This window comes from Lucilia cuprina, chromosome 4, assembly GCF_022045245.1.
Source record: "Lucilia cuprina isolate Lc7/37 chromosome 4, ASM2204524v1, whole genome shotgun sequence".
Lineage (NCBI taxonomy): Eukaryota > Metazoa > Arthropoda > Insecta > Diptera > Calliphoridae > Lucilia > Lucilia cuprina.
The window spans coordinates 98,380,024-98,435,518 of NC_060952.1; the positions used below are offsets into that span (position 1 = coordinate 98,380,024).

The following is a 55,495-nucleotide window of genomic DNA, read 5'->3' on the forward strand; positions in this document are numbered from 1 at the left end:
TCAGTTCTAGTTCAGTTCTAGTTCAGTTCTAGTTCAGTTCTAGTTCAGTTCTAGTTCAGTTCTAGTTCAGTTCTAGTTCAGTTGTAGTTCAGTTCTAGTTTAGTTCTAATTCAGCTCTAGTTAAGTTTTATTTCAGTTTTAAAACTATTCTTCCAATTACACGACGAATTGAAGATCCTTTTCTCTATTTGTCAAGATGTAAGTAAATAGATTATGGGTCCATACAAGAAATTTAATTTTAAAATTTGAAAAAGAAGTCTAAATAGATACATAAACTTCAAATTAGACGCCAAAAACAATTTCAGAAAAGTGATTTCATCTTACACAAAATCACTGATATGTGTCAATAAAAGCACTTTAACAATGAATTGAAAAAATTATTTTGCGATTTTTAAGTTAGAAAACTTAAGGCTTTAAAACTGTTATCCAACCCATAAGACATAAAAAAATTTTATTAGCTGATCTTTGAAAATTTTGGTTTATTACAGGGCATTTTAAATCTCAAACTTAAACATATTAAAATTTCTTTTTACTATAGTTTCAGAATAGCTTTTTAATTTATTTATACTCGAAAATTCAAAAAAATATTTTTTGTTAAAATATTACTATCAAACTTTGCAAATATGTACTTTTTTAAAATTCACAATCAATGGCTCACATATTAAATCTTTTCCTATCTCTGAAAACTTGTCACTTAATAAATACTTACAAATTTGCATAAAATCTATAAAAAAGTAATCCTTAATATCCAATTACAGGGAAGTCTTTTTTAAATTTGCACTTAAAAATAATTGCAATTTTTTAAATAATATTTAATATTCTTTTTTTTAAAGTAAACTTTTTTCACTTATGTTTTATTAATTACTTTTTAATATTTTATTTCTTTTATTATTTTATTAAACAAAAATTTCAAATCTTTTCTTTTAATATAATTATTTAACTAAGTATTTCTTCAATTTATATTTCCAACACAATTTTTCACTTTATAATTTAATTAATTTTATAAAACTGCCGTTAGATTATTTTTCAAAAGTAACGATCTTTTTTAATCAATATTTTTAAACGCTTTAAAAAAATATCACTCACTCACGCATCTTGGTTTTTAATGTGTCTGATGGCGTCTTGAACAATACTAAAGAACACAAGAGCCCTTTGGGAGACTCTGAACCCTTTTTAACGTTTTGTTTTTACTTTACACAACTTTTTTTCGTTTTTCTTTTCTTTGCAACACAAAACGTTCTACGTTCTAGAGTTACAAAAACAATTTTCAAACAACAACTACGAAGATTCTACGAGTATTAACCGACGGCAACCGAATCATATAGAATGATTGTAAAAAAACCAAGATCAAGCACCGAAGTTCTGTGTATTAAGCGATCGTTAAGAATAAAGTATTGTCTAAGAGCGTTTCAAATAGAAACTAAATAATATTTTAGCCAAATACAACACATGACTTGACAAACAAACTCTTTTCTTTATGGTTGAGTACGTCTGTAAGAAATTGATTGGTATTGGTGTGGAGGAGGGGGATCTTGTTGATTTTGTGGCGGGTGTTAAGGAGAGGGAAAACTTGTTTTTTAGCCAACTTAATATAAAGACACAATGTGAGAATTGTAACGCCCATTTGTGGGGATCTAAGATAGAGAGAGAGTTTAATGAAATTGCTGCCAGATTAAAGGTATTTCTTAAAAGATTTGGGGAAATTGGGGAAACTTATTTAGATATTAAATTTCTTTATTTCGTACAATTATGCGTGTATCGGACAGGATTTTCATAATTTCACTTCCTTATTAGTTTTAGATCAGTTCTAATTATGTTCTAGTTCAGTTCTAGTTCAGTCCTAGTTCAGTTTTAGTTCAGTTCTAGTTCAGTTCTAGTTCAGTTCTAGTTCAGTTCTAGTTCAGTTCTAGTTCAGTTCTAGTTCAGTTCTAGTTCAGTTCTAGTTCAGTTCTAGTTCAGTTCTAGTTCAGTTCTAGTTCAGTTCTAGTTCAGTTCTAGTTCAGTTCTAGTTCAGTTCTAGTTCAGTTCTAGTTCAGTTCTAGTTCAGTTCTAGTTCAGTTCTAGTTCAGTTCTAGTTCAGTTCTAGTTCAGTTCTAGTTCAGTTCTAGTTCAGTTCTAGTTCAGTTATGATCCAATTTCTTTTCAATTTCCACCATTTTGCCTTTCCCAATCATCTGGTATCACCAATGATTCCCCATTCAACTAAGCCCCACACTAAACATAGCAATAAACAAACTCTTTTAACTCCAGCCGCCTGTCTGCTATTGTAGTTGTTGGAAATATCATAAGCTACAACTATGAATCAGACGGCCAACAAACCAAACAGTCCAAGCAGCCAATCATTGTTGGTTAAATCGAAAAATATAAATAGACAGACATTATAGAGTTTGTTTTTTTTAAGATTCCCAATAGTAACAACAACAAAACACGGCTATAAACCTCAAACACTCTTACACACTATTGGTTTCTTAGAGAAATGTTTTTTTTTATTTTAATATGTATTTTTTGCTGCTGTTGTAGTTTTTTTGTATAAATTTACAATTAATTACTTTTTGACTAATACGTTCATACCATAAATAAATAAATGATCGCTCTCGCTCTCTCTGTATTGTATATAGTTTGAATCTTGTTGTCGATAGTTGGGGAGTATGTTGTTTAGATGATTGTTTAAATGTTGTTGTTAAATTGTAGTTAATTTTAAACACCACCATCACCACTATCGCCAATAATATTATTTGTACATTATTTAGGTTTTTTTTCTTTTGGTTTTTGGAAAATTTAAATAATCATGGGGTCATATACTGCTAGTAAAATGTCTAATTAAAATGTTTAACATTCAATAGTCGTTTCACCACTACCAACCCCAAAATCAGTTTTTGTTGGATTTTAAATGACAATGTAATAAAATTAAGTATTTAAAATTATGTTGCCTCTTGTTTGGTTGTCAAATCAAAGAACACTAAAAGATTTGTATAATAAAACTATTGTGCTACTTTTTATATGATTTAATATTCATAGAGTAGTTTAATTCAAATTTTTTATTGACAGAATAGTATTTTGTTGAAAATTAAATTTATATCCTGTTAGCAATTACAAAGTTTAAGTAATGTTTGTAAAACGTCTCAAATCGATCCTGGCATTTTAAACTTCAGATCACGATATCACAAATCCCAGATATAATGGACAAAATCTATAACGTTGTCTCCAGGTTTCGACTTATTTTTCATATATGTCGGCCTGTGTAAATACTGCTAAAGACTAGTAAACATCTTTTTTTTATTAAACGGATGTAATCAATTTCTTGGTAATTTAGCAAATTGCTATTAATTAAACAATTTTTTTTTTGAAAATTTTATTTACATGCAAAACTCTTGATTGGTTTATAGGGAAAAAAATACAATTTATTAAAGGTTTTTATTTAAATTTATAGACATAACTGCTGACAAGTGTAACCACAAAAGATTTATAGCTAATTTTTCTTTCGATTTAAAACTTGATTTGTGATATGTAGTTAAGAGTTAGATAACAAATCAGGTAATGACTTTCAATTGTAATTACTTACCTAACAATATACTTTTCAATACCTACTACATATCGTCTGAATTACACAGAAGTAGTCTAATAAGGTCTTACTAATAATGTGTTATATAAATACTTTCTAATTCATTAGTCCTCTTGCCTAGCAAGCAAGCGTTTGTGGTAAGTTCTTGCTTACAATGACCAATGACATCACCGTGTTAAAATGCTATTATGTAAGTAAATTTTAGAGTTTTAAGCGCTTACATGGTAATGAACCAAATTTTTCCAAATTTTTTACTGTTGATCAGAAATATTTTCAAAATCAAGAAAAACGTAGGCTGGAAAGCTTAAACTTCAAGAGTTTTAAGAAATTTCTAAACCATTTGAAATATTTCTTACAAATTCCCAATACATCATGGGTTATAAATTATGAAATAAATTAACAATTCATATTATTTTAATTGCGTAAAATGGCTCTTGATTTTTTTGAACTCCATCTTATTACGGACTTTGCTTATAGCGAACAAATTTTACTGGTCTCGTGTACAGTATGACTCAGACTCTTAAATCGAAAGTTAAACTAATAAGCATTATCATTTCTTAAACAGTTATTAGCATAATAAAACATTTTAATATATATACTGCTAACAAAATAAAAGGTATTAAAATAAATATAGATTTATTAGTTATTTAGTAATTTCTAAATTTTCTAAGGGCCAATTTTTAGGTGAACGATTAGGCATTAAATTAAAAGTAATCCTCGAAATATGTTTTTGAGTACTCAGTTAGTTTTGATTGCTAGTTTATGTGACGATTGAAGGTGGTTTAAACTTGAGCAGGAAATGCTAAACAGCTGATGTAAGAAACACTGGTACAATTTTTATTAAATGAAACATTCATGTAGACTTTAAAATTATTTTTTTGTTTTAAATCTGAGTTTTCATTAATTTTCATATAATATTTACAATTATCTTCATCTTTTTTTATAAAACATACATTGTATGGAAACACTGCGAAGTTTAAACTTCCCAGCAGTTCGGTCGGACAGTTGTAAACTATGTATTTAACATTTCGGGTTAACCCTAGCCACCGATCGTCCAAGTGTCAAACTATTTTAAAATATTCCTGCCCTATGAAAAAGTCAATCGCCATTCTCTCGCTTACAAAGTGGAAACTAAAATTATGCTATGTATACACGTTTGTTGGATCTTACAACGTTGTCAGTAAAATGTGCATAAAATGTCTTATATCATTGTAAACTTAAAAATTTTGTCTTCCAATATTGTCAGTAAAGCTTTTTCTGACAACGTTGCAAAAGAAAAAATGTAAGATCAAACGATTGTCAGACATGTTCTTAACATTTTACTAACAACGTTGTAAGATCTGTCAACCGTGTGTCACAGCTTTTACGATTGTCTTCACTCTCATGTAGAAAACATCCATGATGAAAGACATAGAGCCAGGACGTAAATGGAAATCGCTGTCTTTTAGGATGCATTGTCTCTTTGTCGAACTACTGGTTTATACTCAAAAATATCATTTATTTGTGGATTAACTAATCTAATTATTAATCGGCATATGATTGCCAACTCAAAAACCCGCTATTAGAGGATTTTGGTCCGTTTGTATAACTTCTCAACAACGGAGAGAAATTTCCTCTCCTCAATCGGCCCCACATACAACAGAAAGAAAGTCAATTATCCTTTTATTGTTCATTCACGGATTTCCTTCAATTACGGAACCGATAAGTAGGAAAAACCCAATGTAAGAAATTTGTGGGTCAAAGTGATCTTGTAATACACTTTTTTTGAGAATTTTCGATTTGATTCATTTAAAAAGGTGAAATATGTTATAATTATCTTAAAAGGTAAATAATAGCGAATTCTGTAATCCAAAAGTAAATTGAAAAGTTTAAAGACAACAACTTCAAACTACAGGGATCTTTGAACTGAAAATGTATAAATAACACAACAGATTTGAAACAATATTGCATGAGACATACAAAACTTTACAACATATCAACTTAAAGGCGCTTACAAAGTTTTCAGCTAGATATTATGTTAAGAATTATTTATTATTTGTTATGGAGGCTCCTTTTGGATAAATAAAAGGAAGCAAAAAAAAGAAGAAAACCATAGCTGATGCTATTTTTAAACAGCTTGTTGCATTTGCAATTGTTAGGAAAAATTCAGTGATTTGGTTTTTAGCAGTTTTGATCCATGATGAAAACTAACAAAACAATATGGAAGCATGGATTCAGTTTGTTTCTTTTTTTTATTCCTTTTTCCTGTTGCTGCTGTTGTTGTAGTTGCAGCTAAAGAGACAACAAAAGAAATAAAAGGCGACGAGACGGCGTCAGTATTAAAACTGATTGTCTCGTTGAGCCAACAAAAAAAAAACACAAAAAAGCTTCCCAAATAACAAAAAAAGGATTCTTAGAATGTAACAACAGTAACACAAGAAGAACTTGTTCAACATTCAACTGCTGTTGCTTGTTGCAGTGTTTTTTTTGTTTGTTTTGCAAGCAGCAGTTGATGTTGCTGGAAACAAAATAAGTGTGCAATAATTTGTTATTTACAACAGCACATTAATTTCCTCTTTTTGCTTTCACAATTAGCACTGCAGCAACAAGCAGCAAACGAACAAACAAACAAACAGTCAACAACATTTGGGCATGCATATGTTGCTGCCACTGCTGTTTCTGTTGCTGCTTCTGCTGGTTACGGTGGTGCTGATGATGGTGGTAATATTGTTTCATGGTAATTGTGTTTTTTTTATTGTTGTTGTTGCTGCTGCTTGCTACTTTTGCTCATGTTGCTGTTATTGTTGCATATTCTTTTGCTGTGTTGCATTGTTAGGAATTTTCTTGTTGATATAATAAAAAGAAACACATTTTTTTGTTAATGTTTGTTGGTCTTTAGTTCTTAAATTTCTTTGTTTTGTACAATTGTTACTTGTTAGCAAAAGGGCGCTTAGGATGTTGCTGAGGGGTTGGAGGTGGTTAGGAAGAAACAAACTATACAATTTGGTATTTTATTGTATGTAAAGTTAAACTGTTAAGTTGCTACTGTTTATTAGCATGTACTACTTAGAATGTAGGTAAATGTGATGGTTTGGCGTTGGCAAATATTAAAAACAACAAAAGCAAAACTTTAAAAGTTTGCATTGAAAACGGTTTTTTTATTTCCAAAACACAACATACATAAATGGTTTAAAGAAACTATTTTAATGAAGAGAGCTTTTTTATCAAGACTTTTTAACTCTTATTTAAAAATAAATTTTTTCTCAAAAATTAAAAATTTTTGGTGAAAATTTTAATTTTTAGTAAAAAATTTAATTTTTAGTGAAAAAATTTATTTTTAGTGAAAAATTTTATTTTTAGTAAAAAAAAATTAATTTTTAGTGAAAAATTTAATTTTAAGTGAAAAATTCTATTTCTGTGGAAAATTTAATTTTTTTGGTAAAAAATTAAATTTTTTTAAAAAATATAATTTTTGGTAAAAAATTAAATTTTTTAAAAAAATATAATTTTTGATGAATAATAAAATTTTTGGTGAAATAGAAAAAATTGTTGGTGATAAATATGGAATTTTTAGTGAAATATCAATTTTTTATTAAAAAGTCGGGTTTTAGTAAAAATCGTAATATGTTAAAATGTTTCACCTTATTTTGAACCGATTCTTAAGAATCCCGAAGTGCTTTAAGTGAGCGTATGTCTTGTTGACCACACTCTTTTAATTTTGTTTTGGTACTTGAGATATTTGGTCTTAGAACTTTGAATCATTTTTTCGACAAACTGAACCACACTGCTGCGATGGTCTGTATTGTGGTTTCGGCAACAACATCTAAAAATGTTTTTGGTAAACCGAAGTACGATCTTCAGCAGTAACATGCAGGGGAAACACTGTGTGTGGTACTTTATCACCATTCAACTGATCCCTTTCATTCGACAAAATCATAGGAAAACTTATATAACACATTCAATATGAACATTTAATTCTACAGTCACTTCCCTGTGGAATCCTGATGTCTTTGGAATAACACCGAAGCTTATCCGGAAATATTTATTTCAATCAGAGAAGCACATACCAATTTCGAACTTTCCAATAATTGGTACAAAGTTGAAACAATACCACGCGATCTTCCGCTTGCCATAGAACTAAAATTTAGCCTCATAGTTACTCCTTTCTGGGATCTTGATATCTCTGGCACAATACCGAAGCTTCCCCAATTACTGGTACAAAAGCGATACAACGATTACAGATAGTTTCATTCCTCCAAACAATAGACTTAATCTGCATATAATACCGGCGGACTACGGACAAAATTTTGTTCGAAAATTTAAAGTTCGAAAGAATTGTAAAACTATTAAATTAATTTTTCGAAAACCACATTGATCTCGAAAATGTTCATCGAAAGGTTCTCGAAAAATGTTCGAAAATTCTACTTTATGTTCAAAATGTATTCAATTTAATTGATCAAATTAATTTTAAATTTCAACCCAGCAAAAACTCGGTAATGGCTTTCAATTGTAATTACTTACCTAACAACATGCCTTTCAATGGCTACTAGATATCGCCTGGATTACATAGAAGTAGTTTAATAAGTTCTGACAAATAATGTATTATATAAATACTTTCAAATTTATTAGTCATCTTGCTAATTACTTACTTGAAATCGTTTGTGGTAAGTACTTTCCTCCAATGACATCACCGTGTTAAAATAATGACTTAAAATGCTATTGTGTAAGTAAATTTTAGCATTTTAACCTCTTACATGGTAATGAAAGTTTTCACTGGGAAACTTGTACATTTTCAAAATAATTTCATTTTTTTAAATATATTTTCAATATAGTTTCACAAGACTAACCGTGTTGTAAGTAAAATACGACTTAAAATGATTTACATTTGTTTTTTGAATTTTTTTTTATATCTAAATAATATGTTTATGGATATCTTCTCCTGGCCAAGGAGATAAACAAATCAACTATTATGGATTTTGTCCAGAGACTTCCGTCATCCATGCTGGTATACAATCCTCTTGCGGTGTTCGAACTTTACAGGTTCTGTAAAATATAGAAAATTAATTTATCTAAATTTAAAAACTTTAAAAATTCTTTACAACTTTTGTTTAAAATAAACCCAAACTTTATTTCTCCATACGAATAATATGAAAATTAAAAATGCCTTGAATTCCATCGCCAAAATTTACCAGTAAAAAAACAACACTAAAATCATTACTAACCACAGTGTAATAAGACAGAATGTGAACAAACCAAGGAACGCCCAATACAAGAAATAAACGTGAAATGAAAATAGCGCTGTTAATTGTAAATAAAATATTTAGAAAATAGTTTTATATAATTAAATGCTCTTACATACTTTTGTTTAAATAAATGTCGTTTGTTTTTAAATGTTTCCTCATCGCCACGTATTTCGTAAATCAATAAAGCCGAGTGAGCAAATTTGAGGCAAGTTAAAATTAATATTAAAAGAGTTAAACCGTAAAAATATAATGCAGACCATTTATCAGCTGTAAGCAAAAAAAGTTCGCCGATTTAATAAGAAAAACATTTTTTCTTAAAAAAAACCTACCATTCCATAAACATATTTCATCAATAGTGTATTTATAGATATTGTCACGTACCCAGGGTAATTTAACAGTAATTAAAAAAACCGTTACTAAACAAGTACTGAAACCAACATATAAGGAATAGATAGTCAATTGATTAGGATTCTTTTTTTCCAGCCAAATATCATAACACAAAACACTTAACCACAGAAGGGACACTATATGGCAAGAATAACCCATGAAACCTTAAAAAAAGATCAGTTTAAAAAAGAAATATAGAAACAGTTTTATATATTCAAATTAAACTCACCCAATATAACAAACACTATAATATTTCCCTTCAAATTATATATAATATTAAGAATACTAAAAATTACATTGCCCAAAGTCATTGAAGTAATATAATAAAAACATAGTTTATCGGCCAGTTCAATACGCAATTGCTTAAAGAGATAATTCATCAATATCGTGGGTATTAAAAATAATAACGATATATTCAAATCTGAAATTAAAAATGTATTATTTGTGTTACCCCTCATGCGCAGTGATGTAATAATGTCAATGGGATAGTCAACAGACTGATAAAGATAATCTTCATTCTTTGGTTAAACCTGGTTTAATATATGTTTCGTGTTTTTCAGTTATCAGTTTTACTTATTATCTTAGTTTAACTGAGTGTAATTGGCCAATTAAACTCAAGTTATAAGTGAGAAAACACAATTAACAAAAACAATAAAACAATGATTTCGGAAGAACAAAAACATAATATTTTAAGTAAATTGCAATTTTCTGATTTGTTTTGTTGCATTAATTATTGTTTTAAATGTTTATTTATTTTAAAATTTTCCATTTTACAAAAGTATTGTTTGCAAAAAACAGCTGTTCATTGTTTATGTTTTTGAGTGAAAACTTGGCAATACTAACAAAGTTAACTGAGCTTAAATCATCGGTTAAAGTCCGCCTAAATTTGTTCCGAGTTTAATCTAACAGCAAGTTAAGCCTAGTTTAACTGATCAGTAAGAAACCCGCCCAGCATTCAATAATCTAGAGAACAGACTAATCAATAGGCCAATTGATAGACTAGACATTAGGTTAGCCAACAGAGTAGTCAATAATTAGACTAATCAATAGACAAGTAAGTAGATTATTAAATGGACAAGTCAATAAACCAATCAATAGACAAGTTAATAGAGTAGTCAATAGACTGGTAAAATGACCAATTAATAGACCAGTCAATAGACAAGTTAACAGACTAGCTACAGTCGACAAACTAGTCTATAAATAAACTAGTCAGTAGTTTAGTCAATTGGTCAGCAGTTTAAACTAATCAATAGATTATTAACCCGAATAGTCAGTAGTTCAATAATAGACTAGTCAGTAGACTAGTCAAGAGAATAGTCAAAAGACTAATCAACACAGTAGTCAATAGACCAATTAATACAGTGGTTTGTATATCAGTCAATAGTCTAGTCATTAGACCAATCAATACACTAGTCAAAGATTAGTCAATAGACTATTCAACAGACTATTTAACAGACTAGTCAATAGACAAGTCAACAGACTAGTCAACAGATTAGTCAAAAAACTATTCAACAGACTAGTCAACGGACTAGTCTACAGACTCGTCAGCGGACTAGTCAATAGACTATTCAGTAGACTCTTCTACAACCTAGTCAGTTGATTTGTCAAAGAACTAGTTGGTAGAATACTTAACAGAGCAGTCAATGAACTAGTCAGTAAGCTATTACTTAATTAATCAATCAATAAGCTAGGTAATAGACAAATCACTTTTGGTTCATAATTGAAAACCTTCTTAACTTACTATATTGATTAAAAAGTTTTTTGCTGAAACCATCATCCATGCGACAAGTGAAGGGATTTAATTTATAAGAATTATAGGACAACAATTGTGGTGAAAAACAAAATTCACCATAAAACATATATTTATTTTGTGTTATGATTCCTTGCTGGAAAAATAAAAAAAATAGTGTTATTAAAAAATTAGAAAAATTTCTATTACAAGCAAAAAAAATTATAACCGTAATAGTTAATTTATTTTAATAACATAACCAATTGAATCATGCAATTCATTTGCAACTATATTAACTCAATTGCACTACTCACCCCATAAAATGTCCAATTGTCGGAAATTTGTTGTAATACGTTTGGCTCCCAGCACTCATAGAATTCTTGAATTTTAAAATGTTGAAATTTACAAGTTATATTTATCTTAGATTTCAACCGTTCGCATTTTCTTCTTCCATCATTGTAGTACTCATCTAGTCCACAACATAAACTAATCCAAGCATCACTCTCACTAATACAACCTCTTAAATGCAGTGGCACCGATGTCTTGTTGCCCATAAAATAAACAGCATCGTAGAGAACTTGCTTTTCGGGCGGTATTATTATGCCTTGATATAAAACTGAACCATTTTCAAATTTATGTTGATTTGTTATATTGACGGTTTCCCTAAAAGGACATTGTTTTATTCTATCCTTTTCGGTAAATGCCAGGATTACGTTAAACATTTGCCACACAAAGAGTGTGTAAATTATTAAATAATTCATTTTAAATAAACATTTTATTAGAATATCTTCTTATTTATATAAGTGTTTGTTTTTGGTATCACAATGTTATAAACTTATGGAAGGATTGCTAAAGACTAATGATTAATAAATTTTAATTTAATAAAATAGATGTAAAAACCGAGAAAATGAGTTAGTGTTTTTCTATACCGTACACAATTATAGTGAGGACTTAATTTAATCACCTAGGCTATGAGTTAGTGTTACACTCTACACAACATTAGCTAATGTTTGTCATCCAAACATATTGGCCACATTAAAGTATACTATTAATCGGCTCAGAATCACTTCATTTCTCCGTTAAGCTATGTCTATATATCTATCTATCTATCTATCTATCTATCTATCTATCTATCTATCTATCTATCTATCTATCTATCTATCTATTTATCTATCTATCTTTCTATCTATCTATCTATCTATCTATCTATCTATCTATCTATCTATCTATCTATCTATCTATCTATCTATATATCTATCTATCTATCTATCTATCTATCTATCTATCTATCTATCTATCTATCTATCTATCTATCTATCTATCTATCTATCTATCTATCTATCTATCTATCTATCTATCTATCTATCTATCTATCTATCTATATATCTATCTATCTATCTATCTATCTATCTATCTATCTATCTATCTATCTATCTATCTATCTATCTATCTATCTATCTATCTATCTATCTATCTATCTATCTTTCTATCTATCTATCTATCTATCTATCTATCTATCTATCTATCTATCTATCTATCTATCTATCTATCTATTTATCTATCTATCTATCTATCTATCTATCTATCTATCTATCTATCTATCTATCTATCTATCTATCTATCTATCTATCTATCTATCTATCTATCTATCTATCTATCTATCTATCTATCTATCTATCTATCTATCTATCTATCTATCTATCTATCTATCTATCTATCTATCTATCTATCTATCTATCTATCTATCTATCTATCTATCTATCATCTATCTATCTATCTATCCCCCTATATATCTATCTATCTATCTATCTATCTATCTATCTATCTATCTATCTATCTATCTATCTATCTATCTATCTATCTATCTATCTATATATCTATCTATCTATCTATCTATCTATCTATCTATCTATCTATCTATCTATCTATCTATCTATCTATCTATCTATCTATCTATCTATCTATCTATCTATCTATCTATCTTTCTATCTATCTATCTATCTATCTATCTATCTATCTATCTATCTATCTATCTATCTATCTATCTACCTATCTATCTACCTATCTATCTACCTATCTATCTATCTATCTATCTATCTATCTATCTATCTATCTATCTATCTATCTATATATCTATCTATCGACCTATCTATCTATATATATGTATCTATCTGTAGTATTAATTAATGTCTAATACGTCCGTATATAATTTCTTATTTATTTTAAATTGTATTACAATGCAATTAATTAAAAAGCCACAACAACCACAGGCCTCAGTTACAACGAGTCCAGTTTTACTATTAATTTTCAGTGCATAACGCGTATTTAGTAAATTATTTTAAAAACAACTTTGTAAAATACAAATAAAATATATAATTACTGTAAAAAAGTTTAAAAAATATTAATTCTTGAATTTAAAATTAATAATAATCATTAAAATAAAACTAGAACCGATCTCCTTAATTGCTGCCGCCAGAAACTTTTTTGTAATAAAACTTTTAATATAAAAAACTAAAAACAAATTGAAAAGGTCAAAGTTGTAATAAAAAATCAAAATTTTAAATAATTTTACATTTAATGCTGCATACATAACATTTTCGTATCTTTTTCTAAACAATATTTGTAGGAGTTTAAAGTTTATAACAAAACATCAATAGTTTTATTTTATTTCTAACCTTTTAACTCTCATAGACACTCATAGCTTTTTTTCCTTTATAAAATATATAAAACATGAATGGAATACTTAATACAAAATGATGACTCATTCATTCAATTATACGGCCGTACTAGCGTCATCATAGTACTAATATGTTTTATCTAAAAACCATTATTAAAACTGACTATAAATATATATGTATGTAAGTAGTAGCATAGGAAATAGATTTTCAATACTTAAAGTTAAAAAAAAAAAAACTTTAAATATAACAATACAGATATTTATTATAAATAATGACTAATACTACCATTTGGTTGACATAGTATGAACTAAAAAACAAAACCTTTTTCTAGTCACTTCCACTTAGATGACAAATCATTAGCATTAATAGATCATTGATCATTAATTGAAACAATTGATTGAATTTTAAATAAAAATGTAATGAAAAAAAAAAAACAAAAATATATTATTTAATTGATTTAATTTTCTTTTTATTTTATTCAACTTTAAAACCACATGTGCTACAGTTAAGTTACATGTTGCAATGTTGTGTTGTACATGTTGTACTACAAGCAGTTTTATTGAGTACAGATGCTGCTACAACCTGTGGCAGTGTAAAGAATGAGAGAATAAGAAACCAACTTAAAGATGTGTCTTTTGCACTTCAACTAAACATTGTTTATCGATCTTTAAATAACAGCAGGGTGCCAATCGTCGTAGTATTAGTAGTAGTAGTATTCTTACAATATTTATTTATACTTGGTACTAAAGTACTAATTCCTTTCCTTTTTAATGTGTGTGTGTTTGTATGAACGAAGTTTTTTGTTCGATCAAGGGAATGTCCAGTTTGGGGCTAAATGTAATCGTAACATTATAATGATTAGTGCGTGTTAGATTTCACACAGATGCAACAACGAATAATAATAATAGAGTAGATGAATGCAATATGATCAAGACCATTCAAAAAGATCAGCAACAGTAGTTTAAAAGAGTGTTTTCTATTAAAGAATAATTTAAATAACTTGCTTTTAAAAGTGAATTTCAACATATTCCCTATTTAAAGTTAATTCTTGGTAAATTTTCTAGGGATTATGTATTAATATATGTAAATAAGTTTTACGTTTAAAGAAAATTTTCGATAAAATTGTCTATTTATGGAAAAATTTCAATTTCTGTTTAAAAAGAAAAAAACAAGTAAGAATCTTATATACCCTTCACCAATCAGTACCAAAAGGTCCTCTAAATGCTTAATTTTTTGATTCTAGATTCAATATTCGTCTAATCCGGGCTCTACATACTCAATTTCACATTTCTTGGTTCATTATTATAGTAAACTAAAAAAATACCTTTTGAAAAATGAAAAAGTACCAAAAAGTATCTTCCGGGTTTTTAACGTTTTTATACATGTGTAAGCATACATTCATCTAAAATTAAGAGTGCAAGAAAGCTGGGCTCTACATACTTAATATAATATTTCTAGTAGGGTTCTATAAATCGACTTTCGAATAATCGAACAATCGAGTTTTTGTCGAAACAAGTCGAAGTCGAATATTTTGTTCCAAAAAAAGTCGATTACTCGACTATGTCTGTGGAAAATTCGACTTTGGAAATAAAAATTTAAAAAAGTCAAAAAGCCGAAAAGTCGGAAAAGGTCGAAAAAAGTCAATAATAGTCGAAAAGTCGAAAATAGTCGAAAAAGTGGAAAAATCGAAAACTCGGCTATTTACAAAATACTAAAAGTCGAAAAGTCTAAAGTCGACTTTTAACTAAATGCAAAATGTCGACTTTTCGTTTCAACTTTTAAACCCTAATTTCTGGGTTCAATATTATAGAACATTCAAAAAGTACCTTTTGAAAAACTAAATAGTACCAATAAGTTCCTTTTTATGGCTTCTAACTTAAGTCAGGCTCCATATACTTAATATCATGTTTCTCTCTTCAACCTCTGTTTGAGAAATTTTCAGAGGTTGTCTCGGATTTTTGCTCATATATCCATTATTTATGGACAGATTTTGCTGATTTTAAATAGCAAAGATTAGGATCTCGCCGATTTCTGGGGTCCTCTAACAACTAATTTCAACAAACAGACAGACAGGGCTTAATCGACTCTACTATCTATAAGGATCCAGAATATATATACTTTATAGGGTCAAAAAATAAATTATAGAAATTACAAACAGAATGACAAACTTATATATACCCTTCTGACGAAGGTGAAGGATATACAAAATTGATAAATTTTCTATTAAAAAAAATTGTTAAACTCTTTATCAAAGATAATTTTTTAATAAATAGAATTTTCGATGAAATCCTTTTTTAAAGGTAATTATTCATAAATTCTTTCAATTTTAAAAAATTCTTTTTTTTTAGAGAGTTTTCAATATATTGTCTATTTAAAGAGAATTTTTGATAAATTTCCCTTTTTATAGAGAATTTTCGATAAATTTTCTATTTAAATAAAATTTTGAATTCCTATAAATTCTCTCTATAAAGAAATTTTCCAAAAAAAATCTTTACATAATTTGATAAATAGAAAACATACTTTTACATCATGATCTTGTAAGTATAAGTATAAGGACACCGACAACCATCATCGGCCAAACATTCGTTTGAAGTGTGACTCGATGCGCAATGGAAATTAATTGAAATTACAACAGTTTTAATGTTTATTAATCACGAATAAGAAGGTAAAAGATTTAAATGCCGGATTCCTGGTGTTTAAATGAAATTTAAGAAGTTACGAGCATTTAAGTTGTACAAATCCCTTCTTGTTCGCAGTCTTTTATAGCGTAAAAAATGAAAAATACAATGAAAAAGTGTTGAGACCATTATAAGAGACTTTACTAAATTTTGATATTTGTTTTAATTTGATATCTTGTCCGTTTATAAGATGTTTTATCTAAATATATATTTATGTGAAGTTATCGTAAAGAAATGCGTATGAGTGTTTTATTTTTGGAGACCCATAGATCATTGAAATATCAATTCAGTGTGTCTGTGACTCAGTTTGTATACGAGCAAATATGTATGTATGTATGTATGTATGTATGTATGTATGTATGTATGTATGTCACCTAAACCCGGTTCCCTCTGTATGATTTACAAAAAAAAAAATAAAATTGTCAGTACTACTTACTCATGTTACAGAGTTTGTATGTGAACCTACTAGTACATACTTTGTTGGTTTTAAATGTCTATCGATGACATCGACGTGGGCTTTTACTTGTAACTTGCCGGTGGCATAAATCAATCGGTCTCTTAAAACGTTTTATTTTTCAGTATTTTTGTCTTTTTTTGTCTTTTTTTGCAAATATTTGTGTGATAGTAGTGTCGTTTAATATGCAGACACTTTATGTGTATGACACCGTTAAATTATGTATTTTTTAAACGAATCAACAACTTATTCCCAAACATTCTATACAACAATTGTTTGTTTGTTTGTTTCTGTTTTCTGCATAAAGTTTGCAAAGAAAAGAAAAAATAACAAAGTGCATAAAAATCCGATTGAATTGAATTGTCAATGTCTTGCAGCTATATTTGGTTTTGTTTAGTTTAAGTTAATAAATTAATAAATGTGCACTCATAAAAATTTAATGGTTTATCGAACTCAGGATTTTTGAGTTTAGTTTAGTTAAACTTCGTATACATTTAGCAAAAGTCTGTTTGAGTCTGGTTTAGTTAAGTGAATTATATTACCGAAAATATTGCAAGATAAAATTTGTAAGTTGACAGTATTATTAGACATTTTCATTGTAAGATCTAACAACCGTGTATACATAGCATTACTTATTATCTTAGTATAACTTGGGGCGGGTTTCTTACTTATCAGTTAAACTAGGCTTAACTTGCTGTTAGATTAAACTCGGAACAAATTTAGGCGGACTTTAACCGACGATTGTGTTTTTCAATTTTAGATTTAAGCTCAGTTAACTTTGTTAGTATTGGCAAGTTTTCACTCAAAACGTAAACAATGAACAGTTGTTTTTTGCAAACAATACTTTTATAAAATGTAAAATTTTGGAAAAATGTTAAATAAACATTTAAATTAATGAAACATCAGAAAATTGCAATTTACTTAAAATATTATGTTTTTTTCTTCCGAAATCATTGTTTTATTGTTTTTGTTAATTGTGTTTTCTCACTTATAACTTGGAGTTTAATTGGCCAATTACACTCAGTTAAACTAAGATAATAAGTAACTTTACTGATAACTGAAAAACACGAAACATAAGAACCAAAGAATGAAGATTATCTTTATCAGAAAAACTCGCCCTTAGTGCTATTGGCCAATTAAACCTATATTATAAGTGAAAAAAACACAATCAACAAAAACAATAAATTAATAAATTTCCCAAGAAGAAAAACTTAATATTTTATGTAAATAGTAATTTTCTGATTTGTTTTATCAATATTATAATTTTAAACATTTATTTTATTTTCTTTTTCTAAAATTTTTCATTTCATAAAAGTAATATTTGAAACAAACAGATGTTCATTCTTTATGTTTTTGACTGAAAAGTTGGTCATACTGACGAACTTAACTGATCTTAAATCCAGACTGAAAAACACAATCATCGGTTAAAGTCCGCCTAAATTTGTTGCGAGTTTAATCTAACAGCAAGTTAAGCTACATTGTTTGTTAGATAGTTAGTGCCTCAGATGGGAATCGAACCTACGACCTACGCTTTTTACAATTTTACATGCAACTTTTTTCGGCAGATGCCTTTAACACGTTGCCCCATACAACGCTTTTAAACTAAATCTGCCCCTTTATAGAACATTTTACTTGAAATTGGCTTGATTCGATGGCCTCCTAAGGCGAAAAAAGTTTAATCTCAAAATATTTCAAAATAAAAGCCAAACATTTTTAATTTATTATTAATAAGCCTAAAAACCCCTTTGTAAACATTTAGCAAAAAAAAAAACTTTTTATAACTTCACTTTTTCTGTGAGTGTAAAAATAAATATTTAATATAATACATCACATTACATTTTTTTATGTGTAAAACTTGGATTACAATAAAAATGTACTTGAATACATAATAAAATATTCTAAGAGTTGTTTGTAGTAACCTTGGAATGGTTTGATACATAACCATAAGTTGCTAAAATAAAATTGAGTCCTAACGTGGAAAACCCCAAAAGATGAGTGTGGACACACAAGAATGTCTTAAAGTATTAAAATTCAAACAAACTAAGTAAAAACAACGCCAACATGTGCTTTCATGTAAACATATCAGTTTAACCCCTAAGGGTAAAGAATCATGCATATGATGCAAGAGAAAACAAATCCTCCTCACCATCCTACATTTAGAAAGAAGAAGAAAAAACAAAACAACAACAACAAATATTAATGCATACATGAGGTCAGTCAGCATGAATTAATTCATCTGAAAATGTGTTTGCTGCTGCAATAACTCTTTCACTCTTCTTTTTTGGGCCGTTAGCTCGGACCCCTAGTTTTTGTACTTTGAAATATTTATAAGATTTCACAACAACAGCAGAAAATTGAATTATCCCAATGGATGACACTAAGCGCGTGCTGTGAATTTTATGAGGATATTTTAATTATTCAAACGATTTAACATTAGTCCATTATTGTTCAGTCAATTTTCAATTCATTCAATCGTTATTGGTTTGACTTTTAAATTTCTATGTATTTTTATACATGTTATGTATTTATGTGTGTGTAAATGTGTTTTTTTATTTACTTTAAATTGGATTCCAATAGAGGAGTTAACCACATTTTCCATGGTGGTTTATGTATGCATAAAAAAACACTCTTTTTATAGGTGTGTTGTCTAGGAGTATAATTTCGTGGTCTTCATGTAACAATTTAAATCCAAAATAAATAAAATATAAAAATAAAAATCTTAACAAATTTGTTAGATGCATAGAAAATGACTCGTGCCCTTTTTTCGAATGCGTGTCTGTGACATTCTTGACAAAACATTTAATTTTTATACCCTTCACCTACGTGAAAAGGGTATATATAAGTTTGTCATTCCGTTTGTAATTTCTATAATATAATTTTCCGACCCTATAAAGTATATATATTCTGGATCCTTATAGATAGCGGAGTCGATTAAGCCATGTCCGTCTGTCTGTCTGTTGAAATCAGCTTTTAGAGTTCCCCAGATATCGGCGAGATCCGAATCTTCAATAATTCAGTTAAACATACTTTCGAGAAGATCGCTATTTAAAATCAGCAAAATCGGTCTATAAATAACGGAGATATGAGCAAAAATCCGAGACAACCTCTGAAAATTTCATCAAAAAAGCCACATTTTTTTCATGCTTTTTTAAAAAAGCAACAACAACACTGTGAATTGGATACAGATATACATGTGCGTGTGGAGATGTATTTGGTTTTATTCAGCTGTGTATTTTTGTTTGGATGCTGTTCTGTTCTCACGAAAGTAAGAAGGGTATAACAAGAACAAGGAGATAAAGCAGTAATATGTTGGTAATACAGCTCTGATATTTGTTTGAGGGTGGTAATACAGTTTGACGGTGGTATTACAGTACAACGGTTAATATTTCTTTCTGCTACAGTTTATATTTGTTTGTGTGTATGTTATGTGTGACATGTGTGCAGAGATACAAAATAAATAAAAACTGTTTTTTTAAAACATACTTGGTGAAGGGTATATATGATTCGGCACAGCCGAATATAGAAATATTACTTGTTATTAATTCTTATTGCATTCTATCGCCAGTAGTAGTTTGAAGTCCATGTTAACTATTACTTTTATTGTTTCTTCTCCTTACAAAACGGAAGTTGTTTGTATACGTGTGGACACAACATTAAATACCTTTGATGTCTGGGCGACTCAAACATATTTTTGTCTGCCACCGTTGAACGTGATCGTGTCATTTTTTTATTCAAGCATAAGTAATGCATTACCAATTAATTGGATCAGGTTAATGAACGCTAATAGCACCAATATACTTTTTCATCAGCAGTATAATAATAAATTCAGAGAAAAATTTTATTGATTGATATTGCAATAAATTTATTGGATTGATTAAAGTTGATTAGAATTGGATTGATTAAAGTTGATTAGAAAGTTTTTAATAATAATCCCAATCAATTAAACTATTGCATTATTATTAAAAAAAAACTTAAAAATTCTTTTTTCTGCTTTAAAGAGGACTCATTAATCTACATGATTTAATAAATTTTGCAAAGGCATAAGAATCATAAGAAACAAAAAAACTGATTATATCACTTTTACTCTTTTTTAATAGGTTTGCTAAATTATAGCAAAATAATCATTTAAATTTTGCGTCAATGTTTTACTTTAGTTTAAGCCGCACTTACAAAGACATTTAAACGCGCGGCTTACAAACAAAACTTCAAAGTGATGATGGTTCATTTTCCATCTAATTTCATTTGTTTTGTAATGCTACAAATTTGACTAGATTGTTTTTCACATGCACAGCTCGGTCACTGCTGCTTGAACATTCGATATTTTGGAGCAGACTTTAAGGAAATCAAAAAAAAATTAAAAAAAAACTAAACATCCTCCACTCACTTTCTCACTCAGTTCCAAAAAACAAAAATCAACATAAACAAAATTTTCAATATGCTGAACAAAAGAGGAGATGAAATGTTCATATTACAATATACATACATACACCCGCAAGGATTCAAATAGCCAACGATCCAGTCAGCTAGTCAGCCAGCCAGCTAAACAAGTAAACTACACTAATATGCACAGCCAGGGCAGAAGTTATGAAAAATTAATAATAATGTCGAATCGATTGATTTTGCCAAGCAGAATCAGCGGGTAAAGCTAATATGGATTCTTTTGCTATTTAACTTTATTTGCAGTTGTACAGCAGAACAGCTATCTTCGACTATAGTGATTCCAATAGAGTTTTCGTTGTGGTCAACCTAGATAAAACGCTTTAAGTGATTTTGTATTTGTATTTGTTTTTTTTTTTAATATTTCTTACTATAGCTCTTCGTCTGTGTTAGTTTCTGTCTACGAAATTTCGTAATTCAAATGTAACTTCAATCCATACTCCTCCAATAGATCCATACAGAATAAAAAAACAGACTGACAAAATTGGTCAGACGGTTGGAGGGTGAGTGCAAAAAAAGTGCATTATGTAGCGGCAAAACATTTATTGGCAAATGAAAAATAGCGCCAATTGCCCGCAAGGCGTTATATTATGTATTTTCCTATTTTGTAGTGGTTGTCATCATCGTTGTTGTATTTATTGCTCTTGTACAATTAATTCTTTACCTTTTAGTTTCATATACGAATAGTTTTTTAGTTTAAGTACTGTACACGTAGTTCTTACGTTCATTACGTTTATTAATATACTTGCAACAGTTTTCTTAGTTTTTTTTTAACTACCTCTGAGAATCTGTTTGTTAGAGTATAAATTTTCAAAAGTTTCATAAAAATCCCACTTTGTTTTACTTCTGCGCTTGTTTTATGACCGCATTCAGTAACAAGAAGCCAAATATTTTTTTAATTATTATACAAAAACCAATTAGTTCTTTGAGTAGTTTTTATAGTATTAAGTTATAATAATGGGCCTAAGTACTCCAAAAAAAATATTTAAAAATTTTCTAATTTTCATATAAAATTTTAAGTAGAAATTTGTCACAGATTACGGCCATTATAGGGTGTGAACATTTCGACTAATATTCAACATTTGCTATTATGTTTTTAATATTTATTTCCTTTTTAATGTTGAAACTTAACAATTCTCTAGTGTGTGCTGTTATTGCCTTCTACGGCTGGAAGTAAAAGATGAGACTCCCAACCGATACCACATAATTTCTATTGACGACATTACTTTTTTTCGCACAGAAATATTTTTTTTAATTTCTTACTAAATGTAAATGGAATAGTTTTATCTTAAAAATTTAAATTTTTTTAGTCATTGCCATTTCAAATAGTTTTCGTCTTTTATGTTTATCTATCTATCTATCTATCTATCTATCTATCTATCTATCTATCTATCTATCTATCTATCTATCTATCTATGTATCTATCTATCTATCTATCTATCTATTTATCTATCTATCTATCTATCTATCTATCTATCTATCTATCTATCTATCTATCTATCTATCTATCTATCTATTTATTTATCTTTCTATCTATCTACCTATCTATCTATCTATCTATCTATCTATCTATCTATCTATCTATCTATCTATCTATCTTTCTATCTATCTATCTATCTATCTATCTATCTATCTATCTATCTATCTATCTATCTATCTATCTATCTATCTATCTATCTATCTTTCTATCTGTTTATCTTTCTATCTATTTATCAATCTATCTAACTGTCTACATATCTGAATTAAAAACTAAATATATTTCAAGAAAAACATCAAACACTTCGAGTTTAAATTACTTTCACCAATTTATTTCTTTATAATTAAAATTACGATTGTCTGCGATCCTCATCGCCCCATAAATTTAAGGAATGTATACCATACAGTTCTTTGGTTAGAAAATATTCACGCCACCCAATTTTCATACAAAACCTAACCAAATGATCCACTTTTGCTTGACAAAAGTTTGAGTTATTTTTTATATCACAGTCATTTGCTTCCTTTGATGTCTCCTGCACTACATGCTGCTTACAATAGGCAAGTTCAGTTTTTAAAGCCTTTTCTAAGAGTCTCACTTCATCACTTTCTATTCTAGCTTTTACTGCTGCCTCTAATTCCACAAGGTGTTGATCATGAACTCCAGGAAATAGACTATTCATCGCTAAAGCCAAATTGAATAAATAATCACGATTTCTGCCACTTGGTCCGGCGGAAGTAAAAATTTGTTCCGCAATTTTGTCAATTTTACTATCATCATCACTGCCAGCCCAGGACTCATTTTCGGGTGTTGCTATATAAATAACAATGTCTATACAGCTTTTGTTGGGATCCTCAGGAAACACATGGAATGGTACCGTACAACGTTGGTAACCATTTTTCTCACGAAAATCCAAATGTTTTATAACAACATCCTTATCTTTGGCTGCCACACGATATGCCACACCATAAACACGATCTTCGGGTTTTGCTGGTATTAGGGTAACAACACGTCCAGGTTTTACTTTAACACCCCTGTGATCAATACTATGTTGGTAAAAGCGTCTTAAGTAGCCACAAATATAACCACGTTGCCAATCAATGCAAGGAAAATCAACTTTCCATATTAAAGATCCATAACCAAATATCCAAATGTCGTCTGGATTATTTGGGGGATGACTTAAAGCATCAATTTCTTTATGGTCCTTTGTTATGTCCACCTTTTGGGAGTCTGTTATTTCTACCAATTTTTTGAATTTTTCATTATAAATATCATTAATTTCTGATTCGTAAGACATTGTTTAATTAATTTTGTTTATTTTGCCAAAATAAAAGTTAAATGAGAATAAAAATGTTGTGAAACCACGTAAATATAAACAGCTGGGGAAAATACTTGGAGCAGCTGTTCAAAAAGTGCTGCCCATTAAAATTATATACAGTACTTTACTAGAGGTGATAGTTTTTCGATTACAGTTATTAAAAGTTCGTTTTTGATCGTCAAAATTTTCTTTCCAAAATAAAGACAAAATTAAGATAATTAAGAATTTGTTTCAACATATTTCTGTATACTTAGCCCATTACAGCATAATATTGTATATTAAGAATTTTATAACATATTTAGTTATAAAATTTATAAAAAACATATAAAATTAATTAATGCAAAAAGAAGTTATTTATTTATATTGAAATCTGTCCATAAATCCAAAATCACTTTATACCAAAAATCTTTAACGCACTTTGTTTTATATCATAAGCCCATAAGAATAATAATTGTTTTTAAATTTTTTTTTTGTAATAATACCTTTTGCATGTTTTGTTATACGATGTGTTGAGATTTAAATAAAAATAATTATTTTAACTACATTCGATGTAGTGGGTAAATATTTGCTTTAAAATCCCACTTTTTAATTTCTAAGATTCAATTTTTTTAATATCGTTAAAAAATTTTAAAACTAAGCCGTATACTTTGCCAGCTTACAGCCGTTTGCTAGGCGCCGCGATGTTTTTAGTGTCTGCCGCCGCAGCCTGTAATGTTTGTCGGCGCAGGGCTCTAATTGCTTGTCCCGTTTTAATTGTACTGATAAATATTTGTTAATAATTTCTAAATTTCCTAATAAAATTGCATTTAATATTGTGTAAATTAATAAAACCTAAATCAATTCCATAGTAAAATTATAAGAAAAGTTAAAAATTATAAAGTAAATACTGATTTTTTGACCTCAAGTGAAGGCGTAGACAAGAAAAAATTGTTGTATACTAGTGCTGCACCACCAACCACATCTATTTGTGTTTAATGCATGAAAGTGTTTTTTTTTTTTTATAAATAACAACAACGAAAAAATTGTAAACGAAAGCAAAACAAATAGTCACTATTTAAGTGAAATCAATTAATTGAAATATTTTGTGAAACATCTAATCCAATTGGTAAGTTGTTAGTCTAAATATTGTGCAATGTTTTATGCATTTCCATTCCTGGTGTGAGTCACATATCAATGATTTAAAAACATCTGACATATATTTGATCTCCAGACATCTAGAGTGACTGATATTAATTTATGACCTAAAGCGGATGCTTACAAGTGTTTAGCTGTTCGTTCTATTTATGTATAATTGTTTATAAAAAACAAAAAAACATTTACCATTTAATAGTAGTGTCATTTGGATTTTATTTATACACTTAGGAAGTATACGATTAAATGATATTATTTACATTTTTCGTTGCTTTAGTTTGTTTTTTTCTGTTTTGTTTTGATCTTGTTATAATTTCAATATTTTTTATACGTTCTTTTTGTTCTTTTTTACATAAACTCGGATCTTGAAATTGGCCTTTCTTTCTTAAAACAAACCTTTTAAATCAGGTTTACGAAAAAAAATATTCTTCGTTTATCTTTTATTCACTTTTTTATTTATTAATTCATTATTCAGAATACACTTAAATGGAAAAGTAATCGTATATATTTGTGGAGTTTTCAACATTCAATGTTGTTAGCACATAGTAACCAAACCCATAGGTGCATTAAAAATAGGTGTGAAGTATTTAATGCATATTATACCTATACATCATACGAAACTCTATTTATTAAATTAAAGAAGAAAGCTGTAATTACAGATTTTAAAAATATGAAAGAGAATAAAGTTATTACATTTTGTATTTTCTTCTTTAATTTTTTCTAAAAAGGACTGTTGTTGTTGTAACAGCTCGACTGTGGCCTATAGTTCTTTCCTGGGGAAACTTTCGTATGATACCGCTGTCACTGGGTTGGCAATCATTGGCCGAGTATGACTCGGGTCGTTCCTGAGCGAAGATCCAATTTCCTTTCTTGTTCAATTATATTTCATTTCTATTGTTATAATTTAGTTCTAGTTTAGTTTTACATCAATTCCAAATTCAGTTTTAGTAGAGGTGGAGTTTAATTCTAGTTGAATTCTAATTCAGTTATATCTCTTTTTAGAAGAAAAATAATGAGTTTTACCCTGTTTTCGTTTTTATGTAAAGTTATTTAAAATATCCATCCAACGTATAGTTGAAATATTGAAAAATAATTATTTATCAATCTAATAACTTAAAAAAAACTATGCGTACGAATACATTTTGTGATAAGTGTATTTTATAGTTAGTTGGTCAGTACGTACAGACAGTTCTTTTTTCATTTTTGGGTTTACGCTTATACACAAACGAAAATGTAAATAAAACAACTATAAAAGTGTATTCACCTTTCTTTCATCTTCCGGATGAGAAACATGACGACAATATTAAACGCTACTATTCTTGTTTTATTAAATGAAATGTGCTTAGTAGACGACGGTTTGTGGTAAGAGATTTTTTTTTATTATCAACTGTTACCTCAATTAAATCTAATAAAAAGCAAAAGTGCTTTAAGTATCTGCATGTGGCATTGGAGTAGATAGAAGTAATAAAGTAAAAAAACAAAATAATTACACACATCGAAGTTTTGTTGGTTGTTTATTTGGAGAAATGAAAAAATAACATTAGAATTAACTTTATAAAGTGCCACTTCATGTTAAAACTTAAAGCTAAACAAATTTTAATTAACTAGCTTTATTACCCACAGTAGCGTATTATGAGTCCCAAAACCCTTATGCAGTTTACGATTATAATCGCTTAATTTTCTTTTCTTTTTTTCGTTTTTGATTTATTTATTGAAACATAATTTAAAAGTTTAAACACAAACCAAACTAAAACAAGTCTGTTCTTTTCTTCATTCTTTTTGGAGATGAGTCTTGACCAAGCTAAAACAAAATGCTCGTTTTCAGTTTTAGTTTGGTTCTGAAGAGAATAAGTGTTTTAAAGACAAACGAACGGTTTAAACGTTTTTTTCTTTATCGGTTTAGTATGATATTATCATACGTATACTATTATTGAATTTAATGCGTAACTAATTGAATTGTTGAAAAAAAGTAAAAAAAAAAACAAAACAGAAAACGAAAATTAAAATGAATTTTCTGGCAAAGATTTTTGGGACTTTTTGTATAACTATTATATTTGTGCTTAGCCGGCAACAGGTGTCTGGAGCCAATTTACTTAATAGTTATTTGCCGGCCTCAATGCAAGCTTTAGCCTACTATATCGATCATCTGCAATATGAGCCTTTGTCATCAACAACTGTAGAGCCACCCTTTAGTGATAATACCGAGGAAACTACTAGTAAATATGGCAGCAGTAGTACTACCTCAACGACAACTCGCCGTCCTATTACATCTACAACATCTAGTTGGTGGCATCCACCTGCTTGGTGGGGTCAACCTACAACTACAACAGAGAAACCTGACCAGAAACCAACACCACCTCATAAGCCGGCTTTATATGCACCCGATTTAAGCAATCTATTGAAAGGACCAGCAGAAGGTTATGATATATTTTACGAATTGGGTAGTACACCCGAAGGATTTAATAATTTGCCATTATCATTGATACGAGACATAATAACTGAAATAAATCATGATGATTTTAACAACGACGTTGAATCTTTGGATAATTTCTTGCGTTTATATGATGACAACTATGGACGTGCCACTTTAGATGCCGATTCTGCTGTGGATCGTTGGTCTACTACCTCAACTGCAGGCAAAAAACGTGTTCCTCCTACCAAACCTTATGTAGAATTTTTATTGGTCTATGATCTTTTAAAACGTGATGCTAAATCTTCTAATCTAAGTAAATATGAGGGATATTCAAATGAACTCTTAAAGGATCTCAATGAATTGTCACATATGTCTTCGCAACGTCAACTCTATACACTCTTTAAACGTATGCTGGAACGTGGTGACATTCAACGTAGTGATGTTGTATCACGTATTCAGGGCATTGTTAAAGATTTGGGAAATCCCAATAGTGCTACTGTACAAGCATTGCGTTATATTCCTGCTATGCCCTTTTTACCCTGAAAAATGATGTATAATTTGTTGTGAATGAAAATTATGTTGTAATGAAATTTGATTTATCTTGTAATAATGGTATTTTGAAAGCAAATGAAATAAATAATTTTTCTAAATTAAATGTCTTTATTCTAATATAACTGACTGTTAATTCCTCATAATAGATCTTTTGGTTGTTTAATAGTTTCAAAATCAACAAAATTATTTATAACATTAAAGCCTTTATATACATGTCTACTTTTAGTCTGTAGGAGAATTTTTAACTCAATTTGTTTCCCAACATTTGATTGAACTAGAAAAGAAACTGATTTATGAATTTATGACCCAAAAACATATTCATTAGTTTTATGCATAAATATAATAAACATTAAAATTGAGTAATCTTTAAAAACAAAAACATTCGTTTTTTTCAAACCCAATGGAAATTTTTTATAAAAATTTATTAATATGATAAACTCTTACAAATCCTTTAATTTCTTCACACAATGATTGCTTTAACACAACATAAAACAAACATATCTTTGTTCTTGAAATCATATTATAACAATTTACTAATAATTAATAAATATGAACTGAGAGAGGGGTTTCTTAACAAAAAATATATTTGTACTTGTATGTTTGTTTGTTCGTTCGACTATTTCTCTTTTATTTTAAGTTCTATTTTCTTTTTTAACAAATATTCTCTTAGTTCTATGTTGCGAAAATACAAAAAGAGAAATGCCTTGCGTCTTTGCTGTAAATATACATATATTCTTAAGTTGTCGGTTTTTCTTCTGCTTTCTACTATTAGTAGTGCAAAATATTCATTCTTTAGTTTGAAAGTGTCGGTGCGCGAGTAAATACCGCATCTAATATTTGAATAAATTCTTAAAAATATGAAAGATATTTACCAGTGTAGTATATATAATGTGTAGTATAGTGTATATATGTATAAAATTAACGCATTTTTAATGATTTATTTCAAATATAAAATCATTTATGTTTGTTTATACACACAACAACACATTCCGCTTTAATTAAAATGAATAATTCCATTGAATGAAAAGATTTTTTTTAATTTTACAATATAAATTATTGATTTATTCTTTATTGTTTCTTAAAAAAGAAATATATATAACGTACGTAAGAATAAAAAAAATAAAAAATAATATATCTACTTGCAACCTTGAACTATTGCAATATACACATCACACACTACAAGTACAGCGATAATGGAAAATTTGGAAACATACATTTTAACCACTACCCCACACTTTTTGCGTAAAGCAATTGGTGAAGCCAGGAGGTGAATATAATAATGATGATTATGATAATGATAGCATGTTAATTATCCTAACGGCATTCACATCGTTAATATTTGCAAATGGAAACTCATTAAAAAAAAGCCTTATGTTTTGTTTATTTCTTTTGTATCTTTAAAACTGCATATGCCACCAATCTGTTCTTAATGCTTAAATCTCACTTCTTTGTGTTTATTTGCTTTATGCGTATGTTTTTTTATTATTATTTTGGAATTTTTGTTTTTTGTTATTCCTGCGAACTTGGTACTCAAATAAAAAGAATGTTGTTGCACTTTCTTTATTTCATACAGAATTAAGCTGCTTTCACTAAACCAGTACAGTTGGTAGGTGTTCTGGTTGAATCACAAGAAAATAATAATAAAAAAAGAACACATCTACAACAATTATTGGATTTTCAGATTTTTTTCATTATATAAACATGAAAAGGGTGTCAATGGCGCTGTTTGTATGCCCTGCACATACATTTAAGATTAATTTAAGTGCTTTTTATTATTAAGATGAGTTCTTTAGAATTTTTGCAAAATAACACAATTAACTTGCTGTTATTGTGTTTTCAAAATGTTGTCATTCATCGAGAAAAAACGATACTTAAGTTATTCTTAATTAAAAGAATACATTATTATATTTTTCTATAAAAAATTAACGGTGTTATATAAGTAACTTAATAAAATTGTTTAAAATGATATAAATTTAATTTTTAAAAGATTTTCTTTTTGTAATAAAGTTGTTAAACTTTACTTCTTTATTCATAACAATTTATTGAAGATTTTTGATAAATTGTTATGTATTAATTTATAATTTTTTAAAATATTCTTAAAACATTTTAAAAATTTCACAATTATGCTTGAAAATATAAAAAGTAAAAAATTTTCAAATATAAATTAAATAATATTTGTTTTTGCAATCTTAATGATTTAGAGATTATTTTAAGAACTTTAAAATTTTTCAGATCATAACTGAAAAAGCTTATATGATTATTTAAATATTCAACCTCAATTTTATTTTCCCTTTTAATTTTTATTATTTTATTTATTTATTTTATTTTATTCATTTATTTTGTAATATTAAGCCTTAAATTTAAACTAAATCAACATAATTTACAAAAATTTTCTGCATCATTTTTATTCGAACACACTAAAGCTGAGTCCATTCTGTTTAATTTCAATAACATTATTTTATAATTTTCGTCATATTTTTCGCATCACGTCATTTACTCTTTTGCCATACTACACTTCTTTGTTTATAAAGAATAATTAAAATATATAACAAAAAACGAACGAAAAAAAATCATTTTTTTTTTAGATCATTTATACGCTCAGACTCAGATCAAAAAAACAACAGTGCCGCCGCTGAAATAACACATTTCGATGATAGTATGGAGCTGGCACATAGTTTAACTTTAAATGAAGATGCCCTTAAGCAGTTACCCGAGCCAAAACGTTCTGTATTCATATTCGAATGGTTGGGTTATTTGGAGAAGACTCTACTTGTTATCGATCGCAATGAGATAAAGAATCATCAAAAGAAACTAGTGCAGCAGTTGACAGCACAAATAAATGGCTCTCCTGGACCGCCAACACGAAAATTATTGGCCAGTTGTTTGGCCACATTGTTTTCGGTGGGCGATACATTCATGTTATTTGACACGGCCAATGTGTGTAATGATATTTTGAAAAATAAAGATGATTCACCCAGTTATTTGCCGACCAAGTTGTAAGTGTCTCTTGTAAGATGAAAATTAGACCTTCTCTCTCATGGTTTATTATTGTTTTAGGGCTGCTATTTGCGTTCTGGGTTCTATGTATGAAAAACTGGGACGTATGATGGGACGTTCTTATGAGGAGACTGTGAATTTGCTTCTAAGAACTTTGCGTAATGCTGAATCCCAAGCTCGCATTGAAATTATGATTACTTTGGAAAAGGTGTGTGCTGGTATGGGTACAGCTATAGCTAATGTCCACAAAGATATTTATAAGGCCACTAAACATGGCTTAACTGATCGTGTTATGGCCGTAAGAGTAGCAGCTGCTAAATGTATTCTAGAAATGATACAACATGCTCCATTTCTTTATCAAACTGAATTGGAGAGTTTGCCGGCTTTGTGTTTTCGTGCTTTTGATGGCAGTAGCTATGAAGTGCGTTGTTCTGTGGCAAAACTACTAGGCACTTTATTGGCATTTACCCAACAACAACAGAATGAGGCAAACAATAAGAAGTTGTCGGTGCAGCCTACACAATCCAAATCTACCGCCAGACAGGTTTCTTTAGACGAAACCTTGAGCATACTTATGTCAGGTTTTCTACGAGGTGGCGGTTCATTTCTTAAAGGTACTGGAGAAATCATCAAAGGCAGTTCGAGTGTAAATCGCGAGATTCGTGTAGGTGTAACACATGCTTATGTGGTGTTTGTAGATTACATGGGCAGTGTATGGTTGGAGCGTAACCTGTCTACCTTCCTTTCTCATGTATTGGATCTAGTGGCCAATCCCAAAGCGGCCTCTTCACATGTTGATGCCGTCTATTCTCGCAAGTGTATTAATTTTATACTTAGATCCGTGCTGGGTAAAATGCTGGGAGAAAAGGCCCAAACCTCAGCCTGCAAGGAATTGGTCTATATGATTGCCAAACAAATGAATTCAATAGACTTTAATCCAGAAAATGCCAAGGACTCGAATCAAGAAACTCTTTTCAGTCAACACTTTTTAGTATGTGCACTGCAGGAATTGGGCTCTTTAGTATTGGGTTTAGGTACAACAGCTCAAAATCTTTTGGCTGACCAAACACTTAATGCTATAGATACCACTTGCGCTGTATTGGTGCATCCAAGCGCAGCAGCAAGATTGGCCGCTGCTTGGTGTTTACGATGCTTTTGTGTGGCTGTGCCAAGTCTAATAACACCTCTAATCGATCGTTTTGTTGAGGCTCTAGAGCAAATGCGCTCATCTCCTGAAGCCGTATCGGGTTACAGTTGCGCTTTAGCGGCTATTTTGGGAAGTGTACGTTATTCTCCTTTAGGTATACCACATACCAAAGGTAAAGTTGTATTCAATGCAGCAGAAGAATTACTACGTTCAGCTTCTCAAAACAGTCGCATGTCGTTAAATCGTACCCAAGCCGGTTGGCTGCTGATTGGATCGATAATGACTCTGGGTTCACCGGTAGTAAAGGGTTTGTTACCAAGATTACTGCTATTATGGCGCCATTCCTTCCCACGTTCTAACAAAGAATTGGAATCAGAAAAAGCTCGTGGAGATTCATTTACCTGGCAGGTTACGCTCGAGGGACGTGCTGGGGCTTTATCGGTAATGCAAAGTTTTTTGGTAAACTGTCCCGAACTCGTAACGGAAGATATTACAAAACGTCTTTTAACGCCTATTGAAAGTGCTTTGGCTATGTTGGTAAAGTAAGTTGACAAAATGAATAGATCAATTTTGTATATGTTTTTAATATTTTAAAAATTTTCTTAGCTTATCTTCTGTTTTGAAAAGCTATGGCACACAATTAAAAGCACCCGCCGCCATGGTACGCCTACGTCTTTATGAAACTCTTTCTCAACTACCATCTAATGCTTTAGAAGCTTCTTACACTCATCTCTTGCGTATGCTTATATCAGAATTTACTTTGGCTGAAAATCCAGCAAACACCACAAACTCTTTGCTTCGTAGTCTTTGTCATGCTGATGACTCTGTTATATTGGGAACTTGGTTGCAAGAAACCGATCATCGCATTATAGAAGATCAGGTAAATATGAAAACCATAAAAAAATATTTAATTATATAAATAATATGTCTAAGTTTAAACTGCAGGATAAATATGTTTAATAGTGTTATAGGCAAAGGAAATTAATATAATTTTATAAAAAATCTAAATATTTTATAATTATGTTATTAATATCCTAATTTATATAAATTTTATCCTTTATTTGTTCAAACAATTGTTTAAAATTATGTATAATAAGATGGAACCAAATCGTAGATGGGATGGTGATCATGTAAGTGTTATAATAATTTAATGAAAAGTTGTTCAATATTGTTTTTGCTTTTTGCCATTAATTTTTGTTATTTTTATATAGTGATCGTTTTGTATATTGATTTTTTGTTATTTTCGTTTAATATCGTTATATTTTTTGTTAATAAGGTATTTAAGAAAGGCTCAAGAAAACTTTATTATTTAAACCGATAAATATCATTTTTGTTTTAAATATTATTTTTAAATTTAACATATCGGTTCTTTCATTAAGAGCGACACATAAGAAGAGCTCAAGGGCTACATAAAACGCAATTTCGTAGCGGACCATAAAAACTAATGCTTTGCTCTTAATGAAATACCTTTTAAAAAGTAATTATTCACATCAGATTGTTTAAATTATGACGTGAATATTTGTATTAATTTTAATTTTTAATAAAAAAAATATTTTAAACAATCTTTAAAACAGCTTCAACCCAATAGCGCCGCCGGCTCAGGTGCTTTAGAACATGATCCCTGTTGTTTATACAGAATTTCGGGCAATTCATCGAATGCCACAGTTAATGGAGCCTACGGCTATAAAGCCGATCAGTGTCCTGGTCCTTTACCACTTGGTGTGGCCATCATAGATATGTCAATAACATTGTTTGGTGTTATATTTCCCAAAGTGGCCAATAAACATCGTTTACAAATGTTGGATCATTTTGGTGAATGCATAAGACAGGCCAAGAGCAGTCGCCAGGAAGCAGTGCAAATGAATGTGTATACAGCTCTGCTTTGTGGCCTTAAGGTGCTAACGGACAATAAGGCTAGTATTGGCCAAGAAGATGTACGCAAAAGTTTTACCAATCTAGTTACTACTGGTCTAACTAGCTCAAATTCTATGCTCAGATGTGCTTCGGCTGAAGCTTTGGGTCGTTTAGCTCAAGTGGTGGGTGAATCGAGGTTTACTGCTGAATTGGCTCAAAATTCGTTTGATAAATTAAAATCTGCTCGTGATGTAGTAACACGTACTGGACACTCTTTATCATTGGGCTGTTTACATCGCTACGTTGGTGGCATGGGCTCGTCTCAACATTTGAATACCAGTGTTTCCATATTATTAGCTTTGGCACAAGACATTTCTTCGCCTGTTGTACAGCTGTGGGCACTACATGCTTTGGCTTTAATTGCTGATTCCGGAGGACCTATGTTCCGCAGTTATGTCGAGGCTACTTTGACATTGTGTTTAAAACTTTTATTAAATGTTCCACAATCATATGTGGACGTACATCAGTGCATTGGACGAGTTTTGAATGCTTTAATTACAACAATGGGTCCTGAGCTTCAAGTATGTCACAACACTTCTTCAAATTCTCATTTTCAATTTTAAATCTTATGTTCTTTATAAATTAGGGAAATGCTGGTGGCGTTACTAAAATGCGCAGATCGTTTATTTGTGCAGCTTACATTATGCAGGGACATTCAGATCCCTTGGTGCAAGCTGAAGCTACTGGTTGTCTACAGCAAGTACATCTATTTGCTCCAGGTAGCATTAGTCTACCCACATTAGTACCCACACTCGTTAAGAATTTATCTAGCAATTATTTGACGCAACGAAAAGCTGCTGTTTCATGTCTTCGTCAACTAGCTCACCGTGAAGCAAAAGAAGTGTGCGATCTAGCATTATCGATTAAGCCCGATGAATGTCCCAAACTAGTTGTTACCGAATTTGGTCTTCCTGGCATTCTGTTTGCCATGTTGGATTCTGAAACAGACATAGAAATGCTTAAAAACATACATGACACTTTAATGTCCATGCTTCAGTTGATGGCTGCAGAAAGCTTAAGCACCTGGTTGAGTCTGTGCAAAAACGTGTTAACGGTTGCCGTAGAAAATTCTCCTCTACCAGATGATGTGGCTTTAACCTCTAAGGGAGATGCAAAGGCAGGCGCGTCATCAAGCGCAACAGCATCACATAATTTGGCCAATAATGATGAGGATGATGATGATGAAGAAGATGATGCTGATGATGTTACCGAATATCATGCCACAGAGAACTCTTCCACCCATCCAGCCATTCAACCACGCTGGACAACTCGCGTATTTGCAGCTCAATCTGTAAGAAAAATTATGTCGGCTTGTGAAAGCGACACTCCAATACATTTCGACTTGCTGCAGGCCAAAGAAATGCAAATGACTAAGTCTAGTGGTGACTATCTCATACTCCATCTCTCAGAGCTTATACGTATGTCTTTTATTGCTGCTACTTCCGACTCTGATCAGCTACGTTTAGAAGGCTTAAGAACTTTACAGGAAATAATCGATCGCTTTGCAAATGTGCCAGAACCCGAATTTCCAGGACATCTGTTATTGGAACAATTTCAGGCTCAGGTAGGCCATAAACAATTAATAATTTTTCTAAACAAGCTAATTTAATAATATATTCAAATAAAGGTGGGAGCTGCTTTAAGGCCTGCTTTTGCTCCAGATACTCCTTCACATGTTACGGCTGCTGCCTGTGAAGTTTGTTCAGCTTGGATTGGATCCGGTGTGGCTCGTGATCTAAATGATTTACGTCGTGTGCATCAGTTATTAGTATCATCTTTGAACAAACTACATACAAAAACAAACAGCACTCAATTGTTCAACGAATCTATGACCACTCTAGAGAAGCTGAGTATATTAAAGGCTTGGGCTGAAGTTTACATTGTTGCCATGATAACTAACAATACTGCACCGGCTTCATTGTTAAGAAAACAATTATCCGCCTCTAATTTGATACCATCACTTACTGCGGCAATGGAAATGGATGATGACGAAACAGCTGGAGCTGACTATGGCAATGATAGAAGTTGCGAAAGTCTTTTATCGTTGGTTAAACCGGAATTAGATAATCTCTCTACTCACTGGTTAGCAGCTATGAAGGATCATGCTTTACTGTTATTGCCAGCCGAATTCCAAAGTCAATTACCACACGATGGGGGTGCTTTTTATACCCCCGACACTATTAACTCTTCAAAACCACATTATTTGGCTTCATGGCCTCCCATTTTATATGCTGCTTCTTTGTGGCTCAAAGATGAGGGCTTCCAATTACATCTAGAGTCTTCAAGTCAAACAGATGCTGAAGCAAACAATTTGGATAATACCTCTTTGGAAGCTAATAATAATATTTCACATGGCTCCCTATCGGCTGATCGTTTCCATATGATTTTCGGCCTGTGTATGGAAGCCTTATGTAGCGCCAGAACATCAGAAAAACCCAAAAATGTGATAAGTTGTTTACAGTCTATGTACACGATATTCGACTCAAAGTGGGCACGTCAACAGTTGGTTAAAGATAAGGTCTTAACTATTGAATTGTGCAATGTTTTGCACCGGCAAATATTGACCAGTGATGACTTGTTTGTTCAGCTGCTGTGTATAGAAATACTTAAACAATCGGTTCAAGCTTCGAAAGAACAACTTACAGAATTACGTGATGAATATTTGGAGAAAAATAAAAATATAGAAAATGCTGATAACATTTCATTGCAAGAGCAAATCGATCAAATGGGTGAGGGAGGTGATTCAGGAGAAATAACTCCAGGCTCATCGCATATTTACGCCATCTTGGAGGTGTGTTTGTGTTTATTTGTACGTCAAATTCCCACCATGAATCCCGGAGCTGCTAATACCGTACAATTCCGTCAAGATTTGATTGCCAAAACGGCTTTGTCATCGCAATCATTCTTTAATAAACTAGCAGAGGATAATGGCAGATTAGTTGCCAGCGCTTTGGAATGTGTGGAGGAATTGACTACGCTCTGTTCCCCTAAAGGCGCTTTGGCTATTTTACCCACCATTCTATATATGACAACTTCCATTATAAAGGAAATTGCTAATAAATCCTGCATTGACTCGACTATTTTAGCCAATACCGTGGCCATACAAGCAGCTTTACATGCTCTGGAATCTATTTGTAAAGATAAATGGTCTAAACATCCCTCAGTAGCTAGCGAATGGCAAGAGCTGTTACAAAGTTCTTTGGCCACCATAGTGGATCTTACGAAAACGGCAGGCAACAATGAGGATAGGAAGATGGATGAAGTGACTATGTTGAGAGCTATAGCTGTCTTTATATTACACACTCCTCCAACAGTAGTGTCAACACCTTCCTTACAATATCCCTGTATAAATCACTTCCGTCAATATTTGCAATCCGACAATATGTCCGTTAAACTCAAGTGTATACAAACAGCACGTTTAATATTTTCGCAATCGGAATTAAAGGTATCCACACCTTATATACATGCATTGGCTCCACGCATTATAGAGGGTCTCTATATGGAAAGCGCTAAACAACCGCGCACCGATTTAGAATTGCAAATTGTTTTGGAAAGCATTGTGACTGTTGAAGCTCTAATTGAATTAGCTGAACCACAAAATCGTAAGTTAAAGAAAAAAATTAGAATTTTATTTAATAAAGTTTTATTTGACTTGTCCTTATATACAAACAGAAAGAAATGCACCAATCCCCCTTTTAAAGTTTTTTCCGATAATTATATATTTTTGAAAATAGTAAAATGAAATGTTTTAGAATTTATCATAATTAATTGGAAATTTGTTTAATTGTGGGTGCGTTCAAGGTGTGGTTTAACAATGGAAAATTCAAATAATTTGACCGATAAATTCTTAAACATTTCTTTTTTTTATAATTTAGTTTTATACTACAATGAAATTAATATGTATATCAATTCATTTGTAACGTTTATCTTATTTATTTATCTATCTTTATTTTTATCTTCTAATGCATTACAACAATATAATCACGAAAACTAACTATCCCTCTAAAAATCATCAATTATATATGTCCGTCCAAAACATAATATGTAATTAAACATATAATAACATAATATAAAAATATATAGGAAATCTTATGCAAGGTAATTTAAATTTAAAAGATAGAAAGTATTTACTTATCTACAGCATCATCATTCCATTCAATCAAACTATCATTCATACTCTCTTATACATGTGCTTAAAATCATCTTTGTTATTTAGTTTTTATTGTAGTTATATATATTTTAGTATTAAAAAAGTAATGTAATTTCTACTAGATTTAACCCTTAATTGTTTTAGCAATCGATTAAACTAATTAATGTCGTTAATACTTTATAATTATTAATTTGTTTCATAATTTCTCCTTGCCTTGCTTAATCTTATATAGGCATACAAATGTTAACTCTACTGGTGCCAGTGCTAATAAACTATTTAGCTGAACCTTCAAAATTGCGTAATTTACCCAAATATCAACGTCAATTACATGAGCAGGCATTACAATGGCTTATGAAAATCGGTCCTAAATATCCGCAGGAATTCAAATCCTTAATGAGTCAATCACCAGAGTTACGTCAAAAATTGGAAGCAGCAGTACGTTGTCAGCAACAATCGGCCGCCATAGCTAATCGTGTACAAACGGCCCAATCCCGCAGTGGTCTCGATAAACAACAGAAACCCACTATAAAACTGAAAACTGATTTTAGTAACTTTCAATAAATTTTCAAAAAAAAAAAATACAAATTCAAACTTTGCATGGCGAGGTTTTGATAAATATTTTAATTAGCATTGTTTAAAAACATACATAATTTACTAAAACTAACAATAAGTATAGAATAATATAAATTATTACATAAATACACATCTCTATCTCTATATACATGAAATATAAATAAATACTATATAGTGTATTTAAACATACATATAATCAATCGTCTTGTTGTTGTTGCTTACAATAAGAACAATGTAAAACGGCTATTTATTATATATTTTTTATTTGTTTTAATTTGCAACTAAATACTGAAGTTATATTATTGCATTCAGTTTTTAGTGAAATTGAAAAAAAATGAAATTATGTATGAAGTGTATTCGCGTATCTATTATAACAACTGTTACATGTTAAATAATCTACTTATAAAAAATATAAAATGATTTTGTCATTAACCAACTTGAAAGACTTTTTATTTTTTTGAAAAATAATAATTAATTAATCTTTTTTGATTAAAGATCAAATAGATTTACAAAATCTTAATATAGTTTAAACTAGTTTTAAAATAACTTCAATTTATGTTTCTAATTCGGTTTTTATATTTTCAATAGTTTCAATACATTTAATTTTTTTATTTGTAATTTTTTCACTATCCTTTTTTGCATAAGAACGTTTGCGTTTAACTGCTTTCGTTTGAGTTTCAGCTGTGTTTATACCCACCATGCCAGGGTTTAAACGGCTTAGCAGAGCTGTTGAATAGAAAACAGTACGTAAACGTGCGCGAAATTTCGTAATGAAATTATTTGTTTCATCTACAAAATGCTCAGCTGGTAAATTAGTCGAAATGCCAGCTGTGTGTATGCATAAGGCACGAAAACCCATTGTTGTAGACCAGCTAGGAGGCAAACGTTCAGGGGTTTCATGAAACGACGGTTGTGGTGTTAGATTTGCAATATTTAGTTTAACATGATCCGGTATATTTGAATCAAAGCTAGATTTTTCTATTGGCAGGGGGATTTGGGGATCTAGAGCAGACATTGTTATGGCCATATCCTGGTTATTTAATTGTACATTATCGCAGGGATGTTTGTTCATTTTAAAATTATAAGCATATTTAAAGAAATTATAATTTTCTAGGCTATTCGTTTTTAAAGTGAGTAATGGTTTATTTTTTTCAGTTTCGGACTTTCTAGTTTTTAATTTCAACGTATGTGTATTATCTGTCTTTGTTTCCAAGCCTTCAGTAATTGGTTGTATCATTACTACTTCATCTGGTTGTGGTGTTATATGTTCATTCGTTAGAATTTCCTCATTGGTTGGGTTTGTTTCTTGTTTGGGTTTTTCTTTTTTAGTTCTTTTATTTTTTTCCGCTTTCAGTTTTTTGGTTCTTTCACTTTTTGTAGTTTTCTGTTTTTCATTGTTTAATTTTAATCCTTCTGGCGCAGCCAACTCCTCAACTTTTTCTTTCCAATTTTCAATATTTATTGCGTGTTTTGATGACACCTTTTTTCGGGGAATATCTTCAATGCTAGCATCTGGATTCTTCTCCAAATACCTTCTTATAGTTAAAAAACGTGTACGACAACTTATGCGTGAATGTTTTCCATCTAAAGATTTTTCACATTCCATCCAAGATTTAGTACCATTTGCAGTCACAAACTCCATCAACTTGATATCATCCTCTAAAGACCATGGGTGATGGTTATGACGTTTACACAGAACATTATTGTAATGTGTACGTAATTGTATCAACGATCGATTTGGAAATAGAGTACGAGGTATACAGTTAAATTTTTTTCCATATTCTTTAACAGCTGCAATTAGGAGGAGGTCTTCCTCTGGTGTAAATGGCACTGTAAATAATAAAAGAAAAATGGTCTAAAATGATAATTTGTTATGTATATACAAATCTATACATACCACCGACACGTATTTCGGGATTAAGTGTGTGGTTATAACGAGAATGTAATGTGTTTTTGGCTTTATGTGGAAAATATGCATTTACAATGCTCCAATTGATAATACCATTTACATTATTTTTAGCTATAACCTCAAGCAAAAGTTTATCATCTTCCTTAGACCATTTTGTGGAAAAATCAGGCGACATTTGCCAGACGTAGTTTTTGTATTGAACAAAACACTAAAAAAAAATACACTTATGTACGTAGGTTTACAGGAGTAAATGTATAAACATACCTGAAAATCTGATCTATGGCCCACTTCATTTGCTATAGCTTGCCAATTTTGAAAATTATATTTCTTGGCCGCTTCCAAAAGTTTTTGATTTTCTTTTTCCGTCCACGCAGTGCGCTTTAATGTTGGATGTAAAAATAGATTCCAAATTGCCTCACATGTTTTGGCCGAATGGCGATGTTGCAGGGTATGACTAGATAAATGATCCCAATCAATGCAGAAATCCTTTGGAACCATATTCAGAAGTTTTGCCAACTTTTCACTATCTAGTTCTTTATTTTCCTCTCCACGCCTTTTCGGATACTTTGTCAAATAATCGATTATCTAAAAATATTTTCAAGAAACGTTTGTATAGTTTAAACCATTATATTATGGAAATAAATCAAGATCTTATTTATGTTAGGACGTTAATACGAAACGTTAATATAAAATTCTATTGTTGAACTTATAATATTGCTGTAAAATTTTTGAACTATTTCCAAAATACACCTTGGAAAGCTAGATACAAATAACAATTGCACTTTTGTCTTACTTGTTCTTTAATGCCAAGAATAACTCCTTGTTTATCTGTAGTAGACCAAACATGTCTCGACTTAAGGTTTAGGTCCATTGGAAACATTTCATTCTCCAATTTTCTTTTCTCATAATCTGGATTATTTGGACAATTGCGACAATTTATATCTTTGAAAAACATATTGCCTTTCAAGTAGAATGTTCCTCCCTTCAAATAGGCACCTTTTATACCAATTCCTTTTTGTCGTCTCCGCACAATACCCTCTTTCAGTATAAGATCATTAATCTTATAATGGTCTTTAACATTTGACAAAAGCTTCTCCAGCTTTTCTCGCATGTTCAGCAGCTGTGTTTGCATTTTACGATTTAGGAATAAGGCTTCTTCCAATTTATTGTTCATATCACTGGAATTTGCCATTATTTTTTGCTATTTAATTGCTCCTTTTTTAATTTATATCCATCAATGAAGAAATGAAGAACACAAAAAAATAAAACAATAAAAGTATCAAACAAAACAAAAAACTGTCAAATATATGAGTTTACCAATGATACCAGACTTTTTTTACTTAGAAATTATATACGCTGGCAAACGTATTTATTCTTATTTGACACAATCATTAAGTGAACTTCAAAAATAATAAATACATTTTTGTTAATAAATTTATTACACAATTTTCAACTTTTGAAAATAGTTGCATTTGATATTTTAATCTTCAAACTGTATATTATTAAAATATATGGATTTTTTCTGAATCTATAACTTTTGTGTCCTACTCAATTAAAAAAATTCTGACGCGACTTTGTTAAAATTTATTTTTTTTATAAAAATCAAATTTTAAAAACAAAATGAAATTTTCACTAAAAGTTATAATTTAAAAACTTTCTAATACCAATTAATTGCTTGATTTGCCATTTTTATAAAAGAACAAAATTTATTCATGAGTTAGTTATTCAATGTATGCATTCTTTTACATTTTAAGTTTAAAAAAAGTATGGCAACACTTGTTTATTTATCTGAATAACTTTTTTTCTGTTTTTTTCCACAAAAAATTATATTAGAAAAACAAAAAAAGTCATACTCATAGTTTTATAAATTTTTAATTTAATTGTTGCAAACAAAATAGAAAAGTGAAAAAAGTAAAAGTTGTTTGTATGTGAGAATATACTATCACTGTTCCGGAACAGTATGTACAATGCCAATTACATGGATGGCGTACCAGTTAAGATAGCCGAAAAGTATAAACCTCCTCCCGCTATCTATAAACTGCCACAATCGTTGGCCAACAAATTAAATTTAGACGAAAATTATTATCGGAATTGTCCAGCATTTTCCTACGATCTACAACTAGAAAAGAAGGCCTTGTCAAAGATTGAACAATGGAAACATATACGTCAGCGTAATAAAGAACTGAGAAAAGAGCGAATCTCGAGAAGGGAAGAACAACGTAAACGAGAGATCGAAGATAGACAAAAGAATCTTCTCTATAGCGTATCATATCCTAGTACAGATGATCTCTCGTCGGGTGATGAGGAGGAAAAAATCGAAGAAAATGGTAAAGAGAGTCTAGAGTCCAAAGAAATGGCACCGAAGATTTGTGTAACGGAAACGGTAAATAGCTTCCATAATATATTGCAACCTACAGTATTGTCCTATAATAGCAGCTCTGGTAATTCTAATAGTACTCTAACTCCTTTAATTAAGTCCACATTTGAGAGTAATAAACTATCGAATTCATTCAATTACAAAGATTTTGAGGATGACACTTCCTCGCCCTTCGATAATATCGAATTGAAAACTATTAATGACTTGGATGTGTTAGCACAAGTTCTACACAATACCCAAATAAAATCTCCAGCTCCAGTTGATATAGTTAGTGATAATACGACACTAACAATGAGTGATACAAATACAAATGAAACTTCTAATACCAACTGTTACCCTGAGCAACAACAGAGAACGCAATTTTCGCATAATGATTCACAAATAACAGTAGAAAACATTCCAAAACGTAATAATAATTTACCCAGATTTAACTATGATCTTAACTCCACTCAGGGGGCGTTAACTGAGCTCAGGGACCATCACACAATATCTTTCTCTACAATACAATATAATGCCAACTTGCCTCCGCCTCCTAACACAGCATCGCCTCAACACCAGCATAATGGACAAGCTACTGCAACAAATGATTATTACAATTATCAAGCCAATAATCATTGTAACCAAAACTCAAATAATCCTCAGCAGCATAACAGAATACAGGCGTTAACCGATGAGCAAGTAAGCAAATCGAGAAGTGTGCCAGATATTTTAAAAGAGCTGCGTGATGAAGTGCGAAACTCGGAAATTCGAAGATATAGAAATTTTAATATGGAATCATCTACTCAAAACAATGGTATGTATACATCAAAATACTTTAATAGTCAGTATTAATACCGCGATATGTTTTTCTTAAGCAATAGAAGAAACATCAAGCAAAAAAATGATTCATGATAAAGATACTGAAACGGAAGAGATATTAAGCCAACTGGATAGCAACGCTAGGCAACTAGTAGAGCAAATAAGTGCAATGGGATTTCCTTTAAAACGCGTGGCGAGAATTGTTCAATTAGTAGGAGTTGATGATAAAAAGGTAAACTTTATTTATATAAATCTATTTTGTTAAATTAATTATGGATTCTTTGCAGGTTATTGAACATTTAATACCCCTGAGTGAACTTGTGGACTTGGGATTCGAAGAAGGCAAAATATCTGATGCGTTAATTCGCAACGAAAATAATAAAAATAAAGCTTTGGACGATTTAATTTCATAGTTATATACATTATATGCGATAACGATAATATTGATCAATCATACGTATTAAGAAGAGAATGCGTTTTCGAAACTTTGAAACTTGTTATAACTCACTATTTACATACAATATTATTTTTTAAAGCTTTTTTAAATCATGAGAAATACTTTTGTTTATTTTCAATAATTTGCAGTCCACTCAAATATATCAATTCAATGTATAACAAGAAAATATAATACACAATAAATATTGAAAAAAAACTCGAATTTTCCTCACTATTATTAATTTTTATTGTTGGGTTTTGATTAGAAAAATCGTTTTCTATTGATTTTCCGTTAAAATGTGTGTTGGGTTATTATGACGTCGACCATAAACAATGCCCAAATCATACAACGCTGCTGTAAAAAGAAAGTACTGAATTTAATATTTTGTGTTGCTAACTTTCATAAATAAACCCCCGCTAAATAGGTTTTAAAATCAATTATTTTTTAACTAATATTTTACTTAAACGATCAAGTAAAGTTGTTTTACATTTTTGAAATTTGTATTAAAATTGTTCTTTTTATCTGGATGGATTTTTTTTACCTTGACAACTTGTTTACCTTTAAAATTGATTTTAAAATAAATTCTGTTGGTGGAGAAATCGCTAAGTTATCATCATTGCAGTAGACAGTAGACAAATTTTGCATGCAAATAAGAAAAAGAAAATAAAAACTGTGAAAATTGTTGCAAATAGCAAGAAAATACATTTGATTTTCATTCGATTTTTTCTTTCTTCTTCAAAATTATTTACTCAATTGTGTGTTATCGGGTGTAAAAGAAACGTTAAAATAGATCAACGTAAAAACAAAGAAACAAGAAAGTAGTGGGTCTGCAATATGAAAGCTGGAAATCAAAGAAGGAATCTCACCAGGAAGAAGTATTATTAGACAGTAGAAGAGAAGTAGAAAATCTGCTAGGACACCCCTGTGCAGTATCACCCTCATCATCGTACAATAATTGGCATTTTTGTGGGTGTAAAAAAAACTAATTAAAATAAAAAAGAACTACAAATTTTTGTTGGAGAACAGCAAGTGAAAAATCTTTTGGTGGGGTGTGTTTTGTAACACTGGTATTTTTCATGATCCTGTTAAAAGGAAAAACATTTGAACTCAAAGAAAAACTCGTATTTTTTAAATAATGGACACTACCATGACGCAGCAACGAAACCGTTTACAGTCGGGTGCCACAACGACAACTAGTAGTTCAACGCCTGCCATGAATGTTGGACAAAATGTTAATGTAAACACTAGCAGTGCGGTTGGTGGTAATATTGGTCAAGGTCCTGCTACACTTTCAATGAATGCTGAACCTACGCCACCAATAGAAGTACGCAGTACCTCTTCTTTTGCCAACCTATTGGATGGATTCACTTCTCGTGTCTCAGGAGATCGTAGTCAAAGCGCTGCCAGCACTCCTAGTTCGAGCAATTCCAGCTTGGGTGCAATAGGTGTTGCGGGATCAGCGCCTGGAATTGTACCGGGTGGAGTGGCCAGTGTTGGCTCAATTTCAAGTTTGACCAGCATAGGTAATACAGCTAATGCCTTCTACTCTTCCATTGGTTTGGCATTCAACTCGTTGACATCACCAATTACTGCGGCGGCAGCTGCAGCATCTGCTACAACTGCGGAGGCAGCTGCGGTTGTTGTGGCAGCCGCTTCTGCCATTTCCAACCATTTGAGTTCACCAACGAGTACAACTCCACCACGAGAACTAGACGACGAAGACGAGGACTGTGAGGAGGATGATGACGAAGATGATGGGGATGATCGCAAAGAGGTGTCGCCAACAAACAAGAAATCATGGACTGAAATAAAGGCTACTGTAAATGAAATACGAAAGCAATTGTCTAATTTATCTAGTATGGTACCAACAAATATACAATTTCGTACACTGTCCGATGGACGAGTTCGCTGTTATTTTCTTAGTACCCCACCCAATGCCTGGGAAACAACTCTACTCTATACCGATATAAATCTTTCCATGGCATCCCCTACCGTTGATGAACTAGCATCGCCTGATAGTCCCAACGATAGCGGTAGCATACGAATGGGTTCTCCTCCCTCATCGAAAGCCTCTTCGCCTACTATGACGTCCGGTAGCTTTATGGGCAGTAGTGGAGGATTTATGGGTAATTTTAATAACAGTGGCATTAAAAGGTTGGTTCCATCAGCACCGTTATTGCATAATGCTTAATTATTAATATGCTTATTTTACTCAATCACGCAGACTTCAATGGAACATAGTATTGCAGCAACCAATGTCAAGTGTAGCAGCATCGATGGGTGGTGGCAATGTTAGTGTTTGGTCGAGAGAATTTCAATTACTGCAAGAACGAAAACGTCTCTCGACTTGGGGAATCACTTCCTATGAATTGCACAAACCAAGTGGCAAAATTGTGTTTCCATGTTTTAATGATTTGTATCAGTGTTTTGATACTGGTTATAATGTAAGTTTACCTTTAAAATGTATATTACTAATAGTTTTAAAATTATTCAACTCTATACCACCTGCCACCTGAAATTTATCCTTTTGCGATAGAAGTTTATGTTTCACTTTTCATAAAATAACGAAATAGGTATTAAGATTATATTTTTTGTTTTTAAATTCTATACAACCTGCCACCTGTATATATCCTTTTCATTGGAAGTTTATTTTCACTATCAAGATTAACTTATAATTTCTAATCAGCCCTACTTATGTTTTGTTGTTGCTCTAACTTCTATGCTTTTAAAACATACAGAAGAAGTGAAAGTTGCTTCAAGAGCATATACTTTATTTATTATTCTTTCACGCATATTTTTTGTAAATACATAAAACCGGTTTTATTTATAACTTTTTGTTTTATCTTAATAGTTGTTCTGTTTCTGAAATTGGTGATTATTTGACAAAAGGTGTTTTAAAAAATTTTATAAAAAAATTTTGTTTTTGTAAGGTTTTTTTTTAATTTTTTTACAAAATAAATTTTTAAATTTAAATCCCTATTTTCTGAACTTAAAAATTGTAGCTTTAACGTTATAAAAGTATGATATATGGCGCTTAAATACGACATCAAATAGCCGCCGATATTAAACCAATTGTGACTTGTAATATATAAATACATATTTTGTATCATTCTTCTAAAATTATCTTTTGAGATCCAATAAAATTCTTAGCGCCCTCTTTAAAAGTCTCAAAATCATAGCAATAGTATTTGGAATAATATTTAGTTTAATTTTCCACAGACTAGTCCACTCTTCCCTATACAATTGCGCACATGTCCCCAATGGGCGGCATTGGATCCTCAAATATGTCCACAAAATTCCGATTTAATTGCCTACATAAGTGGATGCGACATTTGGGTTACCCATACACTCAGTGGTCATGAGGAACGTCTAACATTTGCCCATGATGGTCGACGTTCTTTTGCCGATGATCCTCTGAGTGCCGGTCTACCATCGTACGTAATGCAGGAAGAGTTTAGCCGATATCAGGGATATTGGTGGCAACCTCATTCGGACGGTAAAAACCTCATACTAGATGCCTATAAATAACTCAAACATTTCTATGTACTCTCTCTATATATCTGAACATATTTACAGATGGCATATATCGTATTGTTTATGAAGAAGTGGATGAATCTGATGTATGCTTATATACCTTTCCCTCTGCTCATTCTATGCCGGGAGAAATGGAAGAATATAGATTTCCACGCACTGGCACAGCAAATGCCAAATCCAAATTGAAAATGGTGCAGTTTGTTTTGAATGAATCGTTGCAAATTAGCGATGTATGTATTAAAGATTTGTCCTATTCGTTATCGGTAGTATTGCCCTGGCTGGAGTATATTGTACGTGTTGGATGGACACCGGATTCTAAATAGTAAGTCATAAGGAACAGGAAACTTCAATTAGAATTATTGTGTGTACACAGGATTAATTTTTCAGTGTATGGATGGAAGGTATGGATCGTAAACAGCAACGTTTGGACTTATTACTTATACCTCTAGATAACTTCTGTGAAACCTACAGTAGTTCAACATCATCTCCCTCAGGTTCTACGGATCACAGTTGGAAAAGTCCTTACTGTCGAACTGTATCGCCATTACAGGTATGTTGTCTCTAAACTTGTAAAATATAAACGTACTTATTGGATGGTGTTTTTATGCAAAAGGTTTTAAATACTCAAGTTTCCGATACTTGGATAAATGTTCACGACTTATTGCACTTTTTGGAGATAACCGATACGACAGTAACTTTCCTCTGGGCATCAGAAGAGACTGGCTTTAGACACATCTATTTAATAACATCCAGTCTTTCGGCAAAAACAATGAATGGTTGCAATGAAGCTTCTACAGTGCCACCCAACACCAATGCTTTCGATAGTAGTCAACGTTTAAAGTTTCATGGTACAACTAATATGGCCGATAACCATGGCGATATTATAGATGCAGCAACTTTACATCCAAGAATTATAAATAAGGTAAGAATGTTATGCTATTGGAAAAAATAATTATGAATATGAATTTATAATTCTAATAGGTGGCTCTTACATCTGGCGAATGGGAGGTACTCGGCCGTAACTTATGGGTAGACAAGGAAAATCAACTTGTTTACTTTTTAGGACTTAGAGAAACGCCACTTGAAAAACACTTGTATGTTGTTAGTTTGCAAAGGCCAGAACACATCAGACAATTAACCGAGCCAGGATACTCATATCTAGTAGAATTTGATGAGGTAAGAAAGCATGGAGAATGAAACAAAAATTGTTTCTCTAATATGTAATTCAGATTCTTCATTAAAATTGTTTTCATTAAAAGCTAATTTATTGATTTAATTATAACTTTCACTGTTTTATTGTTGTTTTCATGTAGTCTTGTCAATTAATGCTGCAAGTTTATTGCAATATTCAACGGCTGCCATCTTGCAAAGTGATGCGAGTGGCACAAACTTGTCAAAATGGTGGCGTAAATGGCATTCAATTGTCTCTAATGGGTTACTTACACGAAGGTGGCAAACCTGAGCCACACTATTGTCCACAAATATATTCACCTCAACTGCCTTCGGGTGAGATTGTATATGCAATGGTTTTTAAACCGCATAACTTTCAACTGGGTGTTAAATATCCTACAGTTTTGAATGTTTACGGTGGACCGGAAGTGCAAACAGTCAATAACACATTTAAGGTTTGTATTGATAAATTAAAATAGATAAAAATCTATATTACTGATATCTGATTTGAACAGGGTAAACATCAGCTACGCATGCATATGTTGGCAGCTCAAGGATACTGTGTCGTATGTATAGATTCGAGAGGTTCAAGGCATCGTGGTATAAAATTCGAGGGTCACATAAGATGTCGCATGGGCCAAGTGGAGTTAAATGATCAAGTTGACGCTTTAAGAATTTTAGCGGATCAATTGGGTTACATAGATATGAATCGTGTTGGCATACACGGTTGGTCTTATGGTAAATACCACAATTGTTAAAATTTTAAGACAGTTTTATAAAAATCTATTTGTTTTTCTTTGTAGGAGGATATTTAAGTCTTATGGGTTTGGTGCATTATCCCAACATATTTAAGGTGGCCATAGCTGGTGCGCCAGTCACAAATTGGGAATATTATGATACGGGCTACACGGAACGTTATATGGACTTGCCACAAAACAATAAACATGGTTACACTGCTGGTTCGGTACTCAATTACATACATGCATTTCCCGACGAGTAAGTAGTCTATTTATCTAATACACTATTAATTTGAAATTGTATATAATAAGAGTTTTTTTTTTTGCATTTTACAGGGATAATCGTTTATTGCTCATTCATGGTCTCATTGATGAAAACGTACATTTCTTTCATACATCCCAATTGATAAATGCCTTGAATAAAGCAAATAAGCCCTATACTCTACACATATTTCCCGACGAACGGCACTCGTTGAGAAATCTCGAATCTAATAAAAACTACGAGACAAAGTTATTATCGTTTTTGCAAAACTTGTAAATTTATACTCTCTCTCCTCTAGTCTCGTTAAACGTTTGTGCAGAAATGAAGGAGAATGCAGAAATCAAATCTCCTTGTTGAAACACAGAATTATACATATATTATGTTTTGAGACTTTGACTTCGTTAATTGTACAATCGGATACATTTGTTGTGTTTGTTTTTAATTGCTGCCCCTCTGCTCCTTTATTTTCCCCTAGTACTACTGCAACAGCAACAACAACTATTATCTATCTTTCTTACTACTCACACTGTTTAATTTTAAATAAGAAATTCTCAAAAATGCTTCTACTAGTTCAGTGGCTGTCATCATCTTAAACGTCTGTTTATGCAAATAACAAAGACATGTGATGGTCAAACAGCAAATGGCAGAATTATCGATTGATCGATTAGTTTTCCATTACCAAAAAAATGAATCGTTTCATAATTGGATAATTAATTGATGTGTTTGCTTTTTAACAAATCCTGCCTGCGTAATAATGTTAAAGCGTTTAAGAAATACTAATATATCTCTGATGAAAAAGACGACAACCTGTTATTTTATTGTGTGCTCGTTCAAAATTTAATTTCAATATATTTTTGTAATTTAAATAAACATAAATTATCAATGTTTTTATATAAATGAAATTTAAAAAAAATTCCTTGTTTGTAAAATTTATTTCTTAGGATGTCGATATTTAACAAATTAAAAGCGTATTTTATAAAAAGAAACAACAGTTTTGTTTGTATTGAATTGTTAAAACGCTTTTTATAAACTCACTTACAAAACAGTTTCATTGTAATAGGATCTATATTAATGGGAATAACAACTTTAAATCAAATCTTGATGATAGAAAAATTAGATTGAAAAAAAAGTGATTAGCTCTTGTATAATAAACTATAAGCAATGGAAAGTTTCTGTTTCAAGCTTTTCAATGAATATCTCAGCAAATTTCAAAGATTATAAGAAAAATAGTAAAATACGTATTGAACGTTTTACTTTCCAGTTGATTCTTTGTTCGTTTTACATCGTGAACAATTTTACTTTAATTATTTTGCCAATTCAACGTTTTTATCTTATAAATTTTAAATGTTTAAGTTAAATGGTTTTACATTATGTGAGGGTCTGGAGTAGGAATTTAACTTTGTTATACCACTTTACTGGGGAGGGTATATTGGGTTTGTGCTGATGTTTGTAACGCACAATAATATTAGTCTGAAAAAAAACTGAAATGTAAGAAAAAGTGTGTATTCTGCATTTCGATCGTAATTACGTTTATGTAAGTTGTCGTTTATGTAGCGAAGAGGTCGAATCGAAATGAAGAATACCAAAGTTGTCAAACGGAGAAAATTTCGATTCAAATTGAAATGCAGAATAGACCTGGTCCACACTAGGAAACTTTCGTTGAAAAACTTTGTCTTAATTTTCTTCTGAAGTTTCCTTAATGAACTTTTGTTTCAAAAACATTGATTTGTTGTTGTACGAATGAGAAGAATAACAAAACAAGTTTCCGAGAACGGGAACTCCGTACCGCGAGAGAGATGAATGATATTCTTTCTCTCTCATGCAAAATCAAAAGTTTCCCAAAAAAAAGTTTCCTAGTGTGTACCGGCAGATAGGGGCCTATATTTACTATACTCGTATAGCGACAAAAAGCTGTAAAACCAAGTTCTATACTAGCCTTGATGACCCTCATGGATTTTTTAATTATAGGGCCACATATGACCCTAGCCCTTGCAAAAAGCCTGCTTCAAAATTTGATTTAAATGCTTACAATTTTATTCAACAATAAATGGGTTAAGTATACCTGAGGTAAGGAACAATTCAACTTAAATGCTTTACCATGAAAACTAAATCACAATTTATTTTTGAATAGGTGTAGGGTATTATTTGGTCAACCTCGCACGAATATAATTTCTATATAATATATAATAATATTAACGGCTTTCAACTTTGCATACTTGCCTCACCCATTTTTTAATATTAACATAAACTTATACACGATATTGTTTTATTAAAAAACTGTATATTTTATATTTTTTATGTATTTTTTATTTTTCTTTAGCATTTATGCATTTTTAAAACGGACAAAAAAAATATATATAAATACAAATTACAACTATACATACGTTTAGATTTGTTTTGGATGCATGAATTTTATTCATTTATTTTTTTATTTAATTTAATTTAAATTAGTTAATAATTATTTAATATTTTCCTTTTATAATTTAATTAGTTTATGTTGAAGTTATTGTTATTATTATTATTATTATTATAAATTTATTAAATATGTATGTATAAACTACATACAAATATATATATTTGTATAAACCTTCTTGTTCAATATACATATATATTTTATAGGTATATAAATATTTTTGTAAAATAATCATTGTATATAATATATAATAAGGTTTAAATTTATTTACTTACATAAAAAAGAAAAGTTTTTTAAAAAAAAACAAAAATTGCTTTAAAATTACAATTTCTTAAAGACGAATGTTACTTGTAGTTTTTGTTTACAAAATTTTATCTAAATAAAATAAAAATTAGGAAGTAAGGTTTCTTTAAAATATAGCGGCAGTATCAGTTTATTTGTTTTTTGTTTTAATTTAATTAATTATAAATATTTCAACACCATTTCTTAAGAAATTTAAAATAATTTAAACAGTTATTTACATAATTTTTATTTTTTATTTTATTCTTCTTAATCTCTATATGCATTTTGTGATGTTTGTATAGAAAATTTTCAATTTTGTTAGTTTTTAAATTTATTTTGAATAACGCTTTTTTTAGTTTTAAATGAAAATTTTAAACTTTAATAATTTTGAAAAATATTTTTTTTAATCAAGAAAGAATTCACATACCAAACGCAATGGTTTCAACTCCTTAATTAGTATTTCGTTCGATTTTGTTCAACCTTTTTTAAAATTTTTTTCTTTTTTAATTTCAGAACAAAATAATTTGTATAAAAATTTTAACAATTTTTTTTCTAAAAGTACTTTGATTAAAACTTGAAAAAAAAAACATATTTAAACACAAATTTTAATTCCACTTTAAAAAATTTAAACTTGTTTCCAACTTTCGTTTAAAATGTATTTCTGTAAAAGTTCTGAAATATCTGAAACATTAGTGAAAACCCCCCTTATTGTAGACTGCTGTTCAGATATATAGAAACATACATAAGATCTGTTATTAACTACGTTCAGATTAGTTCTATTATGTATTCATTTTCTTTTTGTCTTTAAAGTAACTTGTTTGGAAAGTTTTAATTCAGCCCCGTTAACTCCACCTACGGCTATCGTTTAAACGATAGTTATTCTGTCGATTAAAATATTTTTTGTATGAAAACCATTAATTTAACCTTAAGATAGAAAATAACCAGACATTGTGATAATGGGGGCAAGTATTTATTTACAACTTTAATTTCGTTTAAATTTAATAACAGGTAATAATCACTTTAATTAAACTAAACGCGGCCTACAAAAAGCAAAATTAACTTTGTTATATTGTAAATCACTTTACGCAGTTAAACGTAACATGTTGTTTAAAAAACAGATTAAGGCGGAGTTAAATCATTAGTTAGCTTCAATTTTGAAATGTCTGCATTTCAATTCGAAACGAAATTTTATCCACCTGGCGACGTTGATATTCTTCATACCTATTTGATACATCGTTATTTAGTGCCGGTTCACACAGGGAAACTTTTAATTTTGGTGTGTGAGAAAGAGAAATATTGACCATTTCTTTCTCTCACACACAAAACCAAAAGTTTATTCCACTTAAATAACATTTAAAACAAAAACGTAGCTACTATCGTACAAATTCGATATCAAACATGAAATCTTATATTAATTTTTATATCGAAATGTGTTTTTGATACGAAAGAATATACTCAATCGTTTAGAATTAAAAATAAAGAATTGATTTTTTTTTTTGTTAACGAATTCTTGGAATAGAAATTTAGAATGTTGCCTAACTAGATGCGGAAACGTAATCGAAGTGCAAAATAGGTGAGTTTGCTAGTTTAATTTTAGTAATAAAGTCGATATTACTGAATATTATTGACCCATTAAAACAAAAACATACAATCACCTCTAACTAGAAGCGGAAACGTAATCGAAGTGCAAAACAGATTAGGGGGAGGGGGGTTGTTGCTAAACTTGAGAAACATACAATCACCTCTATTCTGCAATTCAAATCCAAATTTCAATTCGAAGTTTCTGTCACTAAACTTACAACTTACAAAGACGTAAAACAATTGTAAAGCATTGAAATAATAATATGAAATTGCTTCTTCTTTTTCATACAATTCCATTTTATGTTGGAATACTAATTTTCGATTTTTGCGTAACTAAATGTGGAATTCATAAAAGCAAAAAGTTGAGGTAAAATGATTTACAATCTAATAGAAATCGATTAACACAGGCCAACAAAATCCTAAACTGATCTTTACAGATCGGGAAAAGGTGTATTTTGTAACACGTTTCGAAAGCAAATTGATTAATTTGCTCTGTTATAAACTTCTCAACTAAGAGATTAGTGAAAGTGTCGGTCCACATTAGGAAACTTTTTTTTTGGGAATCTTTTTTGCTTGAGAAAGAAAAAGAATATCATTCATCTCTCTTGCGGCACGGAGGTTCTCTTACTCGGAAAGATCTGGTCCACATTAGGAAACTTTTGTTGAGAAACTTTTTCTTAATTCTCTTTTGAAGTTTCCTTAATGTCCACACATAGAAACTTTTGTTTCAGAAACTACGTGTAAATTGCATGGATTTGTTGTTGTTCGAATGAGAAGAATAACAAAACAAAACAAGTTTCTGAGTACGAGAAACTCCGTACCGTGAGAGAGATGAATGACATTCTTTCTCTTTCTGTCTCACGCAAAATCAAAAGTTTCCCAAGAAAAAGTTTCCTAGTGTGGACCGACAGAAACTTGTTTTATTATTCATCTCATTCGTACAACAACAAATCAATCCAATTAAGAACTGGTTCACACTAGGGAAACTTTTGAATTTTGTGTGTGAGAGAAAGAAATATCAACCATCCTTTCCTCTCATACACAAAATAAAAAGTTTCTCAACGACCTGGTGTGAACCAGGTCTAACACGTAGTTTCTGAAACAAAAGTTTCTATGTGTGGACATTAAGGAAACTTCAAAAGAGAATTAAGAAAAAGTTTCTCAGCAAAAGTTTTCTAGT

General features: G+C 30.5%; 8 protein-coding genes across 15 annotated transcripts in view; 4 read left to right on the top strand and 4 right to left on the bottom strand.

Annotated features, from left to right (window-relative positions):
* Window positions 1-835, bottom strand: part of LOC111677719 — a 49,814-nt gene extending 48,979 nt beyond the window's left edge. Inside the window, exon 1 of the mRNA XM_046949074.1 lies at window positions 710-835. The gene's annotated coding sequence lies outside the window, so the exon portion shown is untranslated. The remainder of the gene's footprint in view (window positions 1-709) is intronic.
* Window positions 836-8,274: 7,439 nt separating this feature from the next.
* LOC124419463 (G-protein coupled receptor Mth2-like) lies at window positions 8,275-11,730 on the bottom strand. Of its 3 annotated transcripts, none has more exons than XM_046949077.1 (7): window positions 11,215-11,730; window positions 10,913-11,057; window positions 9,401-9,592; window positions 9,114-9,335; window positions 8,901-9,051; window positions 8,764-8,839; window positions 8,275-8,584 (listed from the first exon to the last, which is right to left on the bottom strand). In XM_046949077.1, exons 1-7 carry the CDS (start codon window positions 11,659-11,661, stop codon window positions 8,576-8,578), a joined length of 1,242 nt encoding a protein of 413 aa, XP_046805033.1. In that variant the 5' UTR covers window positions 11,662-11,730; the 3' UTR covers window positions 8,275-8,575. The 3 variants fall into 3 exon arrangements, with proteins under 3 accessions (XP_046805033.1, XP_046805031.1, XP_046805032.1); XM_046949075.1 differs by having other exon boundaries at window positions 8,644-8,839; XM_046949076.1 differs by having other exon boundaries at window positions 8,641-8,839.
* An 11,197-nt stretch (window positions 11,731-22,927) lies between these two features.
* On the bottom strand, window positions 22,928-23,992 carry LOC111677700 (putative glutathione-specific gamma-glutamylcyclotransferase 2). The gene has a single exon (XM_023438866.2). The coding sequence runs from the start codon at window positions 23,916-23,918 to the stop codon at window positions 22,974-22,976; it is 945 nt and encodes a 314-aa protein (XP_023294634.2). The 5' UTR covers window positions 23,919-23,992; the 3' UTR covers window positions 22,928-22,973.
* Window positions 23,993-24,644: 652 nt separating this feature from the next.
* On the top strand, window positions 24,645-39,252 carry LOC111677707 (HEAT repeat-containing protein 5B). Of its 5 annotated transcripts, none has more exons than XM_023438893.2 (10): window positions 24,645-25,044; window positions 30,621-31,031; window positions 31,093-32,721; window positions 32,786-33,059; window positions 33,277-33,309; window positions 33,754-34,614; window positions 34,680-35,657; window positions 35,721-37,695; window positions 38,177-38,191; window positions 38,476-39,252. In XM_023438893.2, the coding sequence occupies exons 2-10, from the start codon at window positions 30,694-30,696 to the stop codon at window positions 38,802-38,804; spliced, it is 6,432 nt and encodes a 2,143-aa protein (XP_023294661.2). In that variant the 5' UTR covers window positions 24,645-25,044; window positions 30,621-30,693; the 3' UTR covers window positions 38,805-39,252. The 5 variants fall into 5 exon arrangements, with proteins under 5 accessions (XP_023294661.2, XP_023294657.2, XP_023294658.2 ...); XM_023438889.2 differs by lacking the exon at window positions 24,645-25,044 and adding an exon at window positions 28,819-29,302; XM_023438890.2 differs by lacking the exons at window positions 24,645-25,044; window positions 38,177-38,191 and adding an exon at window positions 28,820-29,302.
* Window positions 26,857-28,138, top strand: LOC111677720. Its single transcript, XM_023438907.2, has one exon. It carries the CDS (start codon window positions 27,076-27,078, stop codon window positions 28,024-28,026), a length of 951 nt encoding a protein of 316 aa, XP_023294675.2. The 5' UTR covers window positions 26,857-27,075; the 3' UTR covers window positions 28,027-28,138.
* Window positions 38,836-42,713, bottom strand: LOC111677708. Its single transcript, XM_023438894.2, has 5 exons — window positions 42,579-42,713; window positions 41,519-41,940; window positions 40,990-41,310; window positions 40,714-40,933; window positions 38,836-40,646 (listed from the first exon to the last, which is right to left on the bottom strand). The coding sequence occupies exons 2-5, from the start codon at window positions 41,915-41,917 to the stop codon at window positions 39,370-39,372; spliced, it is 2,217 nt and encodes a 738-aa protein (XP_023294662.2). The 5' UTR covers window positions 41,918-41,940; window positions 42,579-42,713; the 3' UTR covers window positions 38,836-39,369.
* On the top strand, window positions 42,534-44,558 carry LOC111677695 (uncharacterized protein DDB_G0287625). 2 transcript variants are annotated; one of them, XM_023438860.2, is made up of 3 exons: window positions 42,534-43,895; window positions 43,963-44,132; window positions 44,188-44,558. In XM_023438860.2, the coding sequence occupies exons 1-3, from the start codon at window positions 42,686-42,688 to the stop codon at window positions 44,311-44,313; spliced, it is 1,506 nt and encodes a 501-aa protein (XP_023294628.2). In that variant the 5' UTR covers window positions 42,534-42,685; the 3' UTR covers window positions 44,314-44,558. The 2 variants fall into 2 exon arrangements, with proteins under 2 accessions (XP_023294628.2, XP_023294627.2); XM_023438859.2 differs by having other exon boundaries at window positions 42,535-43,895; window positions 43,957-44,132.
* Window positions 44,559-44,930: 372 nt separating this feature from the next.
* LOC111677712 (dipeptidyl peptidase 9) lies at window positions 44,931-50,534 on the top strand. The gene is made up of 11 exons (XM_023438899.2): window positions 44,931-46,490; window positions 46,561-46,780; window positions 47,556-47,832; window positions 47,913-48,192; window positions 48,258-48,420; window positions 48,484-48,792; window positions 48,852-49,046; window positions 49,184-49,495; window positions 49,556-49,778; window positions 49,844-50,036; window positions 50,114-50,534. The coding sequence occupies exons 1-11, from the start codon at window positions 45,472-45,474 to the stop codon at window positions 50,313-50,315; spliced, it is 3,393 nt and encodes a 1,130-aa protein (XP_023294667.2). The 5' UTR covers window positions 44,931-45,471; the 3' UTR covers window positions 50,316-50,534.
* The last annotated feature ends 4,961 nt before the right edge of the window (window positions 50,535-55,495 follow it).

Bases quoted from the DNA above. Each gene is read 5' to 3' on its own strand.
- LOC111677695 (XM_023438859.2), top strand. From the start codon at position 42,686: ATGTACAATGCCAATTACATGGATGGCGTACCAGTTAAGATAGCCGAA. The intron at 43,896-43,956 runs GTATGTATACAT...GTTTTTCTTAAG, and splicing joins ATCATCTACTCAAAACAATG to CAATAGAAGAAACATCAAGC. The intron at 44,133-44,187 runs GTAAACTTTATT...GATTCTTTGCAG, and splicing joins TAGGAGTTGATGATAAAAAG to GTTATTGAACATTTAATACC.
- LOC111677712 (XM_023438899.2), top strand. From the start codon at position 45,472: ATGGACACTACCATGACGCAGCAACGAAACCGTTTACAGTCGGGTGCC. The intron at 48,193-48,257 runs GTAAGTCATAAG...TTAATTTTTCAG, and splicing joins TGGACACCGGATTCTAAATA to TGTATGGATGGAAGGTATGG. The intron at 48,421-48,483 runs GTATGTTGTCTC...TTTATGCAAAAG, and splicing joins GAACTGTATCGCCATTACAG to GTTTTAAATACTCAAGTTTC.
- LOC111677708 (XM_023438894.2), bottom strand. From the start codon at position 41,917: ATGGCAAATTCCAGTGATATGAACAATAAATTGGAAGAAGCCTTATTC. The intron at 41,311-41,518 runs GTAAGACAAAAG...AAATATTTTTAG, and splicing joins TTCTTGGCATTAAAGAACAA to ATAATCGATTATTTGACAAA. The intron at 40,934-40,989 runs GTATGTTTATAC...ATTTTTTTTTAG, and splicing joins GCCATAGATCAGATTTTCAG to TGTTTTGTTCAATACAAAAA.
- LOC111677700 (XM_023438866.2), bottom strand. From the start codon at position 23,918: ATGTCTTACGAATCAGAAATTAATGATATTTATAATGAAAAATTCAAA.
- LOC124419463 (XM_046949075.1), bottom strand. From the start codon at position 11,661: ATGAATTATTTAATAATTTACACACTCTTTGTGTGGCAAATGTTTAAC. The intron at 9,052-9,113 runs GTAGGTTTTTTT...TTTTGCTTACAG, and splicing joins TGAAATATGTTTATGGAATG to CTGATAAATGGTCTGCATTA. The intron at 8,840-8,900 runs GTATGTAAGAGC...TACAATTAACAG, and splicing joins CGACATTTATTTAAACAAAA to CGCTATTTTCATTTCACGTT.
- LOC111677707 (XM_023438889.2), top strand. From the start codon at position 29,229: ATGGAAAATTTGGAAACATACATTTTAACCACTACCCCACACTTTTTG. The intron at 32,722-32,785 runs GTAAGTTGACAA...AAATTTTCTTAG, and splicing joins GCTTTGGCTATGTTGGTAAA to CTTATCTTCTGTTTTGAAAA. The intron at 34,615-34,679 runs GTATGTCACAAC...TTTATAAATTAG, and splicing joins CAATGGGTCCTGAGCTTCAA to GGAAATGCTGGTGGCGTTAC.
- LOC111677720 (XM_023438907.2), top strand. From the start codon at position 27,076: ATGAATTTTCTGGCAAAGATTTTTGGGACTTTTTGTATAACTATTATA.